At 31.0% G+C, this 65,704-nt stretch overlaps 3 protein-coding genes, 2 long non-coding RNA genes, 1 other non-coding gene and 1 pseudogene across 11 annotated transcripts; 3 read left to right on the top strand and 4 right to left on the bottom strand.

Moving 5' to 3' along the window:
* Nucleotides 1-3,774: 3,774 nt before the first annotated feature.
* On the bottom strand, nucleotides 3,775-6,868 carry LOC105766285 (plant intracellular Ras-group-related LRR protein 5-like). 5 transcript variants are annotated; one of them, XR_001125131.2, is made up of 8 exons: nucleotides 6,736-6,868; nucleotides 6,536-6,587; nucleotides 6,032-6,068; nucleotides 5,346-5,422; nucleotides 5,136-5,193; nucleotides 4,964-5,035; nucleotides 4,196-4,511; nucleotides 3,775-4,101 (listed from the first exon to the last, which is right to left on the bottom strand). XR_001125131.2 is itself a non-coding variant. In XM_052630995.1 (2 exons), exons 1-2 carry the CDS (start codon nucleotides 4,304-4,306, stop codon nucleotides 3,841-3,843), a joined length of 372 nt encoding a protein of 123 aa, XP_052486955.1. In that variant the 5' UTR covers nucleotides 4,307-4,943; the 3' UTR covers nucleotides 3,775-3,840. The 5 variants fall into 5 exon arrangements, 1 of the variants encoding a protein (XP_052486955.1); XR_001125145.2 differs by lacking the exon at nucleotides 6,032-6,068 and having other exon boundaries at nucleotides 5,136-5,156; XR_008196041.1 differs by lacking the exon at nucleotides 6,032-6,068 and having other exon boundaries at nucleotides 4,196-4,280.
* A 5,032-nt stretch (nucleotides 6,869-11,900) lies between these two features.
* On the top strand, nucleotides 11,901-11,974 carry TRNAN-GUU (transfer RNA asparagine (anticodon GUU)). The gene has a single exon. It is a non-coding gene; the product is annotated as a tRNA-Asn (tRNA).
* Nucleotides 11,975-12,468: 494 nt separating this feature from the next.
* LOC105766288 (uncharacterized) lies at nucleotides 12,469-13,631 on the top strand. The gene is made up of 2 exons (XR_001125146.2): nucleotides 12,469-12,703; nucleotides 13,219-13,631. It is a non-coding gene; the product is annotated as an uncharacterized LOC105766288 (long non-coding RNA).
* A 142-nt stretch (nucleotides 13,632-13,773) lies between these two features.
* Nucleotides 13,774-14,534, bottom strand: LOC105766287 (17.3 kDa class I heat shock protein). The gene has a single exon (XM_012585681.2). It carries the CDS (start codon nucleotides 14,444-14,446, stop codon nucleotides 13,913-13,915), a length of 534 nt encoding a protein of 177 aa, XP_012441135.2. The 5' UTR covers nucleotides 14,447-14,534; the 3' UTR covers nucleotides 13,774-13,912.
* Nucleotides 14,535-20,681: 6,147 nt separating this feature from the next.
* On the bottom strand, nucleotides 20,682-25,351 carry LOC105767114 (17.3 kDa class I heat shock protein-like; annotated as a pseudogene).
* Nucleotides 25,352-25,957: 606 nt separating this feature from the next.
* On the bottom strand, nucleotides 25,958-26,877 carry LOC105786013 (uncharacterized). Its single transcript, XR_008196030.1, has 2 exons — nucleotides 26,606-26,877; nucleotides 25,958-26,525 (listed from the first exon to the last, which is right to left on the bottom strand). It is a non-coding gene; the product is annotated as an uncharacterized LOC105786013 (long non-coding RNA).
* A 5,106-nt stretch (nucleotides 26,878-31,983) lies between these two features.
* Nucleotides 31,984-40,722, top strand: LOC105766289 (tubulin-folding cofactor D). Of its 2 annotated transcripts, none has more exons than XR_001125147.2 (17): nucleotides 31,984-32,336; nucleotides 32,450-33,000; nucleotides 33,113-33,215; nucleotides 33,491-33,667; nucleotides 34,036-34,227; nucleotides 34,676-34,792; nucleotides 34,974-35,078; nucleotides 35,303-35,473; nucleotides 35,579-35,794; nucleotides 36,218-36,416; nucleotides 37,034-37,239; nucleotides 37,341-37,571; nucleotides 38,064-38,630; nucleotides 38,718-38,978; nucleotides 39,204-39,253; nucleotides 39,865-40,050; nucleotides 40,217-40,366. XR_001125147.2 is itself a non-coding variant. In XM_012585682.2 (17 exons), the coding sequence occupies exons 1-17, from the start codon at nucleotides 32,127-32,129 to the stop codon at nucleotides 40,508-40,510; spliced, it is 3,831 nt and encodes a 1,276-aa protein (XP_012441136.1). In that variant the 5' UTR covers nucleotides 31,987-32,126; the 3' UTR covers nucleotides 40,511-40,722. The 2 variants fall into 2 exon arrangements, 1 of the variants encoding a protein (XP_012441136.1); XM_012585682.2 differs by having other exon boundaries at nucleotides 31,987-32,336; nucleotides 39,209-39,253; nucleotides 40,217-40,722.
* The last annotated feature ends 24,982 nt before the right edge of the window (nucleotides 40,723-65,704 follow it).

The raw sequence follows: 65,704 nt of genomic DNA on the forward strand, positions 1-65,704 counted from the left end.
ATAATGTTAGGATATATATACATGTATATATAAGTTATTGAAATTAGTTAAAGTATGAATGTTGCATAGGTATAAATTCTTGATTTTAAGCAGAGGTATGTATAATACATATATATGGTACGAATATATATATAAGTGGTTCAAGGTATGTTTCAATTATCGTGAAATGAATCTAATGTTATGAATTAAAGATATTTATATATTGTTCGAATATATGTGTATATAAATATATAGGGTTTTTGAATTGATTGAAGTATGGAAGTTATGAAAATATGTATATGAAGTCTCAATATATATATGTATATAATTGTATAATTTTTTGGAATTGAATTTAAGGTATGAATTATATATTATGGAATAAGTGTGGTTTGAATGGGTATAAACGTATATACAATTATTTGTATTGAGCTAAAAGTATGGATTGTAAGTACGTATATATAAGCGAGCTATGGTCCGCCAATTTCTTGAAAGTGTGGTTAATGCTACATGAATTATAATGATATGTTTTAAACATGTGTAATGCCAAGATGAGAAAGTATTCTTGTATTTGTGATATTCGTGTTCGTACCTAGCGTGCTTTATGCCGTTGAATTTTCGGACTTTAAGTCTAGCGGTGCTACGTGTTTGATCCGAATCAAAGTTATAAACCTAGCGTGCTACGTCGGTGATCCTAATCAAAGCTATAAGCCTAGCGTGCTAAGTGCCGCTGAATCTGCTTAAATTAAGTGATTCTATGTATTGAGTATAAATATATATGATTTTGTTTATATGAAATGGATAAGTTTATGAACATTGTATCAAGGTGGTTGATGATTATATAATCGTTCAATCTTTGTGAATAGTAAGTATGTATATATATATATCGGTTGTCATGAAATTGTTGGATATATATATATATGTGTATATATGTATGCATTCGGCATAGGTGGGTATAGGTGTAAATGTGCATTCGGCACTTATAGTGGATAAGTATAAAATTATGCTTTTGGTATATGTATTTGAACAATTATATTTAAATGGATCCGATGAAGTGCGAACAATAAGTACTATAGAAATCAAGATATGCGTTAATGATTATGTTAGTAAATTGATTATATGCATATAATGTATATACATTTGTTCATTTATGTGTATTAGATAAATACACATCCATTTAGATTTAAACAAAATGACTTAATATAGCAATGTTTGATTAGTAATTATTATTGATAATTGTGATTTCAATAAATTTAATTAAAGAATTATATGATTCTTTTATATGTATTTTAGATATGCTATAGACTTACTAAGCTATAAAAGCTTACTTTGTTTGTTTTCGTCCATTTGCTTTTATAGATTTTGGAGACGCGTTATGAGCTCGGGGATCATCAAAGATAGTCCATCACACTATCGACTTCTTTTGGTATTTTGTTAAATATTTGAACTCAATCTTATGGCATGTATAGGTTTGAGTACGATGTTAATTACATTTTGATTGTAAATTATAATAGCTATGCGAAAGTAATTAAATTTTTACGTTGTGATCAGTTTGGTCTTAAAAATGTTGAATTTGTTCGGTAATGCCTCGTAACCCTAATTCGGCGACGGATACGGGTTAGGGGTGTTACACGTAATCAGAATCGAAATGGGAATGGTAATCAAAGTCAGAGAACACCAACTCAAGGTGCAAATCGAGCTGAGGCGAGACAACCTGCTTTGGTTTATGCAGCTAGGCACTGAGAGGATAGAGATGTGGCTGACGTCATAACAGGTACCTTCACTATTTACTCAGTACCTTATTTTGTTTTGATTGATATAGGATCTACCCATTCATATGTTGCTTGTAATGCGGTCTTAAAATTGGGAATTGGGGTAAAGGAAACCGAAAACACTGTAATTGTAGTTAGTCCCTTAGGATCCTCCACACTTGTGAATAGAGTTTATAAAATATGCCCTTTAGAGGTACAAGGAGAGGTGCTTCTTGTTGATTTGATGGAGCTTCCTTTCAATGAATTCGATTTGATTTTGGGGATGGACTGATTAGTTGAGCATCAAGTTCCATTGGATTGTGCATTGAAGAGGGTGACTTTGGTGACTAAGTCTGGGAAAGAAGTTATCATGGTAAGGGAACGTCAGAATTACCTATCTAATGTAATTTCTGCTTTAGCAGCAGAAAAAATGGTGCGAAGCGTTTTTGGATAGTCGATTATATGTTTTAATAGGACAATAATTTTATTTTATTCGATAACTAAAACCAATTTTGCTTTACTAGGGAATTATGAAAGAAAGAAAATTAAATTATTATATAAAGCATTATTTTTTTAATTCTTGCATCTGTAGATTTATAATGTACAAAAAGTAATAATTATGTTTTAATTACTTTTAATAGAAAATAAATGTATAATTAATAAATACTTGCGGTTACATTTTCTTTTACTCCATATAAATAAGGGTTTTTTTTTTTACTTTTTTGAGATATTTATTGTAGTGAGTTTAATAATTAATTTTCTGTATTTGGTAAGTCCATTAAAGAGATAGATTACGAGTTTTAAAGCTGCTCCATACCTAGACAAGGATCGAACCTTCAACTACTGGTTAAGGTACGTGAAATCCTTGCCATATTATTTAACTCTCGTGATTAATAAGGTCTCCTTTTACTATGGTAGCAATGGGTATTAGTTGTAGGGTTATTATTATTTTTATTTGTGAGTTTCAATATTTTTTATTGTTATAATTTTTGTTACTTTTATTGTGGTATTCTTTTGTATCCTCTTCTCATTACTTTGGTTTATTTTATTTTATTATTTTTTGTCATCTATCATTTTGCTATGAATGCCAATTAAATTTCTTTCTTAAATTTTTATTTAAGTATTTTATTCTTAATTTTGAGCTTTATTTTAAAAAATTATTTTATATTATTTTGAAAGTTAAAATATTTTTATTGTGTATGACATATCAAACTGCACAAGTCCAAAGGTTAAAAAAGTAAAAATTAAATAAATAGTTAAAATAATTTTTTATAAAATTGAGGACAAAATAAATCATTATGTTTTTGTTATCAATATATAATAAAAGTAATGAATTTTAACGAATCTTTCTAAACCTACTTTTTTATTATTTAGTATTAAAATTTAGACTCTTCCTGCACATATTTGCAACTTTTATCCTTAAGGACACGTTTGGTTCGCTGTAATGGAATAGAGGCGTAATAGTAATTCAATTGTTTGGTTGAATGTAATGGAATAGAGACGTAATAGTATTCTTGTGTTTGGTTGAATAGAATGATGTTGTAATAGCATAAGGAAAAAAGCTAAAATGACTAGAATACCCTTAGCATAATTTTTTTAGGTTGATGATTAATTTTATTGTTATTAAATTTTAAAATAAGATTATTAATATAAATAATAAATAATTTAATCATATTTTAACATAATTATTATTAAATATAATTTAATAAAATATATAATTTAATAAAATTCTTAATATTAGATATTCTTAATATTAAATTACTAAAATAATAATATATTAGATATTTTATATATTTTTCTGATTTTTAATAATTTTTAGACTTTGAAAAAGTTTACTGTATTTTTTTTATTTTTCACCTACTTTTTGAATAGAAGAAACCACATGGAACGACTAAACAAATTCTTTAAAAAGAATTTATTCCCTTTTTTTATGTATATTTGTTCTTGGTGGCTAAATTCTATTCCAACTGTTCACATGTTTTTTCATGCCTCACCCAGTTCCTTTGTCCAACAGCAATACATAGGACAGATGCATTTAGAAGCAAAATTTATACTAAAAGTAGAATTTGGATGCTATAGAATAGATGCCAAAAGATTTACAATTGTAGGTTTTTCACTTCACTTGAATCTGAAAACACTTGCAAGCAATCAGGATTTTGAACTTTGCAGAAAAGCTCACCAATCTCACAAATAATTTACAAAGTAATGGAACTGGCATAAAAAAACCACACACACACATCTTGTCGTCCGTATTTGCGGTCTGGAATGGCCAACAAATCGAGCAAATCCTGAACCAAAAACCTTTCTCCTTCTTTGGTGGTGCTACCTTGGTATCCCTCTTGGCTACGAGATCAGCCATGAACTTAACAACAGCCTAATGTAGAAAGAAGTTGAATGAGTTAGTAGCTCATAAGAAATCAAATAGGAAAGGTCCCAGCAAGTTAAATTTGTAGCCAGATTAGCATTACCTGATCACCCAATTTGATTACTTCTCTTGGTGGAACTTCCAAGGGAGTCTCATCAGCTCGGAAAACTCTCAATTTTGACAATAATCTGAAAGAATCCCAATGTTCATACATTAAAAGATCATGTCTACTAACCTCAAACTGATAACTCAAACAACAATTTGTTCAGTCATGACTTGCTTTAGCCATATGGATTAAGGATTGTCAACTATGACTTCACTGCCTGCTTCATGTATATCAGAGCAGACCGCAACATTGCCCTAGCTTTCTTATCAGGAGTGCAACCAGACAAAATCATCTCTTCATATACAACTGGGACCTTAATCCAAACCACACAGAGTATCTTTAAATAACAAAACATAGATGTTACAATTGTAAATAGATGATGTAGAAGCAGAATTGATCAGACCAATACCATAAATTTGTTTGATCTTTCAACATTTTTTAGTGGACAGGAAAACTAGAATAAATGTTGCTATATGCTACAGAAGAGAGGGGAGGGGTGAGGGATAGTCAGATCTCGGTAAGATGCAAGTTTATAGTTGTTTCAGTAGATGGTGACTTACAACCGAGATTCAAATCTCCAATAACTATAATCAAATGACTCAACATAGTCATATAGGGAGAAAGAATACAAAAACAGCAAAAAGCAAAGCTAGCATGCAACTGATCCAAATGGCTATCTATACAAAGGCACAGAAAATATTATTTGTGATGCAGAAAAGCAAAGGGCTATTATCTCGTTCTCATAACAGGAAGGACACGTTATACCTTATGAAACTTGTCAACACGGATAAGAGTTTTCATAAGTGTGGTATATGTGACAACGTCTGGTTTCACACCCTGTATATAAATTAAACCAGATAATAGTGTCATAATTATGACCTAAAAGAATAGTACCAATAACTTCAACGCAAGCAAACGAAGGTAACAGGGTACTCACGTTTGAATATGCAGTAGCAGCCTGTAGAAGAACATTCATTCTACCATCAAATAGTCAACTGTACTCATATCAATTACAAAAAAATTCATATGGAGCAATGCAACTTGTATTCATGATGTTCATATATGTATGCATGTATGTATGCATGTATGTATGTATGTATTTGGTTTATAGAAATAACAAATATACATATTGCTATAAACGCCATACCTTCTGAAAATAAGATCTCATGGAATCCCAATGTTCTTTGGCACTCTCTCTAAATTTGTGATATTCATCTCCCTTAGCTACAAATTACAAAAATTCTGAATTGTAAAGAAAAAGATGATGAAAAATAGTACAGAAACGTATATACAGGATGTACAAAAGAGTTTATGATGAATATTTTGAGAAATGGTTATAAATGCTACGTGAAGAAGGAAATAAAAACAATACAACCCCTTAAGGAAAACTACATCCAATCAAGAATCACCGTAAAATTCTTCTGTTCCTTTTTCTTCTTATTATTTCAATAGACTTTTTTAAGTTCTAAAAAGGAACCAAAGAGTGACCTAACCACTTTTACGATTATTCTTATGTCTTGATTTCTCATAATAAGTAGATGGGGCAGTTATTCAAGTAGCTCTGAGTACTTGTATATTCAAATTATGGCAGGAGTAGGACAAACAGAAGAAAAGTAATGCATATGTATCTAGCATACATATGATTAACAATGAAAAGATAATTAATAGCAATTTTTCAATTTACCCTTCCAATAGAGGTGATCAAGTGCAATTTAGCAAATAAAACTGTTTATAATGATATTCATAACCCCATTTCAAAACTAGAGGTCACAATACAAACAAACTCACACATACAATAACATGCAAAGCCTGAGAAAATTAACAAGAGAATACCATAGATATCCTACTGAGGTTCTGCCTGCAGCTAAACCTGCATCCGACTAAGACAAGTCAACAGTTTCAGAAAAACATTTACCTCTAGGCTTGGGTTCAACCATAAATTTAATTTTTAAAAAGAATTTGTAACAATATGAATCTAGTAGATACCCATTTAAAATGTTTCAGCTATATCCGATAGCTCTTTGGTTCATAAAAGAAATTCCTAAGCTACCTCAAAGAACAAAAACTTGAAATCAGAAACTATGAGGCTTCACAGAATAAACTTTCTCGGATACATCACAGAATCATACTTCACCTCAAGAATTATTTTTCATGGAACAGAAATATACAAAGCTATACGCAACAAGTAATAGAATCACATTGAAAAAAATTTCATATGTTCAATCGAACAAGCAATAGAATCAGTCAAAGAAAAGCCGAATGAAAATCATAAGAAAGGAATCAAAATTAGAAGAACAAAAAACAAATATTCCAGATTTGAGCAAAAGCAAAACTAACCTGTAAAATAAACAGGGAACCAGCGACCTGCTAAAATAATGATGGTAACGACCTGTCACTCAAAACTGAAGAGTTAGAAAATGGAGAAAAGAAAAACGAAATCGATTTTACAGAAAAGAAAAATAGGGAAAGAGTGCGAGCATTTTTCGTTGTTAGAAGAAGAAGAAGTAGAAATCGATGGAAGAAGAAGCAGAAATTACCTATGCAATATCAATGGAAGAAGAAGCAGAAATCGATGAGGGCAGAATATGGAATAGAAAATAAGAAACGGTAAGGAATCCCTAATCGGCGCTCAGTGTGGGGAATGCCTATTACAGCCAATGGGCGTAATAGGGACAGAATGGATTCGGGACGTAATGCTATTACAGGCAACCAAACGCCCGTTTGGTGGTGGGCCCGCAGAATAGGGGAATGCATTCCTATTCCCCCAACCAAATATAGTGTAAATTCCATAGCTAAAGCTTTAGGAGCACCTTTACTAATGAAATATAATTTTTATTTAAATAATTAATTTCTTCTTTAAATATTTAGATTAAGTTCGAATTTTGAAGTTGATATTATTGAGGGAGTTTTTCTTAAATAACACCTTTCATCCGAGCATAACTATACTTAAATCAGAAAACGGATGGGAACACATGTATTTATTAAAACAATTTTTATATAGAAATATCAACATTCTATGCCTATTATTAATTTTTATTAAATAATCTACACTCACATGATATTAAAACATTGATAACTAATCATATAATGACAACTCATTAAATAAAACTTAAAAGTAAATAAAATAATCAATTTTATAAATTATACATGGATAAACCGATTAGTATATAAATTTATACATGGATAGTATATTAAATGTAAATCTTTTGGAAAATGGAAACCTTCCTTTATTTGCTTGAGGGAATGCTATATTTATCAAACAATTTAATTTAAGTCCATGTTTAATTTTAAGTGACTTTTTATCTACTTATTATTTTCTATACTTTTTTTTTTGAAAGAGTTCTATAATTTAAGGTATGTTTGATAAACTGAAAATTAAATACTAAATTTTTACTACTAAACTTTATGAGTGTTGAATTTATAGTAGAAAATTATTTGGTAATTAGTAAATATAATTATTGAACATAATTATATTGTTTGGTAAAAGTAAATATTGATTTTTATATAAAAACATATTTTTAATTTAAATCTTATTAATATAATATTTTATATTATTTTGAATAGGTTTGGATGAAAGATAAATATCATAATTTGAATATCTATTTTTTAAGAAAAAGAAATTTTGTTTTAATTTTTAATAAAATAAAATAAACTTAATATTTTCTATCTTAAGTGATAAATAGCTACCTACCTACTTCTCTTATTGAACATTTTTTTGTTGAAAATTTTATATTAAGTAAAAAATTAAATGGGTATCAAACACGTTTAAAATATTAAATGTTAACCATGGTAGTTAGATGAGATGGCAAGGGTCTTTCCTACCTTAAGTGGTTAGGGGTTCAATCATCGCCTTGGATATGGAGTAGCTTTAAAATTCGTGGCCAGTATCTACCGCCTTAATGGGCCTACAGAATGCAAAGGGTTAGATACTGGGTTTGCTCTGGTAGAGATACCTTGAGAAATTAAAAAAATGAAATAAAAATTTTCGATAATTTATCAAATACACCCTAAATTAAAATATTTTTATTTGTATTTGGCAACAAATATTAATTAAATAAGTTATGATCCGTAATTAGTGAAGAAAATAAAATGTCAATTTTAAACATATAATGGTGTAAAGTAGAGGATTTATGAGGATAAAAAAGTAATTTTATTGGAAAATACTTTCCCGGCTTGGGTTAAAATCCTGATTTAAAACTAATGTCTGGTTTAAAAAGTTGCTTGTATACAATTTTTTTTGTTTGAAATCAAGGTTTGGGTTGAAATGCACTTTTCAACTTCCATCTTTTTAATTCACGGTTTCAGTGCTCACTATTTTATTGATCTCGAAAATTCTGAACTTTAAATTTTTCAAGGTGACTTTTAAATAAAAGAAATAGAGTGCCAGTGTAACAAATACTAATCCATTAAGAAAATCTAAAAATATATTTCATTACAATTATGCATCTCATTTTTCCAAAAATTAAATAAAAATATTTTAAAGTATTCTATATTAGTATTTATTTTAATTAGCATATGCAATTGATCCGTGCATTGCATCAGTATGCAAACTAATTAATAAGTGAAATATTTAATAGCTCTATTGATAAGATAATGTATGATATCAAATTTAGAAGGGTAATTATACAAATGATCGCTTAACTTTAAATTTTTAATTTAGATACTAATGTTTGAATTTGTTCCTATTTTGGTCACCGATGTTAAATTGATATCTAAAAGCTTTTTTCTAACCAAGATAATACCATTTAGTCCTCAATACTTATTCTATCAGTTTGATCCTAATTTTAATAATTCAATAAATTTAACCCTTCATATTTACAAATTCTATCAATTTGATCCTCAAACTTCTTAACCAAAGCTTTTAACTTTTAAAATAGAGGCATTCCACATCTATTAATTTGTAAAACCCAAAAAGAAAAAAAAACTTTAGTTATCAATGAATAGATGTGCAATGCCTCTCTTGTAAAAGCTAAAAGCTTTGGTTAGAAAGTTTAATGATAAAATTGATAGAAGTTGTTAATGTAAAGGATTAAATTTATTGAATTGTTTAGAACTAAGATCAACCCGATAGAATAAGTATTGGGGACTAAATGTGTTATTATACCAATTAGAAAAAGCTTTTGTTATTAATTTAATGACGGGTGACCAAAATAGGAACGAATTCAAATGTTAATGTCTAAATTAAAAAATTTTAAGATTGGGCGACCACAATAGAAACACGAGTATAATGAGACGACCATTTGTATAATTTACTCAATTTAAATTTATTTGAATATAATTAATTAGGCTTAACAATTTAGACCTCATTATAATTACAAATAATGAAAAATATGAAACGCTAAAAATAGCCAAAATTTCTATAAAATAATATATATTTAATATTGCTAATGGTGAGTTTGGATGGGCGATTGGGTGCGGTGCGGTGCGGTGCGTTTAGCCTTCTTTTTGTCTCACGCTACAGTGTTGCTACAGTATCTAATCTCACCGCCACTGCTATTTTTACACTAACCGCAGATAAACGCACCGCCCATTCAAACTCACCCTAAGACTTGACAAATAAAAAAAAAGTATTGTAATATTGTCGATTTTGGTAACTCTCTTCAGTCTGCAAGCCCAGCTTCTATTGGGGGAGGCCATCATTTTTGGCTCCAGACCATTCAGTTGGATTTGTAATCTGCAAGTGTTGCCAGATTGATTCCCATACATTGTTTTTCATTGAAGGAGAAGGACGGAAGGAGGAGGAAAGATGGAAAGTGTCTTACAGAAATAAAATCCGTACAACATTTTTCCTAAAATCCCCTCTCATTTTCCCGTGTTTCTAAGAACGTTTTATCAATATAAGTTATTTTCAAGCAAACAAACACTGGAAAACCAGGAAAACATTAAAATGTATAAAAAATTATGTTAAGATAACATCAAATAAATAATGTTAAGATGACTATATAAAAAAATTCTAATAAATAAAAAAAATATACAAAATTATTAAATGTTAAAATAAAATTAAATTAAATTAAAAAATAATATGAGCGGGTCTACAATAAAGTTGACTTTTTCTTTTGCAAATATAAATAGGTTTGAGTAAATTATTAAGCCCATATTTCGAATCGGCCAAATTTGTACAGGCGTAAAGTATATTAATATTACTTGGCTTGAACCCGAACCAAACCCGACCCATAAGCACATCTAATTATACTCATTTAATTTAACTCCAAATTCATGTTTTCAGAATAAAATAATTGCACTTGTGATTGGGCAATTTACTAATAAAAGCCCTTTTTTTTTCAAAAATTACCGAAATGGGCCCATAATTTAATTATTTACCGGAATGGTCCATTTTTCGCGAAATCGTGTCCACGTCAGCGCGATGTCAAGGTACACGCCACGCGATTTGCTGCCACGTCAGCAAAGCGCGCTGACATGGCCGCGATTTCGGCCCGCGCGTGAACAGTACCCAACGGTCAAAAAAATAAAATACCGGGCCCATTTTGATAAATTTTAAAAATATAGGGCTTTTTTGGTATTTTGCCCGAAAAAAGAAAGCATTTTGAATCGTTGTGTAGAGTTGGAGGGATGTCAAATTTTGGGAGGATTAGAGGCAGGATCTGTGAAATCAATTGAAATGGTGCGTGGTGAAATCAATGGAAACGAAACGGTGGGTTTTGAATTAATAATTCATGAACAGTTTATGTTTTTTAGCTTGGAAAACTTTGAAAGGCCATAACTTTTGGCTCGGTTGTCCGATTGAGACGATTTTTTTTATTTCGAATAACTTTTCGAGATCTACGCGCTGACAAACAGCCGAAGGCGGTTTGCCACAGTTTTCATCGAAAAAGATCCTTTTTTACCTCTAAATTTTGATTTTTTCGGTTTAAAATTGAATTTTGAAACATTCAAATCATTATTTTCCTTATTTATTTGAAGTAAACACCGGATTTTTTTTACAGAATTGTTGTATTATTTTTTCTAATTTGACACGTGTATGGAATAGGTCCGATTAATCATTAGAACGTAAGTAATATAATTAAGATAATAACGGTATTTTTATAATATGTTAATTAATTAGTTTAGCTTAGTTGGTTAAGATGTTTGCTCTATTCCCTTAGTACCTTGGTTCAAATCTTGTTGGTAATAATTTTGAATCTTTTTGTACTTGTTGCATTTATTTTTTAATAAATTAACTCTTCAATATTACATTAATATGTATTATTAGGGAAAAATACCAAAAAACCCTATTTTTTTAAATTTACGAAATGGTCCCGTATTTTATTATTTACCGAATGGGCCATTTTTCCAAAATCAGCGTCACGTCGGTAGCGCTTTATTACGTGGACACAAATCGCGCCTACGAGGACGCGATTTGTGTCCACGTAAGCAAAGCGCGCTGACGTGGACGTGATTTTCTGACACGTCCCCTGACATCGCGCTGACATGGACACGATTTTGGGGAAAATAACCCATTCCGGTAAATAATAAAATACCGGGCCTATTTCGATAAATTTTAAAAAAATAAGGCTTTTATGTGTAATTTTCCCCTTGTGATTACAACATTTATGAATATCTTTCTTCGCTTTCTCTTTATTCCTTAGCTCTTTTACCCGAGAAAAAATAAAATAACTTAATTATCCATAATTGTCAGAAAAACTAAAGCCATCAAAATTCAAATAATGCGTTCTTATTGAATCGGAATAGCTCCTTAACAAGAGCTGGAGTAGCTCAGTCGGTTAGAGCGTATGGCTGTTAACCATAAGGTCAGAGGTTCGACCCCTCTCTCTAGCGCTTACTTTCCTTTTTCTTTTCTTTCATAAATCGATGTTTTGAATGTTTATCAATTGATCTATCATATATGAAAATAATAATAATTAGAAATTATTGAATAAATAAATTCACATTGCAAAAAATCATATCATATATCTGTATATTAATCTAATATATTATATTTATTGATTAAAATTTGTATATTAAAACATACATCAAAATTTTTAATTTAAAATTATGTATAATTAAATTATTACTTTTAAAATTAATTTCAACGTAAAACACATTAAATATAAATAGGAATGATGGAAAGTATCATATAACACATTTACATATTTAAATTAAATTTAAAATTTTTCAGTTTTTTAAAATAATTTAATTACTTTTTTATCTGAATATTCAAGTTTAAACATTAAAAGATTTTGGAATTGGAAAATTTTAAAGATTTTTTTTTTTTGAAAATAGACCATTAATCCTAAAAAGCAGCACAACTGAACCTTCTGGAAGCCATTCATGCTGCTGTAAATTTTGCCCAATCAGCATAATGACTTTCTGTCGTCTTGTCCCTTCACCTGCCATTTCTTCTTCAAGACGAAATCATACTCCCGAGGAAACCCCAACTTCTGTCTTTCCTTTACCAGCCTCCACCCGATTTACCCGTTTCATCTTCTCCCCCTCTGTTCATTCCGATTCTCCCACTCTATCCCTTTCCTCCTGATCTTCTGAATATTCAGGGACTCCCTCAACAAGGTATACTATTCTTTTATCCCTCAGCGTTGCTTTTGCTATCGAATGCGCAAGACTGTTAACTGCTCTTGGAACATATTCAAATCTGCATTCCTGGAATCTTGATTGTAGCTTATGAATATCACTGATGTAGGCACATACCTGTGATTTATCTGGAATATTAGACTTGCATTTCTTTATTATCGATTAAACAATTTTTAAACAATTTTTTAATTTAAAGTATCTATTAAACAATTTTTTAAACATTCAAATTTATTAGTTTAAAGTAATTATATACGTTTTAAACACTTTTATAATTAAAAAAACCAAATTTTAAAATTATTTTTATAGTTAATTTTAAAATTATTTAATATTAGAATTGATATATTTTAAATTCGTAATGAGTAATAATTTCTTTTAATTATTTTTAATTCACTTTGTAATAAAACGATAACATAAATAATTAAAATATAATCTAAATAAATAAAATTATATACCTTAATTGTGTGTATATATACACGATGGTTTTATGTTTACAGTGTAATTGAAGTGTTAAGGTGAAAAATAATTTGGATAGTGTTGCCACTCTACTCATTTCCATAAGATTCAATAAAGAGAGAAGGGGTTTGGTTACATTAACCCGTACAAGTTCAAGGGGAATGGCTACAGGGCTGATTAACAGCACACTGCCTTTATGGTTGCTCAGGTCACTTTCATAATTGCCTGAAGCTTTCAACGAAATTGCTGCAAATAAGCTTCTTGTTTTTGAAATTGTACGGCACAAATAAGGGTAGAAATAGAGGGATTTAGAACCATTGTAGCTGAAACTATGACCCAAAGTTGAATACAAGGCTTACCACCGGCATATAGAAAGAAGGCAGGCCAAAAAAAGGGTTGTTCTTGTACATTTCATTGAGTAAAGTTGAGACAAAAGATGGAATTTTTCACCCAAGGTGTTGTTCTTGTACATTTCATTGAGTAAAGTTGAGCAATTACTTCTTGTCGTGCTAGATAAATAATGTTAAACCATTACTGTTTCAAGTTCATTCAAACATATGCAGAAAGTAGACAACAAAAGCAGGAGGATAAACTCATTTATCAACAAGAGTGGCTTTACTTTTCACATTAAAAACACAAACTTCATCAACCACATAAAGTCATAGTACCCATCGCTTTTTTTATCCCACACAAAAGCAAAGGAGACAGGCACTCGCTCACAAGTTACAAACATCTTTACCCGGAAATTTCAATGGACTTCACATCGCCCTTTTTGACTTCAAGTTTGGGAATAGTAACAGTAAGCACTCCATTTTCCATGGAAGCCTTGATCTGATCCATCTTGGCATTCTCCGGCAGTCTGAACCTCCTCATGAACTTGCCACTACTGCGTTCCACCCGATGCCATGTGTCCTTCTCGTCTTCCTTCTCTACATTCCTCTCCCCGCTTATCTGAAGCACCCTGTCATCTTCAACCTCCACTTCCACTTCTTCTTTCTGAAGCCCTGGAACATCAGCCTTGAACACGTGAGCTTCTGGGGTTTCCTTCCAGTCGATTCGGGGGTTGACAAATGCCGATGTTTCTGAAGAGCGCGTGGAGAGTGGTGAAGAGAAAGGGAAGTCCTTGAAAAGATCCCAAACATCAAGAGAGAATGGATCAAAGACGCTGCTGCGAAGGTTGCCAAAGAAGCTTGGAATGAGAGACATAGTCGGGAATGGAATGAAAAATAAGATTATAAGTAGGAAAACTAGAAGTAAGAGAGCTGCCATAGAGTTTCCGTGACTGGGTAACTTAGACACCTGAAATGCAGTTTTTATAAGGATTTTCCAACGGATCCAATGAAAACAACAGTTTGATTGTCTAGGATATTCGGGGATGTTCGTATTCCCTATGGGCCGCTTTAAACGCTGATGAATTGACATATTTAATATATTTTAATTATTAAATACAATTAATTCCTACATATATAAATTAATTATATTATATTACAATGTTTCCGACCCAATACTAAGCTGAATGATCTAATTTAATGCCACATGGATTATCTACTAGGATGACATGTGGAATATCCTAGAAATAAGGATAATTTGTTTGATTTCATGGTATCCTATGTCACCAAAATTAACCATTAATTAGGATGATTTTCGTTTTAAAAATATTGAATTCATCCCTGACTTAAGGTTCGTATATATTGATTATAAATACTGATTTTATTAATTTTGATAGTGATTTTATTTTCTGTCAGGTATTTTAATTATTATGCTCTTTATTTATTATTTATTTATTTTAATGGTTTACTTAATCAAGGGATTTTATTCAAAAATAGAGAGACGATTATTTGAATTTTCAATTATTTTTCAACATTGATGATTCAAGATAACTTAACCGCTATACCAAATAGTAAATGTATTTAAATCAAGAAACTTCTAGTTTACTATAACATGTATTTTAATTATACTAATAGTTATATAGTACAGACTTGAAGATAAGACAAATAATTTCTCTAAAACACATTTCTTTCCAAATATAATTGTTATAATTTGTAAATACTCAACGTTTTTATCATTTGTAGTCCCAATATAATATTCATTTCAATGGATATCTTTGAAACTTAACAAATTTCTCCATTATTTTGATGAAAATAGTGCATCATTTATAATAAAACATTGTCCCTTGGGGTAATAATATTGTAACTCTTCCAGAGCCTTCGATTAATTTTGCACTACTAGATATAGTCTTGACATTTTCATTGTTTGTAATTAAATGAGTAAATATATTTTCTATCTTTAAGTATAGTATGCATTGTAGCACTGTCGCAAGATATATGTCTTCATTCTTAATCGTGGTTTCAACCAAATGATCCATATTCTTCATTAAAACAAAAACATCATAAGAAATAATGTAAACACTAAAAATTATAACAAAACATACTAAAGCCACACAACCATAAATAACAAAAATTATAAAATCATCAAATAAATATAAAATATTATTATATATTTTAAAACTCTTGATTTCTAGCCTTAAAGAAATCCTCTACATCAAGATAAGATCATATCAACAAAATTTTTAAAATCATCATCATTGTGCAAATTTAGCCTCTACATTATCATTTCGATAAGCCAAATGTGTTTCAATATTATTTCATTTCCTTTGGATGGAAGCTTGATAAAGCTTTACAATATGTTCAAGCGTGTGACAGGTACGCAACCAATGCCTACTCACATCACATCGGTGGCAAAATTTTCAGTGCCTTTTGAAGGATTGCTTGGATCATCATCTTTCTCTTTCTTTTCTATTTTATTGTATTTTTCTTTTGGTGTTCATAATACTTGTTAGCACCTTGATAACGATAGTTATAGTGTCCTCTACCACGTCTATAGCGATGACCACGACCGCGATTTCTTTCATTTGTATAATTATTGTGTATTATTTCATCATGACGAGGGTCAAGTTATGTTGTTGTTATGCTTTTTGCCCTCTTTTTATAAAACTTTCAGGGAAACTCTAATTTATGGGAGATATTATCTCTCGTTTGTGGATGTGAAGGGGAATCTTCTGAGCAATGATAAACTCGATAATGAGTTAGGCTCAAACAAAAAAATCAGATGGGCAAGTCTTAGTTCTAGTTGCAAGAGGCAGACAACAAACCTGAAAAACAAATCAAAACAGGTCTAAAGCAAGGTCCAAATCTAGAAGTCATGACAAATAGTGTGGCAATTGTAAAAAGGTGGGTCACATTAAGGTAGAATGTTCGAAACTTCAAAATAAAATCAAAAGAGATGCCGAAAATGATGTGAAAGATAAGTAAAAAGTTGAAGTTGTTGGTGCTAGTGTAGTCGAAGAGAGAGGTAATGATTTCTTGTTGGTATTAATGAGCAAAAGCTCTCATCTTACTTCCGAATAGATTTTAAATTCAAAGTGCTTCTATTACATGTGTCCCAACAATGACTGGCTCTCCACGTACAGTTCAGTTGAAGGTGAAGTTATATTGATGGGGAATAACTCTCCATGTAAAATATCTGGAACTTGAACAGTACAAATTAGGATGCACAACGTACTTATTCGGACGCTATCAGATGTCAGGTATGTTCCTGATTTAAAGAAAAATCTTATCTCATTGGGAATTTGAGATTCTAACAGTCGCAGGATAATCATTAAGTTAAATGGCTTAAAAGTTTCTCATGGGGCTCTTGTTATGATAAAAGGACAGAAAAAGGGCAATCGATACATTCTGCAAGGGTCAATGCTTCTAGTGTGGCTACAATTACCGAAGAAAAGCCAAAATCGCCACCACGTCGCGATGAAAATCAACCTGACGTCGCGACGACACGACGTGACTCTTATTCCACCAATTTCAATTCAACTAAACTTTGGCATTTGCTACTGGATCATATGAGTGAGAAAGGTATGATATTCTTGTGCAATGGAAGTCTTCTCAAAGATACTAGAGTTGGTAAGTTAGGTTTCTACGAGCAATGCATTTTTGGGAAACAAACCCAAGTTGGTTTTGATTCAGCTATGTACAGAACAAAAGGGAATATATATTACATTCATTTCGATTTATGAGGTCCATCTTCTAACATCTCAAAAGGAGGTAAAAAAACATTAAATATAAATAGGAATGATGGAAAATATCATATAACACATTTACATATTTAAATTAAATTTAAAATATTTCAATTTTTAAAATAATTTAATTACTTTTTATCTGAATATTCAAGTTTAAACATTAAAAGATTTTGGAATTGGAAAATTTTAAAGAAATTAGTATCTATTAAACAATTTTTAAACATTCAAATTTATTAATTTAAAGTAATTATATACGTTTTAAACACTTTTATAATTAAAAATCAAATTTTAAAAACTATTTTTATAGTTAGTTTTAAAATTGTTTAATATTAGAATTGATATATTTTAAATTCTTAATGAGTAATAATTTTCTTTCAATTATTCTTTTCAAATTCAATTAATAGAATTAACGGTAGGTGGCATTTCGTAATAAAACGATAACATAAGTGATTAAAACGTAACATTTTAAACATAAATAATTAAAATATAATCTAAAGTAAATAAAATGACTATTTTATAGTTTAAAAACTATATATTTTAATTTTGTGTATATATATATATATATATATATATATATATACACACGACGGTAACTATAGTGACAACTTTTTTAATTTGGATAGTGTTGCCACTCTACTCATTTCCATAAGATTCAATAAAGAGAGAAGGGGTTTGGTTACATTAACCCGTACAAGTTCAAGGGGAATCGCTACAGGGCTGATTAACAGCACACTGCCTTTATGGTTGCTCAGGTCACTTTCATAATTGCCTGAAGCTTTCAACGAATTTGCCGCAAATAAGCTTCTTATTTTTGAAAATGTACACCTTAGAAGGAAGTAATGGCAGAAATCACAGTAGAAATAGAGGGATTTGGAACCATTGTAGCTGAAACCATGACCAAATGTTGAATACAAGGCTTACTACCGGCATATAGAGAGAAGGCAGGCCAAAACAAGGGTTTATCCTAGATGAAGAATGGCGATTAAGTTGAAAGAAGAGATGGAATTTTTCACCCAAGGTGTTATTCTTGTACATTTCATTGAGTGAAGTTGATAACTACTTCTTGTCGTGCTAAATAAATAATGTTAAACCATTACCATCTGCAGAAAGGAGACAACAAAAGCAGGAGGATAAACTCATTTATTATTTTTCACATTAAAAACACAAACTTCATCAACCACATAAAGTCATAGTACCCATAGCTTTTTTTATCCCACACAATTGACAATAGGCACAAGACTCGCTATCTCAAAGCAAAGGAGACAGGCACTCACAAGTTACAAACATCTTTAGCCGGAAATTTCAATGGACTTCACATCGCCCTTTTTGACTTCAAGTTTAGGAATAGTAACTATAATGATCCAAAATTTACGGGCATAAAAAAAGTACATTATCAGACTCCGTCTTAATGAAATGGATTTGTAAATAATTATTAGAAATATTTATGAGTTTAGTAGTGTATTTAATTAGGTTTTAATTAAGTGAATTTAACTTAATTAAGAGAGAATAAGAAGAAGGATTAGATTGAATAAAGGGTAAAAGTTAAATTATAGATTAAAAGAAAATATAAAGGACTAAAATGGCAAATATGCTATTAAATAATAGTTGAGGCGGCAAAACGATGAGAAAGAAAATCTAAAGATTTTAATGATTTAATTTATTATTAATTAATATTAAAATATAATAGTATAAATTATTATTTAATTGATATTATCTTATTAAATTAATGAAATATATAAAATTAAAGACAAATGTATGGTAATAAAATATACATGTGTAAAAATTATATTTGTAGAATTGTAATATATTTATTTAATTACTTTTTATTTAAGTAAATAGATATTTATTATTTATTATTAGGTAAAAGATATTTATTAATTAAATAATTATATTATAAGATTTTATGTGATAAATAAATTAAAACATGACAAATGTATGGTGATGATATAATACATGTGTAAATGTAGGTAATATTACACTTGTAATAAATATATTGATTATTAAATAGATATTTATTAAATTATTATATTAAATTATTGTTGTAATTATTATTAATATTATCAAATAAATTAAATTATGACAAGTGTATGGTAGTAATAATTACATGTGTAAAAAATAATAATATACCTATATATATTAATAAAATATGTGTTACTTAATATTTAAGTATATATTATATTATATTATATTATATTATTATAATAATAATTAAAAGAATAAACAAAATAAATGAAAGAAACAAAGAAACAGAATAGAAACGAAACAGAGAAATGAAAGAAAGAAAGGAGAAAAGAAAAACTAGAGTTTGAAGGTTTAAAGCTTTAAAAGGTAAGTCAATTAAGTCCTTTTCTCTTAATTTTGATGTTTTAGAAGCTTTAGAATAAAATTTTGTTGAAATTAAGTTGAAGTTTTGAAAGTTCTTAGGTTTTTGAACATAGTTCATGTCGAACAAAATAATAAATTAGGGTTTAATTGAATGAATTTCAAATTAGAATTGATTAAATGATTAAATTGTAAACTAGACTATTAAGTTTTGTGTTGTAGGATTAAATTGAAAGAAGTTTTAAATTAAAGTTTTATCATGAACATTAGATAGTTAAGTAGAATATGGAAGGAAATTGAACAGAAATAAAGTATAAAGTTTTACAATTTAATTCTTTAATCAATTCAACTTAAAATTCATTCAATTAAACCCTAATTCATTATTTTGTTCGATATGAACTATGTTCAAAACCTAAAACTTTCAAAACTTCAACTTAATTTCAACAAAACTTTATTCTAAAGCTTCTAAAACATCAAAATTAAGAGAAAAGGACTTAATTGACTTACCTTAAAAGCTTTAAACCTTCAAACTCTAATTTTTCTTTTCTCCTTTCTTTCTTTCCTTTCTCTGTTTCGTTCTATTCTGTTTCTTTGTTTCTTTTCTTTCATTTATTTTGTTTATTCTTTAATTATTATTATTATTATAATATAATATAATATATATATACTTAAATATTAAATAAATACATATCTTATTAATATATATATGTATATTATTATTTTTTACACATATAATTACTATTACCATACACTTGTCATAATTCAATTTATTTGATAATATTAATAATAATTACAACAATAATTTAATATAATAATTTAATAAATATCTATTTAATAATCAATATATTTATTACAAGTATAATATTACTTATATTTACACATGTATTATATCATCATCATACATTTGTCATGTTTTAATTTATTTATCACATAAAAATCTTATAATATAATTATTTAATTAATAAATATCTTTTACTTAATAATAAATAATAAATATCTATTTACTGAAACAAAAATAATTAAATAAATATATTACAATTGTACAAATATAAATTTTACACATATATATTTTATTACTATATATTTGACTTTAATTTATATATATTTTATTAATTTAATAAAATAATATCAATTAAATAATAATTTATACTATTATATTCTAATATTAATTAATAATAACTTAAATCATTAAAATCTTTTGATGTTTTTCTAATTGTTTTGCGGACTCAACTATTACCCAATGACATATTTACTATTTTGGTCCTTTATATTTTTTAATCTATAATTCAACTTTCACCCCATATTCAATCTAATTATTCTCCTTATTTTTTCTTAATTAAGCTACATTCATTTAATTAAAACCTAATTAAATATACTACTAAATTCATAAATATTTTTAATAATTATTTACGAACTCAATTCATTAAGACGAAGTCTTCACTTTTTGGATGCCCGTAAATTTTGAGTCACTCCATTTTCCATGGAAGCCTTGATCTGATCCATCTTGCAGTCTCCGGCAGTCTAAACCTCCTCATGAACTTGCCACTACTGCGTTCCACCCGATGCCATGTGTCCTTGTCTTCCTTCTCTACATTCCTCTCCCCGCTTATCTGAAGCACCCTGTCATCGTCAACCTCCACTTTCACTTCTTCTTTCTTAAGCCCTGGAACAGTACGTGAGCTTCTGGGGTTTCCTTCCAGTCGATTCGGGTGTTGACAAAAGCCGAAGTTTCTGAAGAGCGCGTGGAGAGTGATGAAGGAGAAGAGAAAGGGAAGTCCTTGAAAGGATCCCAAACATCAAGAGAGAATGGATCAAAGACGCTGCTGCGACGGTTGCCAAAGAAGCTTGGAATGAAAAATAAGATTATAAGTAGGAAAAGTAGAAGAGGTAAGAGAGCTGTCTTAGAGTTTCTGTGTGTGGGTAATTTAGACACCTGAAATGCAGTTTTATAAGGCTTTATGAGGATTCTAGCATTCTCAAGAATTTTCCAACTTATCCAATGAAAACAACAGTTTGATATTTTTTAGGATATTCAACTGTTCTTGATAGGGTGTCGAACATATTTAATATATTTTAATTATTAAATACAATTAATTCTACAAATTACAATGTTTCAGACCCAATTTAATGCCACATGGATTATCTACTAAGATGACACGTGGAATATCCTAGAAATAATTTTTATAAATTGAAATATAATTTATTTTTCAAATGAAAATATCTCAATCTTTTGTGTGATTTTTGTTTTGATTTGACTTGAAATTTTGTATGATCCAGTATCTGAAATTATCCAATATTTAACGTACAAAACCCATACATTTTTGTTTCCTCAAGTTAATTATCTAATATTTTGTTTGATGTCATGTCCCAAAGCCAGAATAATTTTTAGGGAATGAATTTTTAATTTTTATAATTTATATTTTTATAATTTTATAGAATTAAATTAAATTTTTATAATTTTAAGGGGTTAAAGTGTAATTTTATCTTTACTAATTTAAAATTTTAGAAAATTTAGAGGGCCTATATAAAAAATTTTATTTTAAAACCGGCCATACTAACCCCTTAGATTCACCTCTAGTCCATATATTAAAATATAAACAATTAATTAACCATTAATTGGGATAAAATAATTTAAAATATAGATTAAATTATTTTTTATTTTTATCAAAAAATTATCATTTTAAAAATAAATTGGGATAATTTCCATTTCAAAATAAATTTGGATAATTTGTTTGATTTCATGGTATCCTATGTCACCGAAATTAACCATTAATTAGGATGATTTTCGTTTTAAAAATATTGATTTCATCCCTGACTTAAGGTTCGTATATTTTGATTATAAGTACTGATTTTATTAATTTTGATAGTGATTTTTATTTTCTGTCAGGTATTTTAATTATTATGCTCTTTATTTATTATTTATTTATTTTAATGGTTTACTTCATCTGGAGATTTTATTTAAAAGAGAGATGATGATTTGAATTCTTAATTATTTTTCGCAACATTAATGATTCGGATAACTTAACTGGTCATATCAAATAGTAAATGTATTTAAATCAGTAAACTTCTAGTTTACTATAACATGCGTTTTAATTATATTAATAGTTATATAATACGGACTTGAAGATAAGGCAAATAATTTCTCTAAAACACATTTCTTTCCAGATATAATTGTTATAATTTGCAAATACTAAAAGCATACTAAAAATTATAACAAAACATACTAAAAGCATACTAAAGTTACACAACCATAAATAACAAAATTATAAAATCATCAAATAAATATAAAATATTATTATATATTTTAAAACTCTTGATTTCTAGCCTTAAAGAAATCCTCTACATCAAGATAAAATCATATCAACAAAATTTTTAAAATCATCATCATTGTGCAAATTTAGCCTCTACATTATCATTTCGATAAGCCAAATGTGTTTCAATATTATTTCATTTTCTTTGGATGGAAACTTGATAAAGCTTTACAATATGTTCAAGTGTATGACAGGTATGCGAAGTTGTTGGTGCTAGTGTAGTCGAGGACAGAGGTGACGATTTCTTGTTGGTATTAACGAGCAAAAGCTCTCATCTTACTTCCGAATAGATCTTAGATTCAGAGTGCTTCTATCACATGTGTCCCAACAAGGACTGGTTTTCCACGTACAATTCAATTGAAGGTGAAGTTATGTTGATAGGGAATAACTCTCCATATGTAAAATATCTGGAACTGGAACAGTACAAATTACGATGCACAACGCAATTATTCAGACACTATCAGATGTTAGGTATGTTCCTGATTTAAAGAAAAATATTATCTCATTGGGAATTTGGGATTCTAACTGTCGCAGGATAATCATTGAGTCAAATGGCTTAAAAGTTCCTCATGGGCTCTTGTTATGATAAAAGGACAGAAAAATGGCAGCCTATATGTTCTGCAAGGGCCAATGTTTCTAGTGCGACTGCAATTACCGAAGAAAAGCCAAAATCGCCACCACGTCGATATTAAGAAAACTAGAGTAAATAAATCTTTAGTTAGTGAATTTTTTTATATTTCACAATAAAATATGCATCTAAAAATTTCATGAATAATCGCAGACAATAAAATTTAAAAAAGATATATACATTACTCTTTTAAAGCTTTGGAATTTAAAAACATAAACCTAACAATAATAATTAATGAGATGATCAAATATAATATAGCATTTCAAAGATAAATACGAGATTAGAGTGAAAAGTGATATCTAGAAATTTGACCTTCTATCGTTTAATACTATAGGTCTTAATAGTTAAAAGGACAAAATCTAAATTTGTTAGTAATTGTACGTAGGATTAAGGGTCTGTTTGTTTGGCAGTAAAATGTTTTCCGTAAAATGATTTCTGGAAAATGTTTTACTTTTCTGTAAAATGATTTACTGGAAAATATTTTCTGGTGTTTGGTAAATCTGTGTAAAATATTTTCTGCTGTTTGGCAGATTTCCTGAAAATATTTTCCGGAAAAGTTGTTTTTACATATATTTTACATATATTAATATATATTTATTAATATATATTAATAAATTGTTTTTACATATATTGCAATGATTTAATTATAATAATACTCAATTATTAAGCTACAATATTAATCGTTATAAATTGGAAAAAACTAATATCAAATAAATTATTTGTAATTGTGTTAAAAAACAAGTATTGAATAGTTATAAATTGCTTCGAAACCACAATGAGTACTAGAAATAATAATATTATCCAAATACATAATTAATGGTACACCACATAGTAACAACTAGAGGTGTTCATGGGCCGGGCCGGGTTCGGCCGGCCCGAAAAAATTTCGACCGGGACTAGAATTTTGCCAGGCCGGCCCGAAAAATTCATAAGCAGGCACGCCCTGCCCGCCCGCTTTTTAAATAAATACCAAAATTTATTTTAAAAATTAAAATAAAATTAAAAAAGTATTTTAAAAATATTTTAAAATTAAAAAAATTAAAAAAAGTATTTTAAAAAAATTTTAAAATTTAAAAAATTAAAAAAAGTATTTTAAAAAAATTTTAAAATTAAAAATAAAAATATTTATTATTCAGCCGGGCCCGGGCCAAAAAAGTGGTGCCCGAGGCCCGGCCCGTTTTTTAATCGGGCCTCGTTTTTTTGCCCAAGCCCATATTTCGGGCCTATATTTTTACCCAAATCCTCCCATATTTCAGGCGGGCCGTCGGGCCGGGCCGGGCCGCCCGACCCATGAACACCTCTAGTAACAACATTGTCTAGTGCATAATATTACACCACATATATCCAAATACATAATTAATGGTACACCACATAGTAAGAACATTGTCCAAGTGCATAATATTACACCACATATATCCAAATACATAAACCTGAGAAAATTTTTGAAGTCAAATTTTTTTATGCATCTTATTTTTAACTAAAAAAAGTTTGGCCTCTGATTCATGACTCCCTAGATAATCAAGCACAGAACACAAGAAGTCTTCATCAAATCCGTCTTCCTCCATCGACATCACTTGTTCGTAAAGCTGTGATGTATTATCGGCAGTAAATTTTTCCAAAGCATTAGCAATTTTGCCAAGTTTTTCACCCACAAATTTAATTTGTTCATCAACGAGACTTTCTTGACCACTTTTTCTTTTACGTTTGGATGTGCCAGATGAAGATACATTTGTTCTTACCTCTTCAGCCTCTTCATTGTTGCAGTCTACAGACATTGAATCTTCATTACCATCATCCAAATCTATGTCAGCAAATGTTCTGGCAAAACTCCCTGTTGCCATATCTTTGCCAACAACCACAGCCATTTCATCATAATGATCAATGCTTTTATTCAAAAATGGTTCATACTTCTTGTGTGCGTGTTAGATATTATACACAATTAGAATAACAAGTAAAAACAATTGAAATATACTTAACATATATATATACATATATTACCATCACTGCTGCATCATATGTCGCTCTATCACATGTGATCATTTTCATGTTATCATCCCATCCAAAACCACTTTCACCTCGAATTTTGCATATAATCTGCCACTGGTTTTTTACTGTCCTCAAATGATTTTCCACATGCTTCGCATCGCATTGGACTTGGAATCTTTCTGAAATGGCGTCAACAACTCGATTAATAGAAACTGCTCTGAAAGTATTAGAAGGTTTATTTCCTTTTCGAGCCTCCTCTGCTAGAATTTCAAGGAAAACATGTTCCATCGGTTTTGTCCACCTGAATTGCTTGGAGGTCCCTTCTTTGTTGCCCTTACCCATTCTACAAAATAAATTCAACCATTTCAATATCCAACAAGCTTAAAACATAATAATAAATTCAATATCCAACAAGCTTAAAACATAATCAATATCTAACAAATTCAAGACATATATCAAAATCCAACAAACTAAAATTTCAATATCATTATCCAACCAACATTTACAAAAACAACATTCAAAAAATTTTAATACTAAAACATACATAACATAGAAACAACAACCCTAAGCCCTAAACCTAAATATTTCTAGCCATATAATCAGTCCACATAGTTTGTGCAATTTCATCTCTCTTAGCAGACCGTTCTCTTGCTTCTTGTCTTTCTTCTCGCTCCGTGAGAGTTGATATTATCAAATCAGACTCAGACGCCTCGTATAATCCTTGATTAAGTAAATCACTAGGATCAACTCCCATTATATGATTATGAATGATACAACAAGCCAAAACTATATCTACTTGAGTTTGAAAATTCCAAAATGGTTCAGCATCTAATACATGAAACCGTTTCTTCAAAATCCCAAAAACACGTTCAACAGTGATTCGTAATGATGAATGACGAAGATTAAAGAGTTCCTTTGCATTTTCAAGCCCTTCAGCACCAAACTCTTTTAAATGATATCGGACACCACGATATGGGGTAATACATCCATTTCAGATGCCATATCCAGCATCAGCAAGATAATATTTACCTACAATTTTACAATACATAATTAATACTAATAAATTATGAGCTTATTAGAACTATTTGCTATTTTATGATAAATATTACCTTCCGGAATTCTTAATCCTCCTGGACGTGAAAGTGCATCACTTAAAATATGAGAATCATGTGCACTACCTTCCCAACCAGCTAGAACATAGGAAAATTTCAAATCAAATGTAATGGCAGCCAATACATTTTGTGTCGTCCCCCCTTTACGGCTACGAAATCTTCCTTGCATGCTAAGTGGAACGGATGCACGAATATGAGTTCCATCTAATTCTCCAATACAATCTTTAAAATAAGGATAAAACCTTGGATTGTTTCTAATTTCACTAGGAGTTGACTCATCAGGTAACCTAATAACTAGTCTATACAATTTCAAAATAGCTCTCAATACAACCCTAAAGTAACGGTGAACTGTCTCAGTTGATCTATAATATCTAGATCCAATCACTCGAAACCTTACATTATGACCAATTATATGTAAAAATATAATTACTTGCTCCCTAATATTCACAGATTTTGTTGATTGTAACAAATGATTCCTACTAAGAATATCACACAAATTAAAAAAGGCGATCGGTCTCATCCTTATCACATCAATACAATACTGGTCACCACTATATAAATACTATTAATATAATTTTCTATTTCATAATCTCGATTCACACGAGGGCGAGAAGCAATTTCCTTCCTAGTTTCTAATTTTTTAATCCAAAGAGCCCCAAAAGCTAAAACTGAAGCCACTACTCCGACAATTGCAGTTTGATGTTGATTACGATCCATCTACACAAAATAATGCCACACAAATATATGATCACTACAAAAAGATGCAAGATTTTCATAAGATCACATAAAGTTACCATGACTAAGAGTGCATACATACATATCAAGCTAATTATAATTGAAAGTACCACTTAAAATGAAAGCATGAAAAATGAAAGCATTGAAAGTACCACTTATAACTGAAACAAACTGAAGCAAATCAGTAATTTGCAAAAAACAAATAGAATTTCAAGATATGCTAATGGTCTCCTACATGCTCTTAAACATGTTCAGCATGTTACCCAGAAGTATGCTATGGGCTGAAACAAGCTCACCGTACATGGGGTTAGACCCTATGTTTTTCTTATATAGTATATATATTTATTTTGGTTTATCAGTTCTATCTGAAAAAAATCATTTCATCACTTCAATTTCTAAGGCTAAAAATTGGACTAAGCTTGTCCATAAAGCGGCCTTAGTTAAAGAAGAAAACGCAAAAAAGCTGCTTTTGCTATTGTTGTATGGATAATGCAACCTTGGAACGAAGAAGCTTGTTGTGCCCCTGAATCTGAAAATGTCCACTATTCTCCCTTAAAATCTGAAAAGGGCCACCATAGTCGACTGAAGATGGCTGCTTCAAGCCTATATAAGTTTTATTTCTGCCAATTTTTTTTTGTGTTCAGATTTTCTTTGCCATTTATAATATACGGGGTTGCGAATTGCGATACATTTTTCTCTACTTGTAAGCCCATTAACCAGTACACTATGAGAAGTTTCATGACTGAAATTAAATTTTGCCTGGTTTAGTTCATTGGTTTTTAAATTTTTTTAAAAAAAATTGTAATTATATGTACTATTTAAAAAATCAGTAAAATAGAAAATTAAAGAAAAGTTAAAAATTATCAACTTTTAAGTTTTGAACTAAACAATAAAAGCTGGTTATGGCGAGATCTTCTAGTAGTCATTTTAACATTGAATTTTCTAAGGAAATTTGGATTGAACTGAAAGTCTTATTGGTATTTTTGATTGGTTTGTTTCTCAAGCATAAACTCTATATATATGAGTTGCTAACAATTTTAATATTCAAGAAATAAAAGATCAAATCTCAAGCATAAAGTCTCTATTTGACATTTTAAACAAAAACTTAACAATGAAGGATAATCACCTCAATACTTCCTTTTAATCCATTAACTCAATGCTAAAACTAAACCATGGAATCAATTATAATGCAAAGGAATAAAAGCATTAACAATTTACTCCAGTAAATAAGACCCACGGCATTCAGAACTACAAAAACATCTACATACCCTGAGTTTCTTATGCGTTGCAACTAGAAAGGGAGGAATAAGTGAATACTGATCACACAATGGTCTTGTAAGTGCTGAAAAAGTTGGGTGCTCAATAGCCCTGCAAAAATTAGAGGAACATCATTGTACTCAGAAACTACTTAAAAATTAGAGGAACTGGAAATGCTCTTAGTCCACTCCAGCTCAACATTATTTCTTTTGATGCATTACAAAAAGTATCCGTAACATGCTAGTATTTACTAGACCTGTCCATGGGCCGGGCCGGGCCAGGCCCACAAAAAAATTTTAGCCCGTTTACTAGGCCCGGCCCGGCTGCCCAAATATGAGCTGAGATTTTGCCTGTGCCCTACCCGAAGAAAAATATGGGGCCCGAGCCCGCCCATTTTAATTAAAATTAAAATTATTTTTTAATAAAATTAAAACTAATTGTTATTAAAATTAATTGTTAGTAAAATTATCAAATTATTAATTGTTAATTGTATTAATTGTTGTAATAAAATCTAACATTTGATTAGTAAATTTATCAAATTATTAATTGTATTAATTGTATTAATTGTTGTAACAAAATCTAACATTTGATTAGTAAATTTATCAAACTATTAATTGTATTAATTGTATTAATTGTTGTAACAAAATCTAACATTTGATTAGTAAAACAAACTTGATGTTTTATTATTATTATTTTGTAACACTAGTTAAGGAAATGAAAGTAAATAAACTTAAAATAAAAACTATTATATTTTAAAATAAAAATATATATTTAATATTTTTTGGTAAAATTTGGTAGCCCCGCCAAAAAAATCTTGCCCGAGGCCCGGCCAATTTTTTAAATGGGCCTAAAATTTTGCCCAAGCCCATATTTCGGGCCTATATTTTTACCCAAACCCTCCCATATTTCGGGCGGGCCGGCCCGGCCCGGCCCATGGACAGGTCTAGTATTTACTAAAACACTCTGATAACTTGAGAATTTTAACCATTTCCTTGCTGAAAGAGAGAGCCCATAATATTTTGTAACATATCATAGCAAATGACACAAATGTCAGTGTATAGTTCTCTAGCCTAACAATAAAACGATGATAGCACCGTAACCAACTCTGAATTTCATCTTTGATAACTACCCTCTACTCCAACTTGTCATATATTGACTAGGTTTTACTCAATTAAGCACCTCAGGATTAATTGCATTTGAAATTCAATTAGCATAACTCAAACATCCATATCATTCATTAGCAGGAGTCTAGGAGGAATTGCAATGGAATACACTATTTGCTAGTATGCTTAACATAAAAGAATCTACTGTCTCCATGAAAAAAAAATGATTATTTAACCACTGGTGAAGCTAAAATCTCCACATGGGACGCTACTAATCTACTACATGCTTATTAAGTACACGATTACTATCCTATATGAAAGCTCAAAAACGCCCCAAGCAAGTTAACTGACAGCCATGAATGCCTAATAAAATCGACAATGGAAACACAATACAGCAATAGTAAGAATAGTTATGGGGTTTCTAAAATCCACGGTAACGTAAATGATGATAATCATTAACTATACAAAAAGAAGTGAACATTAGAGTATTAAGCTTAATTCGTTTAAGAAATTCAACAACCCTAAAATTACACAACAAAACGCAATAAAATAAAGTTAAAATTCCAACTAAGGAATAAACAAATAAAAAAATGATAAGAGATAAGAAATGAATCGGGTCAATCGCATCTACTAACTGAAGCTTTGAAGGTAGAAATGTTGAGATTTTTATAGAGAAAATATCAAGAAAATTAAAAGGGAAAGCTTCCCTGTAGTGAAGAATTGGGGGTCGAGTGGTGTAGGGAAGAAGAGGATGAGTTTTCATCCTTCTTCCGATTTTTGGAAAATCCAGCAAAAAACCACCAATTTCATAAAAAACTTGAAGCTTTTGGGTGACTCACCAACAGATCTATGGAGCAGAAAGATGGAGAAGGAAGATTAAGCTGAGAGACAGAGATGGTAAGGCAGAGATGAGGAGAGGCGGAAGCTTTGAGGAATGGAAAATGTCTGCTGCTTAGAAGAGAGAAGAGAATGGAAAATGTCTGCTTAGAGAAGAATGGAAAATGTCTTACCAATTTTGAAGCCGTAAGACAATTTCCGGAGGAATGGGCTTGATTTTACCGTGTTTTGGAAAATGGTTTCCTAAAGGAATTCATTTTCCCCCAAACAAACACCGGAAATGGTGTAAAATATTTTCCGGAAACCATTTTACAGCAAACAAACGCACCCTAAGTTTTACTTTGTTGATAACATGTTATAGAAAAATTAAGAAAATAATAATAATAAATAAATAAGTAAATGAAAAGTACGGGAGATTTTTCTCGTATTCAAATTTCACTTACAACGAGTTTTATTTATAAATTTCTTTACATTCAATGAAGTATAAGTGAATAAGTTTTATTAATTGTTTCATTGGATCACTTTTTTTGGGTGAAATTTATTTCATCACTTTAATGGGAGTTTAATGGGATTATAGACATCCATTATTAATGTATTTACAACATTATTATTGTTAAGTTTTATTTAATAAAATAAATTTGCAACATTAAATAATTTGTTAAAATATAAATTATATTATTAGATATGTATGTTTAATAATACTGAAATTATAATATTTGATATTAAAATTTTATTGTATTTAGACCTGTCTATGGGGTGAGAAGGTTTGAATAAAAATATAAACTCAAAAAATGTGTTTGGTAAAAAATATAAGGCCCATTTAGAAAATGGGTCGGGCTTTGGATAAGACTTTTTTTGCTTGGGTCCTACCTGAATTTGCAAAAAGAAAAAAAAATTGCTATCTTCTCACTGTTTTGTTGTTATTTCAGTATCATATTGCTACTATTCTGTTGTTATTGTTTGGATATTGTACAACTCTTATTTTGTTGTTAATTTTGCTATTATTTCAGAAGCATTTGCTTGTTAAATTACATCTATGTTACTGTAAGTTGCACCTATGTTAGTGTTATTGAAGTATAAAGTTTTTTAAAATTTATTTTCCATTTGTTTAGAAGCATGTATTTTAATGTTTTTAGTATTTTGATGTATTATATTTTAGAAAATTATAGAAAAATAATATAAAAAGAATTTAATACAAGCAAATCGGATTCAAATTTTAATATTTTTATCGAGTCAAACTTAAACAAAATTTTAAGCCTTAGCCGGCTCAAGGCATGGACAGTTCTAATTTGACTGAGGTTAATAAAACTAGTCTTTAAAGATATATATTTAATTATCCATCTGTTCTTTCATGAAATAAATATAATGTACCCTAAAATCAACCAAATTAGAGGGACTAATAGTAGAATTGGACCAATTAGAAATATAACAGAAGGGAAAAAAATTGTCAGTCATGAGTGTTTGAAATCAGATTCAGCTTGAATTAGGTGCTTGAGATCAGTCATCAGTGTTTAAGGGAGTGACACTTTCAAGTTTTAAGATTGAGGCCCTTGTCTTTCTTTCATCTTTCAAGAATTTTGGGCTAAATGGCAACGAGAGAAGAAGAGACTTGCAAGAAAGAGGAGGAAATGGGGATTGCAGCCAACGATGAAGAAGACGATGAGCATGATTCAAAGGAAAGGGTTCTACAAAGGTACTTTCTTCAAGAGTGGAAACTTGTAAAATCTCTCTTAGATGACATTGTTTCCAATGGCCGCGTCTCAGATCCTTCCTCCGTTCACAAGATCCGTTCCATCGTAATTTCTCATCCTCTCTCATTTTTCTAACACCCAGTTTCAAAATTTTGATTTTTAATCAGTTCTTTCTCTCTCTCTCTCTCTCTCTCTCTCTCTCTTTTTTCTGTTTTCAGATGGATAAGTACCAAGAACAAGGCCAACTGCTAGAACCCTACTTAGAAAGCATGATCTCTCCTTTAATGTTCATTATCCGGTCTAAAACAATCGAATTAGGCATTGATTCTGATGAGATTCTTCAAATAATCAAGCCTATATCCATTATTATTTATTCTCTTGTTACTGTTTCCGGTTACAAAGCTGTTATCAAGTTCTTTCCGCATCAAGTTTCTGATCTAGAACTTGCCGTTTCTCTCTTAGAAAAATGCCACAACACATCTTCTGTGACATCGGTACGGCAAGAAAGCACAGGAGAAATGGAGGCCAAATGTGTAATGCTTTTGTGGCTTTCGATTCTTGTTTTGGTTCCGTTTGATATTTCTTCTGTTGATACTAGCATTGTGAATAGTAGTGGTAGTATTGGAGTAGATGAGGTGGCTCCTTTGGTGTTGAGGATTATAGGGTTTTCTAAAGATTACCTTTCGAATGCCGGTCCAATGCGTACTATGGCTGGATTAGTACTCTCAAAGCTTTTGACACGACCGGATATGCCCAAGGCTTTGTCCAGGTCTTCATCTTTGCTTGCATTAGGCATTTCTCTCTAGTTATTATGCTCTAATTTAATTTAATTTAGTTTCAGGGTAAGTTAACTAGGTGCTTCTTGTTACTTTTGTTTTCAGCTTTATTGAATGGACTCAAGAAGTTTTATCTTCAACAGCAGATGATGTAGTAAGTCATTTTCAGTTGATAGGAGCTGTGGAAGGCCTTGCTGCCATTTTTAAGGTGTGTATAATCTATATTAACTAGATATGAAGGAAATATAAAAGAGTATAATATCAAAAATCATATAGCTAACCTAGTATAAAAGGATACTCTAGTGGTATCATTTCTATATCTATCATTATAAAAAAAAACTATGATCCGCTTGAAATTACTCTGTAGGTTATTAACCTATGGTAAGAAAGTTCTTTCTATTGTATTAATAAGGTTACTGCTATTTTGTATTGCTTTAATTATCTTAGTATATCAATCTCATTGGTACTATTTACTGTTGTCAGGCTGGCAGCAGGAAAGTTTTGCTGGATGTTGTTCCTACCATCTGGAATGACGTCTCTGTGTTGATCAAGTCAGGTTCTGCTTCTAGGAGTCCTTTGCTTCGCAAGTATCTAGTGAAGTTAACTCAAAGAATTGGACTTACTTGCCTCCCTCATCGTTTACCTACCTGGCGCTATGTGGTTAGTGTTGTTGAATGCATAGCTTTCTGGTTGTGAACTACATATAATTGGGGGTTGCTTCACAGATGAAAACTACTAAATTGGTCTAAGCGCAATATTATGCTAATATTTTAAGTGTTGAAATACTTGTTCATCAAAGATCCTATGTAACATGCAAAGTTTCCATCAAAAGAATGACAAATCTTGCAAAATTTGCTTGGTAATATATATCTTATGCTTTTGAGTCATTACTGGTACTAATTAGCTTGGGCTTCAAATTTAATTTATCATCTTGGTGCAGTTCTTGTTTTATCACTGATCTTTGTGTTGAATGGATACGGTTCTACATTGATGGTGCTTTCTCACCTTTTTGTTTGCCTTTTATGTAGGGAAGAGCAAGCTCACTTGGAGAGAATATTTCTTTGAGTGCATCCAACAAGAATAATCAATTAAACCATGGTGTGATTCTAGAAAACTCTGAATCAGAAGAAAATTCCAACTGTCCAGAAGATGAAGATATGGATGTTCCTGAGATTGTAGAAGAGGTTATTGAGGTGTTACTTTCTGGATTGAAAGATACGGTATGTCTTAAGAGTAAGATCCCATAATGTGAACTTTTTTTTTTTCTTGTGTAAACTAGCTCGTAGGAAGCTTTGAATGGTGTTGTCATCTCTGGACTTCTATTTACCTTGTTCACATTATCATTTGTGAAAATGTCATATTTTGGTTCCCTTGGTGTTAAGGAGTCCTTGGTGGCACCCTTAAATAAAACTTCAATACGACTATTTATGGAATTTCCATCCCTCTGAAAAAATGTAGGCTGATTGGAAATGTTGTACCCACATGAGTGTGAAATTGGAAGTGTTCCAGTTGTTGAAGATTATCATAGCATTGTAGAATGTAGCACTAGCCTAACCAACTAATAGATAGAAGTTTACATGAATATGTGGACTATTGTAGATGAGCAATGTGTTCATTTTTTTTCCTGTTCTTTTAGACTGCTGATTTGATCTGAGATTTGATATGCAGGACACCGTTGTACGTTGGTCTGCTGCAAAAGGTATAGGCCGTGTAACTTCACGTTTAACATCTGGGCTCTCAGAGGAGGTCTTGTCATCTGTATTGGAGCTGTTTGCACCTGGTGAGGTATGCTGGTGTTGTTGCTCTCAATCTTAATCTCCCCTAATGAGATGGGAAATTGGATTAATTATGCATTTCTAGCAATATCATGTGGCACTTGCATTCCTTCTAAAATTGTTCTTAAACCATTTTTAGCTTGTTGAGAATTTATAAGTCATGCTGAATGCCGATATGTACTGTTTTTCAGGGAGATGGTTCTTGGCATGGGGGTTGCTTAGCATTGGCTGAATTGGCAAGGAGAGGGTTGCTCTTACCTTCTAGTCTCCCCAGAGTTGTACCTGTTGTTATAAAGGTTGTGTGGTTTTCAACCTTCTCAAAGTAATCGATTACTATGAACCCTAGATGAAGTTCTCCTTGAATCCTGGGAAGCTAATTTGGTTGTAAAATTTCATCCCAGATGAAAATTCAGTGCTTGAGCCTGGTTTACTTGCATTTTAAATGGAAATTGCTTACTTCAAACGCTTTTAAGGATAAGGCTCGAATTTATTTGCTGATTATGAGCAGTCTTCTTGACAGGCATTACATTATGATGTCCGAAGAGGCCCACATAGCGTTGGATCTCATGTACGTGATGCTGCTGCCTATGTTTGTTGGGCATTTGGCCGTGCATATCTTCATACAGATATGAGAAATGTATTGGAACAGCTTTCTCCCCACCTATTAAGTGTGGCATGCTATGATCGCGAGGTGCTGACCTTTGTGCATTTGTCATGTGCCATGTTATAAATTCTGCGTATGCACATAATATTTTATTACTATTATTTCACCATGCTAATTTGATATTTTCATTAGGTTAACTGTAGAAGAGCTGCAGCAGCTGCTTTTCAGGAGAATGTTGGAAGACAGGGGAATTACCCACATGGAATTGACATAGTGAATACTGCTGATTACTTTTCGCTTTCATCGCGAACAAACTCTTACATTCATGTTGCCACCTGTATTGCTCAGTATGAAGGGTATCTTCATCCATTTGTGGATGAGCTTCTGCATAGCAAGATCTCTCACTGGGTATGGTCTGAACTATAAGTTTAACAATTATGTTTATTAGAGAAAGTTTAACTTTTTGGATGTTGTAATGTTGATTGGGCTTATAACATTTTCATTATTTTTTCCTGGCAAGAATCAGAGCGTTAAGGATTTCTTGTTTATATAACATTTTCATTATTTTTTCCTCTTGGCTGTTATTGCTATTTGTTAATACCTTTAGCCCTTTCTTTTTTTTCTAAATGAAACATCCTAGTTGTGGTATATGTTTGAGCTGAGCATATGGCATGCGCTAGGACATTTTGTTATTTTTGCTGATTTATTATAGTAGTCATATATAACCAATTTTAATCATTTCCCTTTTTTCTTTTTGGGTACTGCGACTTTTGATGTTAAGTAATTTTAGGAACTGATGACTTATGTACAAATTGTACTTGATTTCTTCAGGATAGGAGCTTGAGAGAGCTTGCCACAGAGGCACTTGCTGCTCTTGTCAGATATGATGCTGCATACTTTGCGGACTTTGTTCTGGAAAAGTTAATTCCTTTTACTCTGTCATCTGATTTATGCACACGCCATGGTGCAACCTTAGCGGCTGGAGAACTTGTTCTGGCTCTACATCAGTGCGGTTATGATCTTCCCAATGGTAAGCCACTTTCCTGGCCCTTTAAGTATATAGTTAGTATGGAAATTTTGACTAAATTTATCTTAATGTAAACCGAATAATTGCTCAGTGTTTGTTTAGATTTTTATTTTAATCCTTGTTTTTGGTTATTCTTATCTATTCCTGGTTCTGATGGAATAATTTCTTGAATTGAGAATTTGTGGCTGCACCATTATATATGTTGAGTAATGCAATGTTTCAGAAACATTTATGGAAAAAAAATAGAATTGGTCAAAAATCTTAGTCGTTTGAAAATGTTTATAAAAATAAAGGCGAGTTACTGGCAGTTGCTGCTGTAGTATAGGCTTTGTGGATTGAGTTGATTGATTTAGTATCCTATAGGAGTTCGATTAGGGACCCGGGGATATAAAGGCAGATGCCATGAGTCAAAGAGCCTTCTTATGTTCCATGATGGTAGCAATTCATCTTCAAGATTCAGAAAATGCATTTACTTAAAATAAGATCTTGTCTGCTGCTATAGTTTGTCATATTTTTTCTCAGTTTCTCATTCAATCAAGTATAAATTTCTATTATGTTCAAGCTTCAAATCTAGAAATTGAGCCACAGTTTTCCCTACTGTTGTGTTTATATATACACAGATAAACAGAAACAAGTTTCTGGTATCGTTCCAGCTATTGAGAAAGCACGCCTCTATCGGGGGAAGGGTGGAGAAATAATGCGGGCAGCTGTTTCCCGGTTTATTGAATGCATCTCATTTTCTCGAGTTCCTTTACCAGAGAAAGTAAAACGAAGTTTGATTGACTCCCTTAATGAGAATCTAAGGCACCCTAACTCTCAGATACAGGTGCTTTTTTGCTATAAGATTTTCTTTTCTTAAAATTGAATTTTCCCTTTAATTAATTTAATAACTTGAATTGAGAATCTAAATTATTATCTGACATACAGACTGCAGCTGTGAAAGCCCTAAAACACTTTGTACAAGCATACCTTGTTGCTACTGATAATAAAGGTGCGGTTAGTAATAATATAACGTTGAAATACCTACAACTCTTGAATGATTCAAATGTTGCTGTAAGAAGAGGATCTGCAATGGCATTGGGTGTTCTTCCCTATGAAATGTTGGCTAATCAGTGGAAGGATGTGATTTTGAAGCTTTGCAGCTCTTGTGCAATTGAGGTATAAGTTCTCACTTTGAATAAGTTTCTTGGTTGAAGAACTATGGATGCAAGAGTGTAAGTGAACGGATGCTTTGTTGAAAGGCTCATAAACTAGTTCAGTTATGGCTCATCTGGGCCTATCAAATCTAACCTAAACCCAAATAACTGCCTGATCCTCCCAAATCCAAACTTGATCCAATTTGATTTTACCATAAGGGCCATTTGGCTCCTTCATAAATGGCATATAGTTTTTCGGTTGGCTGCATTGATTGCTAGGCTGAGCCGAGTCCAAGTCTTAATATTTGGGATTAAAATCTTTTGTAGTGATTAATTACAAGAGCTTGAATTTGTTAAAAGTTAAATAAGATAAATAATCTGAGCACTGAGAATGATTTTGTTTGTGCTTGTTTAAATTTTGTCAGAGTTTGAACAAGCTGATACTTGGATTGGCTCAGTTCATTTACAGCCTTATGTGGGGATTTCTGATGATATAAGTCTGTTTTCTGTGTAGGATAACCCTGAGGATAGAGATGCTGAAGCACGAGTTAATTCTGTCAAAGGACTTGTATCTGTTTGTGAGACATTAGCTCAGGAAAGAGAAAGTTCTGATATTCATTCTGTAGAAGACAACATGTCTCTATTTCATCTCATGAAGAATGAGGTAATGGTTAGTTTGTTTAAAGCTCTTGAGGACTATTCAGTTGATAACAGAGGAGATGTGGGTTCCTGGGTTCGTGAGGCTGCTATGGAAGGCCTAGAAAGATGTACATATATCCTCTGTAAGAGAGATTCCATGAGTTCTACAGGGAAAGCAGACATATTTGAATCTATGTCGAAGCAACCTAATAACAATGTTGTTGAAGAAAATCAAATGTGCTTGTTTTTTGATGTAAATCTTGCTACCAATTTAGTGGGAGGGATCTCCAAGCAAGCTGTAGAAAAGATGGATAAACTAAGAGAAGTGGCTGCTAAGGTTCTCCAAAGGATTCTGTACCACAAGGAAATTTTCGTTCCTTTTATACCATATAGGGAAAAGATAGAAGAAATTGTTCCGAACGAAACAGATCTAAAGTGGGGAGTAAGTAGTTATGTGTCACTTGTTGTCCAGTTTGATTTGGGTACTTTCAGATGTTATATTAAAATGCCATTATGTTCTTGCTTGTAGGTACCTACCTTTTCATATCCGCGATTTGTTCAATTACTTCAATTCAGTTGTTATAGCAGACCAGTGCTGTCTGGTTTAGTTATTTCAATTGGTGGCTTGCAAGATTCTTTGAGGAAGGCATCATTGTCAGCTTTTCTGGAATATCTTAATGTCGAACAAGATGTTAATGAAGAACTCAAATTGTGCAAGTTATCCATGGACATCCTTTGGATTCTCCAACAGTATAAGCGATGTGACAGGGTTATTATACCCACATTGAAGGTAACTCAACCTCTTGATACCTTTCTCAGAGAAATTGTTGTACCATGTCTTTGAATTCAAACACTGTATCTTTATGTATTTGTTTTGATATTTGCTGCTAACCAAGGAACAGAAATAACAGAAGCATTCCATTGTATTGTGAAACCTCTAATTTTTCTTGATATGAATTAACTATGGAATATTATCTTCTTTTTCTCATATATATGTATTTGGTGATGCATTTAGTGCAGACAATTGAGATTCTTTTCAGCAAAAGGATATTCTTGGATATGGAGGTTAGTTTCTTTAATTCCCTCTTGCTCCTGAGCCTGTGCAGTTGTGCTGTTTGGTTTTTTTTGTTCTATCCGGTTATTAGCAACAATGTTTTACTTCTCTTTTGTCGAAACAAACTGTTTTCATGCTTTATATTTATCAACTTAGTATATCTCACAACTTTTAGATGCAAATGGCAATCAGATGGTTCTTTCGTAGTCATTGTGTTATAAACAAGCTGAGCTTTCTTTCATAAAGGGAGTAGTTTTAAAATTTGATGTCATTTCAATTTTCTCCCATACTAGATAAATTCTGATTCTTGCTTTATGGTGGCTTTATTAAAAATTTGTTTTTCCATATCATAATTCAAAGAGATCAGTTAATGTGCTTTGACATATGTGGCTTTGAGGGTCGTATAAGTGATTTCCTTACTGGCCTGAAATGCCAGTACATTGCTGTTTCAACTTACGGTCAGTATTGTGGAGACTTTTTGGTGGTGCTTGGAAGTTTTATCAGTTCCTTTATATTGCAAAAAAAAAAAAAAAAAGGTTGAGGAATAATTGTGGTTTAATAATTTATTTGTTTAGATGTCAAACTTATGAATATTTCTTTGGAATGCATTTTTAACTTACAGGCGCATACTTTGGCTTTCTGTTCCGGTGTTTTGGATTCCCTGGCGGTTGAATTGAAAGCATCAAAAGACTTCTCTAAGTTATATGCAGGCATTGCAATACTTGGTTACATTTGTTCAGTTTCCGATCCTATCAACTCCCGTGCCTTTTCTCATCTTCTCACATTCCTTACTCATCGGTACCCTAAGGTCTGTTTTGTTGACTGAGTTTGTTGAATAGAAACATGTGTAATTCCAACTTTTCAGTTTCCTTGAATTTATTTGGGCATGAATGTATATATATCCGCATCAACACTTACTCCGGGGTTGCTTATAATATTTCTTTTTGTTTCTTAAAATGTCATTTATCTACAAGATTCGCAAAGCCACTGCAGAACAAGTTTACCTCGTCCTGCTGCAGAACGGAAGCCTGGTGTCGGAGGAAAAAACCGAAAAGGCGCTTGAAATTGTTTCAGAAACTTGCTGGGATGGTGACATGGAAACAGCAAAGGTTAAGAAGCTGGAAGTGTTTGAAATTGTGGGACTGGATGTGGGAGTTGGACAGTCAAAAACTGCAGCAAATGTAACATCAAACAAAGGAGGTAGGAAATTTACAACTTTAGATGAAAATGAATCTTACTCTTCGTTAGTTGAGTCAAGTGGATTTTGATTGCTTCATCTAAGCTTGAACCGGCCCTCTGTTGTATATTATTTCTTCTTTTCTGATCTTTTTCCTTTGATTAATGAGAGGTGATGATGATTTGGCATTCTTTTCTCACGAGGATGAATTTTGTTTTAGAAATAGTCATACTTTGTGAGTGTGTGTGTGTTTCTTTTAAATATTGATTTTTCTAATATATATTTTAGAGTTTTTTTACTCAAGGATGAAAATACCAGTGTTGTAAAAATCTGACTTTGACTAGTTGGTTGAATTGATGTCCCATCCCGTTCAGAATATACCACCCGATAGGGAGTCCTTCAAATTGGTAAGAACCGGTTGAAAGAAAAAAAAGTTTGAACTTTGATATGAAATTTTGATTTCATGTAATTTTACAAATAATTAACAACTTTATAATTTTGCATTCATATATTGTATATATGAAAAATTATATTAATCCAATATGGAAATAAATGTATGTTTTAATTTTTTTTAACTGTGTACAATTTAATTAAAATTAAAATTTTATTTATACATATTAAGTTAAAATTTATGTATTAAATTACATATTAAATCAATATTTTATAAATTTAATATTTATTCAAAAAGAAATCCATTTATTCATCCAATCAAATTCCAATTTATAGAGTTTCTTGATGAATTAAAATGGATGTCACTCACCTGTACCATATTGGGATCCAGTTTGACATATTAAGCCTTAAGAATTTCCTCACTAGTGCTCACCATGAACAAGAAAAGTCACAGTTTCTCAACTTAGCTGTTTTCCTTAGATGGTTTTATCCTCTAAGCCAGTGGTTAGAGATGATTACTTCAACACTTAACCAGATTAAAAATTCTTCATCAAGTGTGGTGATCATTTTCTATAAACTACAATATTTTATGCAAAATGATGCATCAACTCAGCTAGGAGCTTTTCCAACAGCTTGGATTCATAAAACCTACAGTGCAGAGATTGATACATATCCTCATGACTACAAGGCACTTAAAAAATATCTCTATCAACTCAACAGGATTATTCCCACAGAGATATGGCCACCAGGAGATGTATTAGCACATTGGGATTTCAATCCAGAACTATTGACATCATATCACCCTAAGTTAAAAGAAGTACTTAAGGAGTATTAGGAGAATATTCCAGATTCAAAAGAATGGTCACAAGATTACCCGTGGTTTTATAGTCAAGCATGGACAAAAACCCTAGCATGGGAAAAAGACAAAATAACACCCATGGATATTGACAGCTCACCAGGAAGCAGATGGGAAGAAAAGTGCTACAGAGCAAAACTAAGAAAAGAGATAAGAATTGAGGAGCAGAATATCACATCAGATGCTAGCACAGAGTATAGTGATTAGAAACAGATATTGTGTGATCTATTATTATCTTTAAAGTTACGGTCTGTATTAAAAGTTTAAAAAGATGTCGGGTAATTTGTCCTTATCTTTAAAGCTATGGTCTGTAAAGTAGATGTCGTCTTTAGTTTTTGAAAAAGGAGATTCCCCCTTATCTATTGTAATCAGAAAATAAGATTTTTCTCTTATCTGATAGAGGAAAATCTTATCCGAATTTTCCTATAAAAGGGAGAGAACTTCTCAGTTGTAAGATAAGCTGAAAAGAGATCAATAAAATCCAGGAGGTTTTTCAAAACAATGTCTTTCTAAATTTCTCTTTCTTTTTTTTCTTTTCTGAGAAAAATCCTAAAAGAAAGATGAGAATTAATCGCCCGTGAGTTGAGTATGCTCTGTGCTTGCCACTTGATGGATCCTGCACATCAGAAATTAGACTTAGACCAGATAATGCTAATTGTTAGAGGATTCAGGAGAGTTTTGGAGGTTGGTAGCTAAAAGGAAGTACCTGTTAATAGCCAAGGAGAGGGCCTCGTTTTGGCATAGCATATCTGCTATCAAACTCAAATTCTTTCCTGCCTCTCCCCTTTTTGCTTTTTTAAAATATTGAAAATATGTACCATATATTTCTCATATAGCAAAAATTTTGTATTGATTTGTTGCATATTTAAGATTGATTTAAAAAAAAAAGTTTACAAATACAATCAATATATAAATTATATATACATGTTCAAACAATTACAAAGTATAGAATAAAATGTTTAATCAAACAATTACAATACTAACATTAAAAACTAGAACAATTCGTACTAAAATTAACTCAAACATGACAAGATTTAGAGATTTGTACATATAATTGTGTATGAGGATCTTGAATTTAAATACCCACAACTTATGACATTCACCTTTGCTAACTGTATCAAGTGCTCGTTAATATATATATATATATATATAATTGAAAACAACTAAATACGTACGTAAATAGATATTAAATTCTCACATCTAACACTTCTCAAATTAAAATCTACACGAACTTGAGTGGCGTATGTTGAAAGGTTTAAAGATAATAAATCAAATAGTCAAATCCTCAAAACAGATAAAATATAATTTAATTACCTAGTTAATATAGGTTACATTATTACATATCTATATTGTATTTAAAGTTTTTAATTGAGTTTGTTGGTAATGTAAAATCAGAAATATTTTTTTAAATATTTTCTATTCTAGAATATTTTTCGGTTGAGGAAAATTTTTTGATTGTTGTAAATTATTTTCTGTTGAGGAATTTTTTATTATTTTTGGAAGCCGACACTTGCTTATTATCATTTTGTCCATTCTAAAAACAATATAAATAGCAGACTATTCTACTCATATTTCACAACATTGAAAAATAAGAAAATTCGGTTCTATCTTTTCTCTCTCATTCTTGCTCTTTAAAAATTCTGGTGTTTTACTAAATTTCATTAGTGTGTTATTCTATCTAGGAGGTTGAGTTTAAGCAGGATCATCTGTGACCCCTCCAATCTTTCTTGGAAATTGAGTTTACCTGAGTTTCTTCCAGTTTATTTCCTGACTTTTATGAGAAGAGCAATCCTTTTGAGTTCCATCTTCCTCATTCGGGTGTATGAATTTGGAAGTAATGTGTTAACCTTGAGGGTAGGCGTCCATTTCTGATTACACCGATCAAGGCAAAATTGCTTCCAAGGCGATAGTCCTTCCATAACACAATGACTGCTTTATTTATTTACACTTAGTTTAGTTTCCTGTCAGTGCTAACAGTTTTGTTTGCAGTAGTATATTTCCAACAATTTAGAAGTAATTTCTTTGCTATTGTTTAAATGTGATAATCATTTTTGTTTCTCGCTACTAAAACCAATGAAGGCTCCTCTAGGCAATTTAGAAGCCGAGCTTGGTAATGCAAGCTTGTAACCTGAGTGGGGGGCTTTAAGGTGTTGGAACGCGAGTTTGGCTTTGTTGATTCAGATATCGGGTGGTTTAACTCTGGCTTGTTTGTTCCAAGTTAAAAGTTGAGCCTATAGGACTTGATTGTAAACTTTGAGTATCGTAAAATCCTAAAGGGTCTCAGAGTTTGAATCTCGGAAAAGAAAAAAATAAACAATAAAGGGAAAATTGGATTTATAAATAGGTTGGTGTAATATTAAGGCAATAGGTTTGAAGGCACCTAAGCAGTGTAAGAGTGTGCCTAAGTATCATTGGAGTGATTGCAAGCTCCATCTGTGTTGGTCAGTGGGCCATTGCGGTCAAGATAGGCTTGGAAGGCCTAGCGAGCTTGAGTTTAAATGGGTCAGAGGACCCTTGAGTTTAAGTGGGTCGAAGAAACCTTAAGTTTGATTTGGTCGGAGGACCATGAGCGGATTGCTAAATCCTTGTGTTTGGAATAGGGCTTACGATGCATTTATCCATGATGAGCTACTAATACATGAGATTTGTGGAGTTAGTCCAAGCGTCATAGAATTTTTAACCAAAGTGGACTGGAGGATTATCGAGTTCAAGAGCTTGAACAAGAGAACTAGTGAGGGATGTCTTGTTTAAGAAATTTATGAGATTGTGTGGAGAAAGAAGTGGTGTGATAGAGTTTGCGTGAATGATTATTAAAGTCCAAAATTGATATTGAGATAGACCTAGTTTGATGGTGTCGCACGTGTTGCGGTTGGCCAAGATGGCCACACCTAATGAGGTAACTATGGAAAGACTAGGAGGGTCTAAGTTGGGGATGGTCAATGTGTCTGAATTTTCCATATTGAGAACTTGTATTGGGGTCGAAGGGGCGGTTGGTATAAACCATATCCAAAGGGATACATCCAGCGAGATACCCTAAAAGAGTGGTTGGTGCCAAATTTAGAGGGATGCATTTTTAAGTATCAAAGGCATGATAATATTCTGTCAACAAAGGGTCATACCATTAAGGGTTCCTTAAGGTTGTAACCTGATGATTATATGTTGTGGCATTGGTTCCAAGTGTTCGGTGGAGGAATGGGCATAGACAAGACTACACCAACGGTTGAGATGAGACCAAGTTCAAGTCTATGTCCGACATGCATTGAATGGATCATAACCTTAGGCCTTGAAGGCCCAAGATGGACTTGAGACTAAAATGTTAACTCAACGCAAAAAGGTTACTAAAAGTGTGGCTTCATGTCGATGAAGGCATCAACATAGTAAATGGGGGAAAGTGTCATGGTTCGCAAGTTATTATGCTATCAAGGTTAAACTTTCCCCCAAATGGTTTTGAGTGAAATTAAAGTACAATAATTAGAAGTTGGAATTTGTCGAATACCCTACAATGCTAGAGAGATATTGTGATGCAAATTGGGTAACTGATAGATTTAGCTCTGCAAGTAGGTATGTTTTTATTTTGGATGGGACAACTATTTCTTGGAAGTCTACTAAACAGACATATATTGTTCACTGCACGATGGAATCAGAGTTTATAACTTTTGACTGAGTCGAGCAAAAGACCGAGTGGCTTAGGAATCTACTTGCAGAGATTCTTTTATCGGGGAAACCTGCACTTCCTGTGTCCTTATTATGTGATTCATAACCCGTCATTTGTGTTGCTCAAAACCAGGCTTACAATGACAAGAAAGACATATAAGAGTAAGACATGAATATATGAGACACTTAATAAAGAATGGACTACTTGTCATGGAGTACGTAAAATCTGAGAGGAACCTAGCTGATCCACTAACCAAAGGGTCATATAGGAAAATTGTTCTTGATTCATCGAGGGGGATGGGTCTTAAGCCCACTGGTTGAGGAATTCATGGTTGATACCCAACTTAGTCTTCTAAGTTCAGTATGGTCAAATGAAACCATGGAAAGACTCATAATGTACATATTTACCTATCCCTATGGTGCACAATGTATATGCATAAGGAAGAGCTCCTTGCTCTTAATGAGTTCATATCCCAAAGTTCCGATGGTTCTAATGAGACGGGTTTGATGAATTCATTAATGTGTGAGGTTGATTTCTTACTCTTAATGAATTCATATCCCAAAGTTAGGGTGGTTCTATTGAGACGGGCTTAATGAATTCACCGAATTTCAAAATTGAGATGTTGAGCTTATTAAATACTCTTAATGATTTTATAGCCCTGATCTGGGTGGTCTATACTGAGATAAACTTGATGAAATTACCTACGTAAGTATGAAGAATTAGCCAACTTCTATAAAAGACGTTGGGCCATTTTTCTAGAGCACTTACCAGCATCACGAGGTATATTGGCTAAATAATTGATCTATCACGGAACTCATTTGCACTTGAGATTAGTCGCGTGCTTTGAGTTATCCCCTATCTTAACAAGTTAAAGATTCGTTCACTTGTTAAAGAGAAGAATCACTCATTTCACTATGTACTAGTTTAAATCCACAATATACTAGTGCTTAAGCGACGAATTTCGCTATTGCTCTTCTCACATTTTACCTTTTCTGATGTTTTCAAAAATTTTCAATTCTTTTGCATTAGTGGAGGAATGTTGGTAATGCAAAATCATAAATATTTTTTCAAAATATTTTCTGTTGTAGAATATTTTTCAATTGAGGAAAATCTTCTAACTATTACAGAATATTTTCTATTGAGGAAAATCCTTTACTTATTTTGGAAACTAACATTGTTATTTTACCATTTTGTCTCTTCTAAAAATAATATAAATAGTAGTCAATTCTACTCATTTTTCACAACACAGAAAAACAAGAAAACTCAGTTCTCTCTTTTCTTTCCCGTTCTTGCTCTCTAAAAATTTATGTGTTTTACTAAATTACATTAGTGTGATATTCTATCTAGGAGATTGGTTTCTAAGCGGAACCATCTGTAACCCCTCCAATATTTCCTGGGAATTGAACCTGGTGTGGTTTACCCAAGTTTCTTCTAGTTTATTTCCCGACTTTTACGAAAAGAGCAATCCTTTTGAGTTCCATCTTCCTCATTTGGGTGTACGAATTTAGAAGTATTATGTTAACTTTGGGGGGCGACGTCCATTTCCGATTACACCGATCAGGGCAAAATCGCTTCTAAGGTAGTGGTTCTTCCACGGCATAGTGATTGTTTTATTTATTTACACTTAGTTTAGTTTCCTATCAATGCTAACGATTTTGTTTGCAGTAATATATTTCCAACAAAGTTAGTGTCACGAATTAACCAAACATCAACCCAATTGGAAAATATCTAAGATGCTATTTTTAAATAAATAAAAATATTATTATAATTACAATAAATTATATAAAATCTTTAAAATAGTCTACTTAAAATTATATAATTTCAACATTTGAAAATTATAAGTCTCAACCACTCCTTCAAGAAAATATATATATTTTTAATTTTAAAGATAAAATTATAAGTATATTTGTTTTTAATAAAATTATTTTCTTCCACTTACATGATAAGTAATAGGTGTGACATAACCTAGTATGTGCCAAGCATGTAACAAGGTACAATGTAAGTTATTAAATATGCCATCCGAAACAAAAATGATATATATGTGTTAAACATGTGATAAGATATATTTTTCTTTTACATTTTATGTAATCTATATCTATATTTATAATTCATATCTATGTTTATATTTATATTTATACTATATATTAAGTGGTTTATTATCGCTCATCAATCAAGTCCCAACTTAATTAGGAAATGATAAAAATATAAAATAATAAATATACTATAAGGTTGTTTTGTCTTTTTTTATATATACTTTTGTATAAAATCTAGAAAATTGTATATTATAGGATTTGAACCTAAAACATGTTAACTTTAACATTTCAATCCAAGTTTGTTTTTTGTAAAGTTTTATAAATATATTTGTTGCGTTATTTTTTCACCCACACCGTAATCTAGTAATCCATAATTTCTCTCTATATAAACATCAGCTTGAAGACAATTTTGAAATAATAAAATATTCTTTATTTCCTATTATACTACATATTAAAATAATTTATTTTTATTATTAAAATCTTACTAAATTGACATAAGAGTAATGTTTTACTTTTATTATTAAGTTTTAAACATTAAAATTTATTTTATAAAAGTGAAAATCATATTTTATATTCATGTTAAAATGTTAAATATTGAGTGTTTCAATAAATAAAACTAAAACTGACCATTATAAAATAAATATGTAACTTCCACCAATTAAGTATTTTCATTTAATTAATAATTGTTAGATTTGTTTGACTCGAATTCTGTTTGATTTAGTTTGAAAGGTTCGAGCTGCAACTCACTTGTTAAAAAATAAAATAGAGGCAAAATTGGGGATATGTGAAGGCTTACGGATATTGTCACATAAGTTGAATCTGTATAGGACTATACTTCTTCTATTAGACGTTGATTATAAAAGGGTTGTTTAACCCTTAAAATTGGGTATAGTCGAAAATCTCTTGTATTGTTATTTTTTAACATTAGTAAATTTCTCCTTATCTGCCCATGATTTTTCTCGATAAAGATTTTTCACGTAAAATATGTGTTCTTATTTTTCTTTCTTATTACTTTGTGATCATTCCTATTACCATTATCGACGTATAGTATAACAATAACTAAAATATCACAAAAGACATTAGGATTTCATTATTATAATCTTTCAAACATTCATTATAGTTTGATATGGTGAATATATTTTATTATGTTGAAAATTTTATTTTATATTATTTCATAAAATAAAAATACATTATTAGTTTAATTAAAATTATAAAATTAAGTGCAATTAAAATTAATATTAGAGTTATATACCAATTAAAATTAAGATTTAGCATTACAAATAACATCCATCACTTAAGCATTTTCAATCATGTAACATCTAAAGAAAATCTCTAAAACATTATTAACATTTATAAATTAAAAGTAGCTCAAAAGAATTGTATCAAACAGAGATGAAGGATCATTTTAATCATTTATGAAAAATATTATGGTATTAATTTATCACACATTTATTTTATTTATTATATATTATATTTAATGTATTTCAAACTCAAACTCATTCAAATTTTCTTTCATTCAATGTCTAAAAGTTTCTCTTAATTTTATTTTTGCTTTATAATTTTTAATTAATAATTATAATTTTATAAAAATCTAAAATTTAAAATAATTATTTGTCATTTATTATAATTTTATAGCGGTTTAAGTAATTTGCAACTTTAAAATAATTAATTGTAGATAAAATAAAATAAAATTATAATGGGTGAATGAGATTTAACCCAAAGAGATTAAAGATATCCTATGAGGGTAACACACTAATGACAAGGTTATTAGACAAGCATAAATATAAATTGAAGTCTCCTTATCTCATCTATATATAATTTTGTATATCTTTTCATTTTATAATACATTCGAACAGGCAGAAAATGAGCAGACTTTGTCAATTTATTCATTATTACCCAAATTGCATCATTCTTCTTTGGTGTGAGTGGTAAACCAACCACGAAATCCATCGTAATTGTAACACCTCAAACCCAACACGATCGTCAAGTCTGAACTACGGGATGTCACATTCGTTGCTGGAGCAACTACAATCAAATACAATTCAATTTAACCATTAATACATGCTAATAATTATATTACTCATTTAAAATATGTTATACAATCATTTTCGGGTCTTATACGAGCTTATGAAAGCTATTAAGATGACTTGAGATTGAATAAGAACCCGATTTTAAAATTTTCAAATTATTAGGTTGACGTCGAGACTTCAGGGATTCCTTGTCAGGACTTCGAGGGTTCCTCTTCGCAACGCAACTCACTGTCGATTCCTTGTTGCGACGTGACCATCTATTTTCAAATGATCCAAATGGTACAAAATTTTGCAACACCTAAACAATCAAACTTATGATCCAATTCAACAATTTCAGCAAGAATACATTTCAAATATGCTTACTTTTAACTTTTATATCTTATATACATAAGCATTACATAAAATTCACCCTTTCAACTTAAACACATATGCCAAGTTCCATAATTCTACCATTTAATCATTTGATAGAATATACATATATACAACAAGTTATACATTATCTCATTCATTTTATATATATATACCAATCTCAATTATATAAACCAACCATTTGGCCATATCAAAATTTACCATTTCTAACTTTAAATATCAACAAGATCTCATATTTGGAAAAATCGACTCAAAACCTAGTACTCATATTTGGCAAAATCGACTCAAAACCTAGTACTCATATTTGGCAAAATCGACTCAAAACCTAGTACATGTCATATATCAAAATGAAAGAAGACTATACAAACATTGTTAACTCGTGGACTGTTGATGGGATGTTGAATCACGATTCGGGACTCCGAAATATACTATAACTTACTCACAAAATAAACAAACTATACGCTGAGCGATAAAGCTCAGTGGTACTTTCATGATTCAAGCCAATAATAAAGTAACATTAACCATATGAACACAAGTAACACATGTTCCATAACTAACCAACTCAATTCCTATCCATATATCAAGTAGCATAATGCACCATTAGTAACACCCCTTACCCGTATTGGACACCAGAATAGGGTACGAGGCATTACCAGAACACATACACTTATAAACATGTTAAACCGAGTTATAAAATTTCATTCAAATTTAAACTCTTCAAATTTTTAACATGCTTTTATAAATTTTCACGTTATAACTTCAAAATACTATATTTGTAACAAATATGGCTTCTGAGACCCAATACATACTCATGCAATTCAATACTTCATTTCCATTTCAATTAATTCACGATTCTCAATCCAATATACATTTCAATACCACAATAATTCATTTAATTCAAATCATATCATTTGCAATTTCCATTTAATTCACGTACAGTTCAATTTCATTAAATTTAATACTAATACATATTTATCGTTTAACTTAACGTCCCCTTTTTGCGTCATTTTACACTTCAAGCATGAACTTAGTATTTCATTTCCTTTCCACTCTCGTTTCCTATGCATATCACAAAAGATATAAACATTACACTCGACCATAGTCGCAAGCTAGCCTTTTTTTGAAGACTAACCACATGATAAACCATTTTAATAAATATTACAGACTTTAAACCTTACAACCCTTTTATGATCACAAGCATATTTCCATCTAGGCATTTACCATCTCAATGCATAGTTTTATAAATTTAATGTGGCGTAATCCAGCCACAACTTGGCCAAAGCCTAAGCATACACACCAAATATGATAGCCAAATAAACATATAGTATAAGCATTATAAGCATGGATAAGCACCACATTTATTTATGTATCAAACTTACCAACATGAGTTAATTCATAAACCATTTTTGACATTGCTACATACCAAAGCATATACCAAGTATACCACATACACATACTATGAAACTTTATTTTCTCACACGAACTTTACCCATAACTAATAATGCACAATTATAGACATCATTTCTTTTCAATCGTTTATCGATTATAATCGAGCATATGACCAATTATACACAAATCCTTCATATATTCTTCCAATTTTTCTCCTTCTCCTCTCTATTCCACATCCTTAATGTACATAACACTCTTAGAAATAACATTTTCTATAGTTTCACTATTCACTTACATGTATACGTAAAACTGTCTCTCCGAGTCAGAGTCACTAAATTATTTTTATCTGGATCTATAGATCTCCAAATTAAGAACCGTTAATTTTCATCGAAACTAGATTCATAAACCTTCTTACCATAAAATTTTTAGAATTTTTGGTTCAGCCATATAGTACAGTTTATTCTTTAAAGTTCCCCCGTTTCACTACTCAACAGTTCTGACCTCTCTTTACCAAAAAATGATTATCTCATTGTACAGAATTCGGATATTGTTTCTGTTTGTTTCTCTTGAAAATAGATTCACTGAAGATTCTAAAAATATAAACTTTATCCCATAATTATTTTTTTTCAATTTTTTACAATTTTTCAAAGTCAGAACAAGGGATTCCGAACTCATTCTGATTCTGTCTAACTAAACTTCAAATATATCAAATATATAACTCTTTTGCTTGCTCTATTTCTTTAATGTGAAAATAGACTAATTCAGCTTCAATTTCATATATTATTCAGCCAATAATTCAATTTCCACCATTTTTGGTGATTTTTGAAAGTCACACAACTGTTGTTGTCTAAACTGTTTTGTTGCTAAATATACTCTTTCATAATTTCACTTTTTCACTTTCAATCACAATTCAATTCAAAATTCACTTTTTCATTTCTAAGTCGATATTCAATTCAATTCCACACCTATATTCATTATTCAATTACACTTAGTCAATTTCCCGATGAACACTTCGGAATAATAACAGATACTCGGTGGATTCAGAACATAGCAACCACGTTATTAATCAATAATGTCCGGTGGAATCAGCACATAGCAACCACCTTACTAATCAATGATGTTCGGTTCACATAGTAGCCTGCACATAGTACTACACATGTGACCATTACCATCTGATACACGTAGTAGCCTGCACATAGTACTACATACGTGATCGAAACTATCCGGTATGCATAGTAGCCTGCACATAGTACTACACATGCGACCTATCATTCCGGTACACGTAGTAGCCTGCACATAGTACTACACACGTGACCATCACTTTCACTTTTACATTGTGGCCTACACACAGTCCGTGCCACACATGTGATCATTTCTGCCACTTCATTTGTATTCCTTTTTATTCCAAATGTTCATTCGGGAATTTTTCACTTTTTCTCACTTTTCTTTTTATCATTCAATTTCAATTTCTCGTCTTTCTTGATTTATAACAATACATTTAACTTATATAACATTCACACTATTCATTCCAGTCCAAAAATCATACTTTGGCAAAATTACATTTTTGTCCCTAAAGTTTCACAAAATTATGATTTTGCCCCTAAGCTCGTAAAATAATTTTTATTCAATTTCCTTGCATTTTAGGTCTAGCTGAACCATTTTCATAACTATAGTAGTCCAAAATTTTTACTTATTCACACACTTACACACATTTTACAATCTTTTTACAAACTAGTCCTTTTATGCATTTTCACCGAAAATCACTTAGTAAAAGTTGTTTCTCTAACCATAAAAATGCATAATATACCATTAACCATCAAAATACACAAATTTATAACATGGGTCAAAACCTAGACCTTCATCATATCTCAAATAAATGGTAGAAATAAATAAATCATGTTACAAGGATTTCAAAAACGGGAAAATCATTAAAAACGGGGCTAGAACGGACTTACAATCGAGCTTGGAAGCTTGAAAAACCATAGCCATGGTTTCTACATGCAAATTTCGGCCCCTAGCTTGAAGATGGACAAAAATTGGCTTTTAATTTTGTTTTTAATTCATTTTAATTACTAAATGACTAAAATGCCCTTAATGAAAAACTTTGGAAACATGTCCAACCATGCCCATTTTTGTCCACCAACTTAACCAATGGTCTAATTACCATATAAAGAGCTCCAATTTAAAATTTCATAATAATTGGACATCTTTAACATATAGAACTCAAATTTTGCACTTTTTACAATTTAGTCCTTTTGACTAAATTGAGTGCCTAAACGTCAAAATTTTCGAACGAAATTTTCATGAAATCATTTTGTGAAATCGTAGACCATAAAAATATAATGAAAATAAATTTTTTTCTCGTTGAATTTGTGGTCCCAAAACCACTATTCCAACTAGCCCCAATTCCGGGCTGTTACACCATTCCATTTCAATATGTTTATGTGTACATATCAGATCATACAATATTCATACCAAATATCAATTATATACATGATTCCATTTAGCCAAGTTTATACACATATACATAATCAATTCAAGTTTTATATTCAATCCATTCATATACCATTTATACCAAGTACCATAATTTATGCAAAGTTCTCAATTGATCAAGTTTATATACACATATTATCTCATACATTACTATAACATAACATCTCTATCTCATTTATTCACACTTTTTCAAAACATTTGATTTGTTTCATTTCCATGTCGGCCCTCAGGGCTCGTAATATCCAAATCGCATGATCTTTCACATGTTTTCCATATTCATGTTTTATGTTTATGCACGCATGATATCATTTCATACTATCATTTTCAATTAAATATAATTTATCAAGTTCATATTATATAATCCGATTTTTAGAATTCAATTTAACGTTTCGCCTAATGCAACCTTAGTAAAAACGGACTCGAACACTTGGGTGAACTACACGGCACAAAGATAGCTCATGTGAGTATAAACTACACCACACTAAAGCACCGGAGTACAAAGCCTGTAGGCAAAAAATGCATATACATGTACAAATACATCCTTCCACCACACCAAAGTCTTTAAAGAGACAATACTCAATGATCCATAACAAATTTTGGATCCCAAATGACATATAATAATTTCCGCATCAATAACAAACCCATATAGAAATGCGCATATGACCCTATTGGCATATTAATTGTATCCTAGCCTTTCTACTATGTTTACATAGGCATCAACCATTCATTTATCATAGTCTCATTTCATTTCATCATCAATTCATAAATGTGCAATTTCACATAACATAGTTCATACTATATTGGTTTCATATATCATATATAAATTATATCGCACACTTTTTTATACTATATGCAATTTAATCCAATTTATCGACATTCAATATCATTCAATACAAATCATTTTATATGAAAATATAAACTTACCTTGATAGATATTCATGCAATCAACATGTAAATGTATATATACATGTAATATTCTCGAATTATAAAAGTACAAATCGATAATTGTTCTTACTCGTCTACAACTCTTGTTTTTCCTTTCTCTCACGACAGCTCGGTGTCGTATTTCTCTACAATCGATAATTCAAGTCAATAAAATGATATCATATTCATTCAATCCACATCCAAATATAAAGTCACTCATATTTTACATTTTATTCAATTTAGTCCTTATACTCGAGGATAGACATATTTTTTGATACCTAGCTTCAGATCATAATCTGATTTCACATTCTCTCATTAGGGATCCTAAATTTTCTATTTATAGCATTATCTCATGAAATATTTTCAATTTATTCAATTTGGTCCCTAATATTACAAAGTTAACTAACAAGCTTATTTAGCTTTACAATTTAGTCATTATCATGATCTAAGCTTAATATCTGTCAAATTCAAGCATAATTCATTAATTCCTCTTTAATGACAATTTTCTAAAACCTCAACAATTGAACAAATTGATACATGAGCTAGATAGATCAAGCTCTTATGATCATAAATCTGTAATTGAAAAAAATAGCTTAAGGACTTTACTTGAATAGTTGGTCGATTGTTTGATGGTTTTCTTCCTTTTCTCTTCAATGGAGGGATGGCCTTTAAAGAAGAATATGAAAAAAATTGATTCATCTCTGCTAACTTATCTATATATATACTTTAATTAAGGTTTAACTAAACTAATTAATCATTTTCACTTAATTAATTAAGTTAGTCATTTACTTATTAATTATGATTATAAACTAATGGTTGACATCATCACTTCCCACTAACAATATAAAAACAATAATTTAATAACCATTTAAGCATGTTGGATAATTGTTATTTAGGTCCTCAAGCATTTTCTAAATTAAAACATGATAGCGATTGAACTTTTATAATTTAGTCACTGAGTTTTGATTAACTACTATTTCAGCTAAATTAATTAACCAAACTTTATTATATTTTCATAATAACTTCATAAATATTCCTATTTTATATTTACGAACTCGGTTTACGGAAATGAGATTTCGAAACCGCATTTTTCGACACCATTAAAAATCGGGTTGTTACAATTTCACCCTCGAAATTTACTTGAAAAGAGGTGGGGATACTGAGGTCACATTATCTCTTCCACTTATAAATTTTTTACATTCTTTACAACATAGTCCTCATCATCATGAAATTCCTTACCGGTTTGATAACACTTCAATATCGCTTTATATTTAATAAACTATCATATATCACTTCATTTAAGTACCCCAAACATAATATCTAATTCACATATCAAATTTATACATTTTATAATTTAGTCCCTTTTTCCATACTTTCAATACACTACATCAAATCACTTTGTAATGGAAATTCAATTGATACCAACACTTTTCTCTAATTAATTTCATATTAAATATTAAAAATTCATAAATAAGTTAATCACATAAATATTAATATAACTAATCTAACATAATTTTATACTTAGATTTTATTAGGTAAAGTAAAAATTTTTGATGTACTTACAAATCAAAGCTTGGATAAACTTCCTTCTTCTTTAACTCTCCCCTTAGCTATCTCCTTTCCTTTGTCACCAACTTGAGATTCAACCATATTCTCTTTCTTCATTTTCATATAAAAAATACAAGATTCAACATCAAAACAATGATCAAATAATGTTTCCATGCACTTATACTTGAAATAAACATGATCATTTTACTAATTCATGAAAATCTTACCTCAAACCCTTAGGGTTTCGCTTGAACTTAAATTTATCTCTCTTACATGAACACTAGTTGTCTCTAAAAGAAACTAAGCTTGCTATGAGGTTTTCCTATTGGTTTTACTAAAAATCTATAGAAGAAATTGAAGAAATCAAGCTTGGAATGGTTGAAAATGGTAGAAAAGAATTGTTTGGAATAAAAGCAAAGTTTGCTTCATACATGGATGAAGGTAACGTGAGAATGGAAGAAAATTGATGAGATTTCTACACTATTCTTAATAAAAAGCTATTACATTTAATGAATGAAATATTATAATTATAATTTATTATTATAAGCATCATCATTTTTATCTAACGGATATTATTCATTCTCAACTTCCAACACCATCCAAAGGATCTAATTTCACCAACAATTATAACATTTTTATCATAGTTATCTATTTAAGAAAAGATTATTTTGCCCTTATCAATCTCCATAATTCCATCTTTGTTCAATGACACTCTCTTGTTATAATTACACTTCTAATCATTTTCTTTTTCCCTTTAATTCAATTTAATCATTTATACTTTAAATTTTCACAATTTTTACCAACACTTTTCACACTTGTACGATTTAGTCTATACCCCAAATTAATATCTTTCAATATATTAGTCTTTCCAATTCTCTTCGGTATCCAACTACTTTCTCTACTAACACTGATCATTCCTATTTTATTTGCTTTGAAAATTTTAACGCATGCAATCTCAGAATAACACTATTCTCAACTTAGGGGGTGTTAGGGATGTTACAAACTACATGACTAAATAATGTTGTAAGAATTACAAATTATTTGAGCCTTAATTATATATATCCAATTGATTCTTCTACTATCTCAACACAATCATGATAATTTAATTGATTAAATAAATAGGAGGATAATACGTTTCAACACGCTCAAACCCACGTCCTCCTACACTGGCAGCAATGTCTATGTCAATCGAGGTAAGACTCAATTGGTGAGTTAAGTTAAATACATATCACCATTGAGTGTAGTTACTCAGTCGAAATATAGTGAGATTTATTTTCCTAAAATAAAATCAATTTTTTGTGAAAACTCAAGTTTGACTTTTGGTTTCTTTACCTATAAAGAGAATTAACTTTTCCCATTAGAAAGTTAAAGTTTTCATTGTATGATCAATTCATAAATTAAAATGCTTACTCTCTAAGAAATTGACAGCACATTTGGTTCGCTGTATTGGAATAGAGGCGTAATGGAATAGAGGCGAAATGGAATAGAGGCGTAATAGTAAATCAATTGTTTGGTTGAATGTAATGGAATAGAGGTGTAATAGTATTCTTGTGTTTGGTTGAATGGAATGGAGGTGTAATAGCATAAGGAAAAAACTAGAATGACTAAAATACCCTTAGTAGAAATTTGTTTAGATAAATGATTATTGTTATTGTTATTAAATTTTAATAAGATTATTAATATCATTAATAAATAATTTAATCATATTTTAACATAATTATTATTAAATATATTTTAATTAAAATATATAATTTAATAAAATTCTTAATAATCAATATTGTTATATGAATTTATTATTGTTATTAAATTTTAATAAGATTATTAATATAAATAATAAATAATTTAATCATATTTTAACATAATTATTATTAAATATATAATACTATAAAATATAATTTAAAATATAATTTAAAATAATTATTATTAAATATAATTTATAATCTACTTTATTATTTTTAAACGCAATACATATTTTAATGTCATTTGGAAAGAGAGCGTTTGTCTCATTTCTCGAACCATGTAGTGATCTTTATCTTATCTATGTTGTTTAAATTTCTCAATAGAATAGGTTCGAATCAACTTAATATGTATTACCTTATTGTATCTGTTATGCTCCCAAATATAAGCCTCTGATATTTTTAACCTCACATTGTGTCTTCTATCGCTTGCATGGAGTTTCTCGACATCTTTGAGATACCATGCCAATGTTCATGCTATTAAAATATTATTACCACATAAGGAACGTGAATTGATTTACTAGTACAAATATTTTGAGAAAAAGTTGAAAATATGGCCTTTTCTTTCTTATATCAAAATCTATGGATTTTTACAACAAATTTAAGCCAAAATTCAGGAGGAAACAAACAAAGTGGGAAGTAAAAAGCAAAAACAAGAGGCTAACTGACACAAAAGCTTATCAAATCCTCACTCCAAATAAGCATCTTCCCATGTAAAGAACATGGCTAATGTCAAGTGCCATGTCATTTAATCGAGAAAATGGAAGTTGTATTGCACCTTCCACTTTGCTAAAGCACTAATCTTCTTCACTTTCTTCCATATCTTCCTCGTTATCCGCTTCATCATCTTCATCGCTATCCTCCATTTGGCCATCATTCTCACCGTCTTCCTTTTCATTACCCTCATTGCCTGGCTCTTTCTTATTGCCACCATTGCCTGATAAATAACAAAATAGTTGTATAAATATGCTAGTTGAATAAAGGCACATTATAGAACAGGTCTCAGCAAAATAATCTAGCATGTAAATGATAAGGTTAAGAGACTTCTTTCTTTTTCGAGATCTTCTCTTGTTTTCACATGGATAGATGAACATACCATATTCACTGAACATAGCTTCACCAGAACATAGTCCACCCTCAATTTTGGTGAGTTGGAGAGTCATTCTAGGTCCAATTTTGGCGTTTCTTATTTGGTGATTTCAACTTCACTGAAGAGCTTGCAGTTGATGTCCGACCTGACTGTGTTGTATTTGATCTCAATCCAGACTAAAAATTGTAAAATTATAGCGAGGTAAGTAGTTATAAATTAGCAAAAATTGAAATATTGCTAAACTAAAACTTACATAGAATGTCTGCTCTCTAGTTTTCATATTTGTGTAGAGCCCTAACCCAGTGACAGACCACCTTCGAGTTTTCATACTTGTGGAATGCTTAGTTGTGGAAGCTGACCTAACTTTTTTTGGTTGATTCTTCCTCTCCAATAAGTTAATATTACATTGAATAAAGGTAGACAGAAATTAAAATCAAAGCATGAAATAGAAGATTAATAAAATTGGAAGTGGAATGATATAGAAAATTGAAGGCCTTCCTTATTCAGATCAAGACAGTTATATGACATCTAAGTTAAACAAAAGGCTAAAAACTGGTTTTTTAGAAACAAGAAACTGCCTCATATTTGATGTTCTATACCACAACTATTACAAGCTGTGAATGTCTCTTGGGACCACTAGCATACTAGGAAATCTGATACAAAATCACTATACACTAAGCTTGGAGGATAATAGATTGTATACACTAACGCAGCTTTAGAACCCAAATTAATGATTGGAATTAAAAGAAGGTGAACTAGGTAGGAGCCATAAATGACTTATGTCTATAATCACATCACATGGAAGCCATCACACAATCACATAATAATGCTATCTCAGGGCCTCCAATGTACATCCTAAAAGACCCCAGTTCAACAATAATAAATTTGGCAAAGAGAATGTTAAAGTGATACCCTTTAACTTGTAAGTTGTTCTTCTGTTGGCTAAGAGAATGACACCAATAAATAAATCAAAGATAAGAGGGAGATGGAGAATCAAATAGAAAAGGGGGATAGATAAGAATGAGAGATAATAAAAATTATCATAGTTCAACCCAAATTACAACCTTCAAGCATTAAGCATATCCAGATATATTGAAATCACAAGCTAAAAAAAAGGGAAAGATTATTCTCACAATGGAACTTCCCAACCCAAATCCTTTTCTAGACAGAACATTTTGGTACTAAGATAATCTAGAAATCATTAAAAATAAACATGGAAAATGCTTAATCGGGGAAGACTACATAAGAACACATTGTATCAAATAATTTATAAGCAACTTGATTAAAGAAATAAAAAAACTACTTACTTCTGGTGGTGCTGCACAAAGCATGTAGAAACAGTGATAATTTCTCTCAGGATCAGACACTTGACAAACACGTGATGTTTCTAATAAGTCCTAATGGCAGCTCCTGAAATCCTTCCCCTCCGGTCAAATTGAATCTCCACAAACTTACCAAAACGACTACATCATTCAAAACATGCATGTAAAGGTAAAAAAAAACATTATAACTTAGAATCTACTACATGCAGGGTGTAAAACTTGTTAAAACAAAATACACTCACCTTGAGTTATTGTTCCTAACAGTCTTAGCATTACCAAATGCTTCTAAAATAGGGTTGGACTGCAGATTAGCAAAAAAACAAAAATAAATGTTGTTATATGTGCTGCAAATTGGGCATTGTTAAATCAACCTATGGTGAGAAATTTATGCTCTAAGGATCATTTTTAAGCATATCCCTTTCCACTTCCAAATAATGCATCATTTTGAAATGATATGCCTCTTCATGTATCTAACTTTACCCTCATCTTGAGTTAAAAATAATTATCATTTTCATCATTTGGATTATCATTTTCTTATTTTAATCCCAAACCTAAAAAAAATTAAAAATAAAGAAACAAAGAAAGGCATAAAACCCAAACCAACGCTACTTCATTTTCAGATAAAACCCACCACTAATTCAGTACAAAAACAAATGGGTATTCAACAGTATAAAAATATAGAACCAAAATGATGGCATACCTTAAGCAGTTTTTCTAGAACAAGAAGAAACGAAAATGACAAAGAAGATAAAGAAGATGTCACACCTTAAGCCAAGACCCTGCGAAGAGGAAGATTTGAGCGAAATGAAACAACAGCGTGTAATTTGACTGAGAAGAGAAGATATGAGACGGACACAGCTAAGGAAAAACGGAATAGATTATAAAGGATGAAGAAAGGAAGAAGTAGAAGGAGGAAAGTTACCTGGATGAAGAAGGAGAAGGGATGAAGAACGGAAGGAAGAAGGAGAAAGTAACCTGGTGAGAGTTGGAGATTACTCACTTGTCGATTCAAACCGTCTGGAGATCTGAGATCGTCGAGTCGGAGAAAGATGCAAAGCTGAAATCAGGAGCGGCTGGAGGTTCACCTTCTGTTGATGTTGGGAGGGAGAGGGTCGGCTGGAGTCGATTTCGGCAAGGGGAGGGTAAATGAGACACCGATTACCTAATCTTTGCTTTTGCAAGGGATTAGAAATCGGTGGTGAAGCAGGCAAAACGCGGAATCCGTCCGCAACAGATTAGGCCCGTATTAGGGCAATACAGCGAACCAAACGGTGTATTGAGTGGGGCCACCGATTCGGGGTGTAATGGCTAATCCATTACACCCAACCAAACAAGGTGTGAGGGTTCAAGAATAGTGAAGAGTCATGTTAGTTGAAAGTCAAAAAATCAACTGGTCTCATTAAGTGAATAACATAAGTACTAAATTTGGTAAGATTTATTGCTATAAATAACACAAACACTCAATTTTTTAAAAAAAAGAAATAAACTTTCATTGGGCAAACAAACACATTTTTCAAATTGATTTTTCCAATAGTTAGAAAGTATGGGTAGATTTCTGTGAGTTCTATTTATAACATGCATACTAATTCTAAGGGGGTTTCAATATTGGTGTGAAAACCGAGTGGATTTGGCACCTTAAATGCCCATAATGCATCCAATTTTTCATCCGGCTCATCTACTTAGTTGATTGAACACTAACCAAATTCGATTGAAAAAGAACATGATCTCGTAGGCTACCTTTTCCTTGTGTGGACATTTGGTTGAATTAGTGGAACATATCTGCAAAGATTGTCAGGTGGCGAAGGAAATTTGGATTGAACTTCTAGTGGAATGTGTTCAACATGAATATTTCTTGTTGCCATTCAAAGATTGGTTGTGACACAATTGCAGAGAGTCGATGGTGGCAAACTTTCAACTACCATGAGTGTACAAGCCCATTTGCCCGGGCCCAACCAAAAAAAACAAGAAGCCCAATCTACCAACCCTAGCCCAACACTAAGTAAGAAAAAGAAAGGGTCAACCCCTAGGTGCGCCGCACCTAGGGCCTTCTACCACCGCCCCATGCCTTTGCCACCACCCGCCACTATCGCGTTGGCCACTTGCACCTGCCAAGAGAGAAACCAACACGCAACAACAAACAGTAGAAATAGATAAAAAAATAATGTGTAAAATCAGCTATAAAAGCCGGATTAAAATGTATCAAGGGGCCCCCTTTTGAAAAAAAAGATCAGAAATAAAAAAAAGCAACATTTAGAGGTGATCCTCCATTATTTTTTCATTTTTTGTTTGATTTGTTTTATTTTTTATTTGGTTTTCTTTTATTTCATTGTTTTTTATTTAAATAATAAAATAAAAAACGAAAGGGTTGAAACGTACCTGAGTCGGCCTGTAGCCCCACCGTCGGTAATCTTTGCTCGGCGTCGGAATTGGCAACAAAAGGGGAAGCAAAGGTCGAACCTTTTTCAACTTTTTTTTCATTTTTTAGGCCTTTGCCTCGTAGATCTACAAACTAGGCCTAAAAAGGGCTAAAAAGGTTTAAAAAAAATCGACCACCGTGAACGACTGCGTCGTCCTCGGCGACCGACGGCCATCGCGGTGGTCAACGGCCGGACTTTGGCCGGCTTTGGAGCCTGAGAGAGAGAAAGCTCTCTGTGTTTTTTTTAGAAAAGTGATGAAAATGAATTTTTTGGGGCTTTTTTTTATATTTATACTAATTCAAAACGGCGCCGTTTTAGCCTTAGGATCCGCGTGTTGACCCGACCCGCTCCAGGGAATCCGCGTATTTTTGACTTTTGGGTTATTTACCCTTTTAGTCCTTTCACAATTTATCTGTTTGCAATCGAGTTTTTTTTATCTTTTAATTTTGCCGCATAACTTTAATCCTGTTTCATTTTAGTCCTACGCAAGGTGATGCGTTTCGGAGTATGGATATTTACTATTTCAGTCCCTCCGTTTCATTCGCGTAGTGCAATTCGGTCCTTTTCCTTATTTTATTTCTGATTTATCCCCTGAGATTTTGTTTTATTTTCAATTTAGTCCTGTCATTGTTATTTTTATTATTATTAAGCTAATATTATTATTATTATTATTATTATTATTATTATTATTATTATTATTATTATCATTATTATGTATATTTTTAATTTCAAATTTCATTTTATATATATACATACATATATATTCTCCGCATTTTACAATCTTATGTACATACACATACTTTTATTTTATAATCTATATACATATCTATATATATCTATATACATTTTTTTAATTTTCATAAATATAAATACATATTTATATATTTTTAATACATATATGCACATACTTACATTTTTATATACTATATAATTTATATACATATATACATACATATTTTTATAGTATGTGTACTCATATAAATTTTCAAGTTTTGTATATATATATATACCTACCTAGATATATATTATTTATGCTCTATACTTTATGTATGTATACACATACTTTTACTTTTGTGAACACATACACATATTCATATATTTTTATATTTTCATATAATTTATATAGATACCTACATATTTTTAGATATATACATACCTATGTCTTTTATGCTTTATAATTTATATATACATAAATATGTATACTCGTTTTTATATATATACATGTATATAAACTCATGCATTTTATAATTTATAATTTAAATATATTAATGTACATACGTAAATATTTTATCTCTTATTATTCGTATTGTTATTGTTGTTCTATTTGATATTTATTTATTTATTTATTCAAGTGTTCATTATTATTTTAGGAAATGCTTTATTTATTTATTTTATATATATACTTGACTTTTTATTTTATGTATTTTATTTCTTTTTTATTATTGCTTATATTAGTTGTGCTTGTATTATCATTATCATTTTATTATACATGTTAATATTGCATTTATTCCTACCATTTTATGTTTAAGTTAATTTTATATGGTTTTAAAATAAACAAAATTTCGTATTTTGAAATTAGAAAAGATCATGCCCTAACTTACGGAGTTTCGAACTTCACGATAAATTCAAATACACGAATCATTTCAAAAATTTTTTTTAAATGTTCTCGGGAATTAACAAAAGATCGTGTTCTAACTCACGGGACATGACCCTTTTTAAACTCGAGATAATCGAACTCTTTCAAAATAAATATTTTTTTTCGGCATTCATTCTCGTATCGGGAATTTTAGATATTGTGTCCTAACTCACGGGACGTGATTTTTTTCTCGAATAACGTAAAAATATGCTTCTCTCCCTAAATTTATACAAGTTTTTAATACAAGGATCGTATTTTAAATTTCTTTAAAGTTTTCAATTTCACGACACTAAGACACTAAATAATCATCTAGGTACCAATTCTGGGCGATACGAGGGTGCTAATCCTTCCTCGTACGTAATCGACTCTCGAACCCGTTTTCTGATTTCCGTGGACCAAAATCACTGTTTTTTAATAAAATCAAATTGTTTATTAAAACAACCATTTTTCGAGGTGGCCCGATCACACCTCATCAAAAAAGATTGGTGGCGACTCCCATTTTCGTTTTCATTTTTCAAAAACCTGAGTCGGCCCCGTTTTGACAAAAAATGGTGTCAACAATGAGGTATGTTGTTTGTAACAATCTTATGGAGCTTGTTGAAAACCCGAAATGAGAAAGTATTCCGAGTTAAATTAGTATTAGCAACTCAAACACTAGAGTATGCTAGGAAGCTCAAAAAAGATATCCATAAAGCTATGCAATTGACGATTTTAAGGATTGTGAGAGGCTCGTGATGGGTTTAATGCCAAAGGGGTATTCATTTTAAATACAGATGGGGCCATTAAAACTCCGTCACGACTAGCTTCTACTATGTGACGAGTATGGGAATTAGATTTGGGGCTTCATGATTAAAATCGGTTCTTCAGACAATTAGCGAAAGTCTGGGCATCCCAAGGTTGATGGTTGACTTAGATGCAATGTTGATGGTAAACGTCTTGATCAAACCACCTGAAGATTGTCATCCGTTCAGCACCTTGATTGAAGAGTGTCTGGCTTTCATTGCTAAAGGTTAGGTCATTGAGATAAGACATATACTTATGGAGGGAAATAAATGGGCAGACCATTTAATGAATTTGGCACAAGTGATTGACGTTGGTTTGGTCCTTCTTGAAGCTCCACCAGAGGATCTCCTCCCTTTTCTACAACATGATGCTTGTGGGTTTAATTTTCCTTAACATTATCTTTATGTACCAACAAAAATAGGGTTATGATAAGTTGATTTTGAAAGTATTCACTTGGTTCAAATGTATTTGTATTTGCAAAATTCATGTACAAGTTTTTTGTTTTTTCTTTTTCAATCCATAATCATACCATATTTAAGTTTGTAAGTGTTAAAATTAGTTGGAAAATAATTAAATTTTTTTTTTAAAATAACAAATTTATTATAAAAATTATG

The sequence above is a fragment of the Gossypium raimondii genome, chromosome 5 (assembly GCF_025698545.1).
Source record: "Gossypium raimondii isolate GPD5lz chromosome 5, ASM2569854v1, whole genome shotgun sequence".
Lineage (NCBI taxonomy): Eukaryota > Viridiplantae > Streptophyta > Magnoliopsida > Malvales > Malvaceae > Gossypium > Gossypium raimondii.

What these genes read in the sequence shown, in the direction of transcription:
- LOC105766285 (XM_052630995.1), bottom strand. Translation starts at nt 4,306, where the DNA reads ATGTATGAACATTGGGATTCTTTCAGATTATTGTCAAAATTGAGAGTT. An exon ending in TAATCAAATTGGGTGATCAG is followed by an intron (nt 4,102 to 4,195) that starts GTAATGCTAATC and finishes TTTCTACATTAG; the next exon opens with GCTGTTGTTAAGTTCATGGC.
- LOC105766287 (XM_012585681.2), bottom strand. Translation starts at nt 14,446, where the DNA reads ATGGCAGCTCTCTTACTTCTAGTTTTCCTACTTATAATCTTATTTTTC.
- LOC105766289 (XM_012585682.2), top strand. Translation starts at nt 32,127, where the DNA reads ATGGCAACGAGAGAAGAAGAGACTTGCAAGAAAGAGGAGGAAATGGGG. An exon ending in ACCCTAACTCTCAGATACAG is followed by an intron (nt 37,240 to 37,340) that starts GTGCTTTTTTGC and finishes TCTGACATACAG; the next exon opens with ACTGCAGCTGTGAAAGCCCT. An exon ending in TTATTATACCCACATTGAAG is followed by an intron (nt 38,979 to 39,208) that starts GTAACTCAACCT and finishes CATTTAGTGCAG; the next exon opens with ACAATTGAGATTCTTTTCAG.